This window comes from Platalea leucorodia (genome assembly GCF_965183815.1).
Source record: "Platalea leucorodia genome assembly, chromosome: 11".
In the NCBI taxonomy this organism is placed as follows: domain Eukaryota; kingdom Metazoa; phylum Chordata; class Aves; order Pelecaniformes; family Threskiornithidae; genus Platalea; species Platalea leucorodia.
Window position 1 is genome coordinate 1597129 of NC_138833.1, and position 72089 is coordinate 1669217.

The window sequence follows — 72089 nt, forward strand, 5'->3', positions numbered from 1 at the left end:
TCCCTTCACACCCCTCAGGCTACAGGACTGGCAAGCTCTTGGCCAGAGGATTCCTATGTAGCTACAGAGCACTTCTTCACTGCTACAGCTTTTGCATCCCCAAGAGCGTTAAGGCTAAGGATATGATCGCACTTCAGCCTTCACCAGCGTGAAACGGCTTCCAGCAGCTGCGCTGCCTGGCCCTGCGAGCGCGGGGCCTGGCGGAGGCCGTGTCCCGTGCTTCGAAATCGCACCACGCTTGCAACCACCATCATAAAACGGCAGCCACAGCAGCAGCTTCTTGGCCATGCGGCTGTCAGTAACATTGCATATACGTACGTATGTATACAGCATGCCGACAGTGAACAGCATGGGTGAGAGACGTTTCCTTGCCATAATAATGTTCTTCAGCTACAAAAAACTATTGCAAGGATTGCTCGGTTTTCCTTTGAGAGCACACACACTTTTAGATTGATCTGGTTCTAAGCATCCTATCAGAAACATGAACTCCTGAACTCCAGATCCAGATACCACAAGGTTCAGCTCTAAGGAGCTGTTTTGTTTTTTTTTCCCCCCAAGTTTTCTAGAGGCAATGAGCCAGTCTTGTCAAGGAATAAGATCAAGCAGATGTCAGGTCCTTGTATTTTAATCAACGGCAGACTTTATTCCCTTCCTATTGAAATCTCGTCCATATTATTTTCAGAATGTAGTTCTTGTTCATCGAGTTGATGAAAAAATAACACCCTGAAGAAGCTTGCTAATCCATGCAAGTTTTATGTCTTGACACACAAATCACAAGTATTGACAGTCAATACTATCACACTATATACAAAGGGTTTTTTCCTTGAGCTTGGGAGAAATACAGCAGTCACATGAAAAAACATGGCAAGGAAAACTAAAGTAAAAAAATGTTTGGTTGCTCTCTAGGTGTAAATGTGCAAGGGAAAGAAAGAAAAATGAAGTTTCATGTTCCTGTCAGTTCCTGTGCTTTAACCCTGCCTACTGACTTTTTTGGCTGGATCTCGTGCAAGAGGATGTGAATGCCAGTGGGTCTCCTGGTACTGACGGGACGAATAAAAAGGTTGGTGGTTTGGGTTTTGTTTGTTTGTTTGGTTTTTTTTTTTTTTTTTTTTTAAAGTTTGTTCTTGTTTTAAAAAGAATACATATATATTATAAAGAATCTGCTTTATAAACTCGTGTATTTACTTTTTTTACTGTGCCTTCCTTATTCGGTCAGAAGCTGTGTTAGTAAAGTGTAGATGCAGTATAATAATTTTGCTGGAAAAAGTGAGGATTAAATGAATGCTGGTGCTTGTCTTGTTTAGGGCTAGGAGGTACGATTTGAAACTCTGGAGATCCTGAAGAAAAATTAGGGTATTCTGAGTGCATGTGTTTTTATAGTTCTCTTAATAGTGTTACTAAAAAAAAAAAAAAAAAATTATAAAACCTGCAAAGTGGCTCCTAAAAGGCGTACACATTTTTCCTGGGAAGGTTAGTTATCTGTCTGCTCATGCCTTGTGCTGTCTTCTGCAGATTCTTGAAAGGGGCTTTGAAGTGGGAGCAAGACAAGTGCCAATATCCCGAGCAAGTCTAAATATTAATCCCTCTGAATTCCGACACAAGACTTCGGAAATATGCATAAGAGGCCAAGAGAGAGGAATGACACTTCTAACCGCATTCATTAAGAGCAAGATCATACCCATTCTGTGCCTAACGAGCGTCCAAGATCAACAGAACTTCCTGAGCACCCTGAGCTTTGATTTAGGGAGATCCTTAATAACCTAGGACGTAAGATATAAATGCAACTACAGTCACACCACCAAAACCAGACCAAGGATAAAATCTTGATCCTTTGTAACGGCTAAACATCAACTTTCATGATATGGCACTGAATTTCCGAAACCTTGATTTACTTGCTGATTTTTGAGTCATTTCTATTCTAAGCAAACAATTGCAAATTCTGAGTTGATGAAAAGTGTCACAATATAAATAAATGTTTGCGATATGCAATTGCTTCTGTAATTCATCCATGGCATACAATTACTACCTCTCTAGCCCTGTATAAGAAGCTATTTAACGAAATGTATTAATAGTTGAAGAATGGTGCTGGGAGATTAAGACTAGGAGTTGAGAATATAATACATGTATTAAAATTACATAATGTTAATGCTCTTTTAAAGACCAATTTCTGTAGAGGAATTTAACAAACATTATGGCTTACAAAAATAATGGATGCAAAGTTCAAGACCAGACTTGTTAACAGTGCTGCAATTTTTTTCTAATACAAATTTGACAGCATTTCATAGCTTTGACTTTCAATTCTCCACGTTTTGTTACAGCAAGATCCATAAGATGTTTTGCTCGTTAAATCTATTCTCATTTCAGCTTACTTCAGAAGCACACATGCTGTCCAAAGGGCTAACAACTGTGTATAAGGACCAGCGTGTTATAATTTACTTCACAGCCACCCATATTTTCAAAAGCACAATAGCTACATCAAGACTATGTTTCACCTTGGTTCTCCTGCTGTGGTGCTATACCTCTGCTTACGCTTCTCCGTGCAAGCCTTGTCTGTCTTCTTGGTGCACTTTTTATTACAAAATTTTTTTTAACTTGGCAAGTTTGTGTCTCATGGTTGTATGCTTTAAACGTAACCGTGATAGACGCGCTCAGCTGTCACGAGCTGTTTTCACAATTGTTAGGACAAGCTCAAGGGTACGGCGTCCTGCTCCTTTGCTGAAGCACAAACCCCTCTGCACAGGCCATGCTGGGACCAAGTCCTGTGGGTGCTGCCTGTTGATGATGCAAGAAAAACTAAAATAAAACGTCCTGTCAGAGATGGTAGGGCACAAAACGCCCCTTCATCCCCCTGCTGAGAACAGGGACTGTTGTGTGCTACGCTAAAAAGCCTGACACAATTACCAAGGAATAGAGAATGCGTGTGAATACTATACTTGAAGGTCAGAGATATACAGGGTGACAACTCACCCTTCAGCATCTTTTAAAGATTACTGTTTTCAGTGATTTAAACTTTCTTCCTTCATGGCAGTAAACTTGTGCTAAGACAAGCTGAAGGGATTCTGCCTTTTGTGCGCTCCTATTAATGGCCTGTCCCCTGTCACTCTAGTGGACAAACTCTCTTATATGGTTATAACAATGGAAGAATCCAGCATATTTCCCAGCAAATTTAAAGAGCTTCAACATAAATTTAATTCTTCAGTGGTTTTTTGTTGTTTTTTTTTCCTCCCAATTTTTAATGAGGATTAAATACAGTTACCTGAAATACCTGTTTGGTTCTGGATCCTTACTACTGCTTAATAGCTTCAATGCCTACTGTAAAGCACAGCTTCCAAATTACTGCGTAAAATCCTTCCAAGTTATTTCTACTCTATGAGTGACATAAAAGCATCTGATGTTGGTATTTAATTCTTACCATGAGACCATTGTTACTATCAAACAGGAATCTCTTATAGTAAGTAAGTATTTGCTTATTACTCATTATCAGGACAGCTCTGTCTGCATCTTTGCGTTTGTATGTTAAATTCAGCAACAGATAATTCTGTGAGGATAGGACATTTTACAAGCATATTTCACATCTCTCCACAGTATCTTAAGACACTTTTCACTTGAATTTCAACTGCAATGTTTGCTATGTAATAGGCAAACAGACTCCGTTCTGATGAGGACTTCCTTGTTACATTGCCTGACTCTTGCCCTCTGAAAGCTTTAGCTTTCCAATTTCTTCCTCCTGTAAAAAAATAATGAGGTCCCTTCTGTGCTGCTCCATGTTGTCAGTCATTCTTCATCACAGTGGTCCTTTAAATAGTTTTTCTGTCATAGAAGTTGCTCTAAAGGTGTTAACATGGTATACTGAAATAAATGCATTCATCCACCTTAATTACAAAAAAAAAAAAAAAAGACAGAGCTCCGTGGGATGCTGCTAGCAGGGAAGCGACATTCTAAATCAAGGAAACACATGGCTGGCATAACCATACACAGGTATATGCAGATCCACCCCCTAAAAGAATTTTGAAGGTTGGGGACATGGATATTGGCATGCCTAATATCTATACCATCAGTCCCAAATACACAGCAAAAGGTAAAGTGAATTAATACAAAATAAAAATTATGATTCATATCTAATTACCATAGGCTGGCTTTGCACGCTCAAGCACCATAAACCAGTAGATAGAGATATCTAGAGCAAAACAGCTGATGCGGTGGATCAGCACCCAACCTTTATGCATTTTGAGAGAGTTACTTTAGTCTGGCCCCATGGGCTGAATATCCCTTAGCTACTGGAGCATATCAGATACACACCTGGAGACTATCGTCTGATATTCTTTCATTGGTAATGATTTGAATTTCCATGTTCTAAGACTCCTCCCTAACGTGATCCAAACTGCAGTACATAGGAATAGCCAGATGTGCTTCAAAAGGCCACACAACCCAAATAAAATGCTAGTGTAAATGCATCTTTTAGATACCGAGTTGCTAAATAAGGCTACCTTTGACTCCAGCGCTTTTCTACAGTGGACATTGTTACTATGAATAAGTACTCATCAGGTCAGAAGAGACAATCAAGAGTACAACTGCTGCTTTAATTATCCCATTGATGAATCCCTATGATGAATACCTTCCAGCAGTAGCTAAGAAATTCCCAGATACCCTGCTGAATTCAGGATTAAGATGGTTCCTGGCAAGGGGGTAGATCTCTCATGGAATCAAGTCTTCAAGTTTGCTTTTAAAGCACATTCTTATTTTGATTATTTTTCAGCATTTAGATTGCAAGAATTTCTAACATATGTGTGTTCCTGCTACGCTTCCTAGAAAATGAAAGCCTTCAAGCTTTCATGGGAAAATCTGAACTACAACGTGTTACCCACTCCTGTAGGTGTCTACAGCAAAACATTCATGGAAAAGAAGTTTTAGCATTAGACAGTAGAAATGACTATGCTGGATGAACATGCATTTCAAAACCAGGGAAAAATGCTTGAGTGGCTTAGGTGACTGATAATTTCTTCTATACTACTCAATTTCAAGAACAATGAAAAGATAAAACAAGGAAAAGTTCATGGAAAAACCATGGGGAGAAAAGTGTGAAGAGTGCATATTCTGTTCTTTGAAGAAAAAATTGGTAGAAAAATATAAATTATATACAGAATTATTTCCATAAGCACTTTTAGCTGTTTCTCCTAAATGACAACAAAATTGCAGTTTTGACTGACCTTACTTTGTACAGCAGATATTTTGTGCTAGTGAACTTTTTGCCTTCAGCAGACTTTCTTCACTTCTTCCTTCTATTTTGCTTCTTTACTGGGAGCGGGGGGGAGTCCAAGGCTGAGCCCTTTCTGGCTGCCAAGGATCTAGCATGAGGCAGCTTCAATAACTACGATCTTGTTGACTAACCAGTTGTACTTGCAGGCACGTGCTGGTTTGCTGTCCCACTTGTTTAGTTTGTACCACTGTCTTTAGAAAAGGACCTTCACTCTCTCTGTCACCCAAGGCAAAGCACACCTTGATATATTTTAGCCACTAGAGTAAATCACTATGCATAACCAAAGAAAATACCAGCAGTTTTGCAGTCACAGGGCCACTGGCATCCCTAACAGATGAGAGAAGTTCGTAACACCACTACAAAGTGAGTAAAGATTTTGTTGCAGACTACTAAGACAAACGTCACATGCCAATCGCTTTATGATCCAGACTTAAGCCATTTCAACATTTAGGCCTCTCAAATTCCTGCTTGATTTATATAAGTTAGTAAGTAACACCACTTTTAGTTTGCAATGAGGAAAGTATTTTCACTCTTGACAAACAATCTCATATACCAATACGGTTGGGTTTTTTGTCCCGAAAAAATGGAGGCTATCATCACGGCATCACACCTGGCTCAGTACCAAAATACTGCTGTGTTGGATATTTTTCTTCAATTCTCAATTGATCAGATACAATTGAGAAACTGTAAAAAACCCACCTCTCCAGAACTGCTACAAACCAGCAGCAATATTCTATAGGCCTGAATTTAGAAGCCTTTATTACATTTACGTAACTACATTTTAGCTAAATGTTTATTAGTATTGTCTAGTAGAATGCGATATATCCCCATGAAAAAAACGATTCATTCTATTTCAACAGTCTCTTTAAAAAAGTAGAGTCTTCTTATCACTCTGTTGATTACAAATGGTATCTACATGAGAAGTTAGGAATCTAATTAATTAGTCACAGCTGAAGATGGGTTAGATGAACCCTGCCTTTAACAACCTGCAGAGCAGAGTTTTACTTTCAAAACGAACAGCTGACTCCTGTACTTGCTACCTTACCACACAATGAGAAAGTCAGACAGCCTTTTGTCAGCCCGTGAAATATAGCTAACGCCAACATTCCCGCGTCCGGAGCCCGCGCGCTCCCCTTCCCCTCCGTGAGGGCAGCCAGCGGTAACCGAGAAGGTGGTCCCACAGCCACGCCACGGAACTGCTCGCAGAAACACAGAGCTCTTCTCCCCACAGCAGGGCTAACACAAGTGAAAAAGTAGTTTCCCTCCCAGTCTCACCAGCGACTGTTAGCCTGAATGTTGTCCTAATTTCAATTGCTTGGCTCTTGACTGGCAGCAGTAAGAAAAGACTCCACGCTCCTTTTTACGGAGCCACTGCTGACTAAACCAGCGCTGCTTCTATGTAGACACATTTTGTAATTTTCATAAGTAACAATTTGAGCTCTAAAACACAAAAAATTAACATTGGTACACGGAATCTCAAAAGCGGTAGAAGTGCACAGCAATATCCATGCCACAAAGATGAGGAACACATTAACAGTTTTACAACAGCAGCAAGTAAAGACTATGAATGCTAAACATGGCTTCATATTAAGCTGACCGCCTTTTCACACATTACCTGAGCAAGCCTGGCTGTTCATAGCAAGAGCTTAGTTTGTTGAAACCGGGTAGTAGGCGGGGACCAGAGCCACAGCTGCTGCAACAACCCGGCTGAACTCAGCCCAGCTGGGCCAGTTCACAGGTGCTGGGGAGCCGATCTGCACACCTGCAAATCTGGTTATGCTATGCAACGTGAAAGATTATTGCTCACATTCTAAAATATCACTTGGATTATCTTGGATTATCAGAGACCTTCAGAAATGGTATTGCTATAGCTCTCCCTTAGAATAAAGCACAGATTCAGATTACAACACAGTTTCAATTCTAACTAATATTTACATTCGCTGATAATGCCCAGAAAAATATCGATTTTTATTTGTTTGGAGTTTTGCCTCCATAGCCCAGCAATTATTTCAGCTGCTTTTGAAAGAAAACAATAATTTCCTAATATAATATAACCACATATGCAAACTATTGTAAATGCAGACTTCATGTTGCAAAGTTGGCATATAAATACAAAAACTGTGAGGTATATTTCCATGAATAAAACAGATGGAATGGGAAATGTAGTTGAATCAGTAGGTTACAATGAGCAAGAAAAAAATTAAAAGTTCATCAAGCAGCGCTCTAGCCAACGTAAAAATTTCAGTTCTGCCTGACAAACACTGGGGGCTCTGCAAGGGAACTCAAAACATATAAATCAGGTTTTAATCTGTAACAGTAAAAACAAGCAACATAAACCACAGAAGAAATCAGGAAGAACCCACCTTAGAAGCCAAATGCATAGAAACTGGGAGCCTTGGGCCAGAGGAGAGCTTGCATGTAGCCTACCCTGCTCTTATATTGCCTGTAAATGTCTGCCACTAACACCTGGACCTTCAATTACCCCAGCGCAGCAGCTCAGGGAAAACCGCACATGTTTTTTCTGTGTAATTTTCAGTAGGCATAAAACGAAAGAGAAATAATTTTAAAATGGGAGGACAACGCAGAGGAGTTGTGTTAGTATCTTTTGGATAAGGACCTTAAAAGAGGTGAGTGCAAAAGCTAAGCGTAAAATCACGCCATTACAACATCACTGTGTTAATGACTGTCCCCGTGTATTCCTCATCGGTATTTGCTGTGCCTGACTACACTTGGATTTTTAGCACTAGGCAGGTCACACAAAAATTAAATTTGAAAATCCGAATATCACTTCAATGTTTACTCTGTTGTTCCTACAGCAGACTTCAAACTCTAGAACAGGACAGCGCACGCAAGAGCGCTTTGGCAGCGCCCTGCAGCCGAGCACGTACATCTCCACGCAGTAACGCCAGCCGTCCGGAAGCATCCGGCGTGTCCCACTGGAAGGTAAAATCATCGCAAGAGCCTCCGTGGCACCAGCTCTAAGGCGGCAGCGGAGCAGGAGGAATGGGTGAATCAAAGGCTGTGTGCTTCTAAACGACCGCGGGACCCAGCACCTGGCAAGCTAACGTGTGCGTTACCTTTGATCTACAAACTTTGCTCTGGTTTCTAAACCCTATTTGCGAGAAAGCTTCAGCTTAGTACCGCGCTCACTGAAATCTGCAGGAATTTTGGCTCACTGAACTTCACGGGTTGCAATGTTCTCATTCTAGATAAAGGCATCAAGACAGGGAGAGGAATGACGTGTGTCTGAGGTCACCTAATAAGTCAGCAGGGTATTTGGCTTCCAAAGCAGCAAAGCAGCACAATTCAGCCCAGTGTGACACATTTAAGTTTAAGAATAGTTATGACCCGTGGCATTAAGTGGATTCTTAAGTGTTTGGCTGAATAGGGATGGATTTAAGCACATTTTAAGCATCTCTCTGAATTCAGTCTGAGATATTCTGACTCTACATCTTTTAGTTCAATCAAAGGCAAATATTCATAGTTGGACAATGGTGAACTGAATTTTTCCCTACTGATTTTTGTCCTTAATTTTTTAAAATTTATTTTATTGTTTCTTATCTCTGTAGATATTTATTTTACTTTGATCACTTTCTTTTCATAGTCACTTATTTTCGTTATCCACAAATAATAAGTACCAAGGGCTTATTAACGCACTAAACACTGTATTGTTAGACAGATTTTTAAAAGGAAAAAAAGTATCAACCTTCAGGAACTTTGAATAAGCTAGAACTTCTGCTTACATAGATTTTTATCCTATCTGATTTTAGGAAAAATCATCATTCCGGATCAATACTGTTGCTTAAGAAAATGTGCAATTACAGGTTATCACCTCATTGGTCCACAGGAATATGAACTGTCATTAAGTAAATCAAACCGCAAGTCATAATTCTAAGGCCTGAGTCCCAGACAAACCTTTCCTTCCAAACGCAGAGCAGGAAGGACAGTGAGCCACAAAATTATCTTCTTATCTCTGAAGGGTGCCTGAATGACATCCACACCGGGAGGACCAGAGCACGCTCCTCCCTCTTGGCGGGGGGAGCTTCCTAGGTGTAGGCGCTGTGCTGAATTTACACTAAAAGGGTGCTGTGAAAGCCCCAGGAGGTCGCAGATTTCCAGTCGGGACTTCACCTCATCAGAAGCAGAGTTAGAGCACAGCAGATAAACACAGATGGCGTTCGTATCCCACTATAGATAAATCCAGCTGTTGCAGGAAAAACCTCCTGAAAAAGATCTCGTCAATGATCACCCCTGGATTTACCCGGCTCTTGTAATCCCCACAGGCTCCCGGTTGTGACCTTTGTTCTTTTTGGTGGTTTTCATTAATTCCACAGCGGTTTTGTAGAAAACAGATTATTACCCCATTCTTCCTTTCTGACATCAGACAAGAAATCGTATTATTATCTAGGAAAGAATCCTCCATTTCTGGCTTTACAGATTGAATTTCGTGATGTTTGGCAACAGCGTGGCAAGGCATAATAAATTGTTGTCTCTGCGAATTAGAAAGTCTGAGAAACTTGTAAGTAATTTGGTTTTCTGTTTGAAATATTGTATTTTGAGACTTTAAAATTCAAGAGACATCATCATCTCTAAGTTCCTGGGCATCAGCTATTTTACATCTTTATTCCATTTTTAACAGCTAATGGGTTGAAAGACGGGCCACTCTCAACTCTCGACACAGGCCTAGAAAGAACATTCCGATGTCCTTAATGGGCCGTGTATCTCAGATTGACTCTTTGAAAATAGCGCAACTTGTTTTCATGACGATTCTCATTTGTATTTCCCTGGAAGTTCTCTTTCTACTAATTTTTTGAAGAGGAGAGAGGCAACGGATAGAACCTTACTGTAAAACGAAAGAGGCGTAACAACAGTGAACGTTTTTTTTATGTCATCACTTGCCTCTTATAAAAACACTAGCTGGCAATTATATGCCCTGTTTTCTTGACTGTGGCTCTAAATTAAACGTAAAAAAAAAGTTAAGCAACTGAATTTCCTTACGTCTACCAAAGGGTCAATTGCTATTCTTCAACGTATTTTTGAAACACGTTAAATTAGAAATCAAATTCAAATCATATATTTAACAAAATATTTCCATTTAATCACACGAGCCGGACTGGTAAATAACAGAGTTCAAAGCTTTGGAGCAGATGGTCTTTCTGTTTTAATTCTTTATCCGATCCGCTGTATGCCAGTAAATCTCAGAGTTTCATTTGCTTTATTCAAATCCCTTGGCTATTCAGGACACATTGTGTCAAAGCATTCTGCTGTGGAATTTCAGTTGGTTTATATATGCTCCAGAACTAAACAACCCCATATGTATATTTGGTACACACACAGAACAACGTGATAAAAACCACAACACTGAAAAAAAAAGAATTCTTCCCTGATGACTTATGTAAGTACTCTGTCTCTGTGTTATGTATACACATACACACAGAGCGAGGATGCAGGCACTTAAGGAATAGGCCGGATTTCAAAAAGTGTTTACTAGAAATTCACAAGCAAAAATCATTCTAACTGCTTTAAAGATCTTTCTCTCTGTCAATTTTAATCCATCATTTAATAAATTTATTTTACCAAAATAGGATTCAGTTGATTTAACTTCATTGCTACTAATCACTTGCACTAACATCAAGGTTCAAAGCGTTGCACATAGTAGCAGTGCCAAGTTCGTTTTGGCTGACTGTTTGGATTTAATAACATTGGTTTTAAAGGATTTAGCTCTGCGCTACCTTGTAACATGAATGACATTGCCTCTTTTTGAAAACTCCTATGGAGTCATAAAGCTGACTTGAAAAAAACTTAGGTCTCCTCGACATCTTCATCTTCCAACTGTGACTGTGAAACCATGCAGTGAGATGCACACCACCTAATACCGACTTACTTGGAGGCGTTAACTTCGAATGCATGCTCCCTTCCTCATCTGAACAATCCGTTCCGGAATGAAATCATACGACCTAAGACTCACTGGTAATACACACATCCCGATACACAGCTTGAGATTTTCAAAGATGCCCTCTTAAGTTAGGTGCCTGAAACCCACAGAGGGAGTTACCTGATAAATGCATTACCCTCAGCGGTGTTTGGATTAGGTCAGTGGAATTTGGATGGGAAAGGGAAAAGTAAGAATTGCAAGACCTGCGTCTCCCACTTTGTACTTGTTCTTCGAAAGAGCATTCCTGTTGGCAACAACAAATTATATTCTTTAAAAGACTAGATGTTTTCTCTTATAGTTGTGGGTTTTTTCCTTAAAAGACAGTTATTTTGTTACCACAGTCCATCATAAAACAGCTTATTTGTTTGATTGCATCCAAATATTTTGAGCGTTTACTATGGAATGATACGATAACTGTGATAACGGCCCTTGAAAAGAAAAGGGAAAATCTGGGTTACGTGTGAGCGCTGATGGACAGGAATCTCAGCCATGGAAGAAAAATAGTTTTGTCCTACTTTCTGAACAGATGAAAATTAGAGAGAGAATGAGCAACTTTCAATTTTAGGTCAATATTTTCACCCAGGGAGAACTCAGAAAAACATATCATCCTTTGGCATGCGGCAGTCGTGTCCATGGAGGCAAAGACTATCCTGTGTAACCCTTGACGCTTTACTAAAATAAAACCAGTTGCCATCGTTTGTATACTAATGAAGATAAGTCAAGAAGAAAAAAGCAGGATGCAAGGTTATGTCTCATTGGCTCTGAAACTACTTCAGCGGCCCACTTGCTCGGATCCTAGCGCACAGAGGTAGCTGAACCTCTAGCCGTTCCATCGCTCGCTTTTCAGCCCATCTGTCTGTCCAGCTACCTATCGCAGACACACATGCAGCACATGTACTTATCGTTTCTTTGCTCATCAGAAACGAAGGGGAAAATGAAATACTGGAGCTATGTTGAACATTTATTTATTTTTGCAAACATATATTATTCATCTAGAAAAAAGTTGAAGGTCATTGTAGATAATATAATTAATTCCCTAATGACAGGGCAAGGAATCTCAGCGGTTTTACAGACACACAACGTCCATGTACTTCAATAAAAATCCCTTGTGCTCTTTCCGTAAGCTCAGCTGAGGACCTCAAGTTACTTGTTGCTTAAGCAAAACTCTCTCATGCTTCAGCGCAAGAATGAAAGAATAGTAAATTATGTTAGCTAAGAGCAAATGAAGGTGGAAACATTGCCTACTTGGAAAGTACCTCGAGCCACTAAGAGCGTGCCTATGTGCTAGTGATGTGAAAAGTCGCTACTTACTATTCCCTTGGGAAGTCAGTAGGTTTTTCTGTTCCCTGCTTTTCTGTGCACTGCTAACAACCTTGGCTCAAAATGAGATGAACTACATTGGGAATGTCAGGAAAGTAAGCAAAAAGTCCATCGCGAGTCTTTAAAATAACCTGGTGGCTATTTAATGCTGATCATAAGGACAGGGTGAACCTGGTGCACTAGGGGACCTTGATAAACAAAATTTCTATTTTCCCTGGGCTTAGGGAAATCATTGCAGCGTTTAGACTGTTCTAAGTCAGGCACTTATCCAAAATGACTGCCACCTTGGAAGTTATTGCCAGCCTTAGCGATGAATGTCATTGGTTTGTTGGGTCACACCAAATCCTCGTGCTGTTACAAAGACAAACAAATCGTGTCTTTTGTGAGGATGTGCAGAATGTGCAATATTTGATTTTAAAATCTGGATAAGGCTTGCAACAGATAGTTTAACTGTAGCACAGGATACCAGTTCAGGCTATCTCTGACAAAATACATGGATTTTGACCTCCCTTGGAACAGCATCATAGGAGGGAACAGAAACGGGATGGGCGATGGCACTGAGAGGGGAAGAGTAGACAGTATTTGAAACCCAGTAGGTGCACACGAGACAAGGATCTTTTCCACCCCCCGGACGCTGGCAGCGCTTTGTAAGTAGCAGACGCTGCCGCCGGAGGAGTTCGTTTTGCCTCCGCGCCGGACAGAGCTCCGGCAGCCGAGCGCCTTCGCGGCCGGCAGCAGCGGCCGCCGCTGCCGCAGAGGGCCGGGGGCCGGGGCCGGGGCCGGGGCCGGGGCCGGGGCCGGGGCCGGGGGCCGGGGGCCGGGGCCGGGGCCGCAGCCCGGCGCCCCGCGGGCACGGCCGGTGCTGCTCGGGCCCTGCCCGCCGCGGGCCCGCCTGGCCCGGCCGCTCTCCCCCGCGGGCAGGGCGGTCGCGGCGGCGCCGCTGGACGCCGCCTCCCCGCGGACCCGCGCCCGCCGGTGGGCAGGGGCCGGTCCCTGCCCCTGTCCCGGGGCAGCCGGGGCGCCTCCCCGCCGCTCCCTGCGGGGCAGCGGGGGCCGGGGCAGAGCCGCCGCTGGCTCCCGGAGCCCCCGAGCGGAGCCCTCGGCCGAGCCCCGCCGCCGGTAAGGGCGTGCGGGGTGCGGGGGGCCGGCGGGTCCCGGCGCCCGTTCCCCGGGTCTCAGTGGGACCGCACGGCGTCCCCGTCCCCCCCGGCCGCCCCGGGGCCGCCGCCCAGCGCCCTGTGGGCGCCACAGCCCACGGGCGCACACGCGCCCTGCTGCAGCCTCTGCCTTTCCAGCTAGCCTTCATTCATATTTATGCCGCGATTAAATATTTGATCAAAGGTTGAACGCTAACGCCGGTCGGTTGTATTTTTAATGTACCGCCCTTAAAATAGACTGTTTTGTAAACTGCAAGTGTCTAAAGATTGCCAGCGCAGCCTCCCCCGGCCGCGCAGCCCCCCCCGACAATAATAACGCTGCAGATTGTAGAAGGATTTGAGTCTGCAGCCAGAGAGAAAGGGATTAGGGCGAGAGCGCTGGAAGTTAAATTGTGCTGCATATAAAAAATGGGCGGATTGGTCTCTAGATGAGAGCTTGGTACCACCTTCCTTTCTAAAATAAAATCTCTCTGGCATGAAGTCACAGCCTATTTCACATCCGGTTTACCCTGGGACGTATTACTACTGTCTTGGTAAAGAGAAAGCTTTTGTTGTATAGCGGCGGTCGGAATATTGGGACGAGAAATCCGGGCGCTGACGGCGGCGGAGCGGAGCGGAGCGGAGCGGCGGCGGCGCGGGCGATGGCCGAGGCGGAGTGAGCGGCGGAGCGGAGCCGCGCAGCCTCCGCGCCGGCGGGCGGGCGCGCAGCCCGGGCAGAGCGGCCGGCGGCGCCGCGGACCCGCGCCGGGGCTCCGGTAAGGGCGGCGGGGCGCTGGCGGGCGCGGGCGGCGCGGACCCGCGCCCCGCGGGCGCTCCCGGCTGCGGGCGCTCCCGGCTGCGGCCGCCGCGTCCCGGCGCAGGCGGCCCCTCGCCCCGCAGGCACCGCCGCGATTTCTCCTGCCCCTCCAGCCTGGAGATCCGCAGCGATCGAGCGGCGTTTTAATTTGTCTTATTTATTTACCTTTTAGCGCGGACTGATTTCCACCGGTCGCTTGGAAAAGGTTTTTTGGGTTTGGGGCTTTTTTTTTTTTTTTCTTTTTTTTTCCGAGGGAGGCGGTGGGAGGGGTGGCTTTCTCAGGGTGAGGGGGAAATACAAAGTTGAAATGCTGGGAGGAAAACAAGTCTCGACTTGCGCCTCAGAGATGGGCAAATCTCTCACCGGGGGTCAAAAATGCATCAAAATGCCCTCCTTTTCCCTCTCCCCCCCCCCCTTTTTTTTTCTTCCCCCCAGTGGGAGCTGCTGAAATTCTCCCAGAAGCGTGGCTCTTCCTCCCATTTTGAGTGGGAAAGCCAGAGCTGGTTTCACGGGTGGTGCGGGCTGGGGGAGGCCAGGGTCCGGCGGCTGCGGGGGCTGCGCGCTCCCTGGCAGCCTCTGCTCACAGCTGCCTTTCCCAGCTGCACCAAACTTTCCTTCTCCAGGCTTCCCGGTGCCTGTGCGGGCTTGCTGAAGCGGGGGGCGTTGGGGGGCCGGCGCGGAGCTCAACAGATCAGGGCCGTTCGGAATAACGCACTTTCGCGCTCTACCCCGAGGAGCCTTCTGCAAAGGCAGAAGTTGGCAGGGCCGGGAGAAGGCGATTTTTGCAGGCACAGCTGTTGCCTCTCCCTTTGTGAGGGGGCCGATCACAGGGCAAGTTAAGATGCGGGCTGGTCCCTGAAGATCCCTATCCACGCTTTCCTGCCACGTCCAGCTCCTTCCCAGCCAGTCAGACTAGCTCAGCCCCACTCGGTGCTTATCTGCCGATCATTTGCCTATCAACGCATTAATTATGTCTCATTGCTTACATACCGCTTTGTAATGATACTGCATTGATTTAAATTGTCCCTGAGAGTGTGCAGCGAATTGGGGTAGCTTTATTTAAAGGTACAACAACATTTCCATGTACAGTGCTTCATTTTCTCAGGCATTTACAAAAACTCCAATTCACTACTGGGGGAAAATAGAGGCTTCGTATTTTGTTGCCCTTTTTTAATGTAACGAATACTAAAAATCGACTGGATTCCAGCACACAGTATACAGATACGTAAAGGGACCTGCAGCATCTCCCGGGCAAGCCGTTGAGTCTGGAACACCGATTCCACAAATATCAGCTAACTTGGTATTTTATGGTTTATTAGAAAGCGAAAGAAACCTTCTGGGTTGTGTTACTTTTTACTCAAAGGTAAACTGAGAGTAACTCAGTGAAGTCTAGAGGGAGGACAGGAGGCATTTGGAGAGGAAGAGAAGGCTGCTAAGGCAAAAACATTTCCTAGCAGCCCTCAGAGACCGGTAGAGATTTGGGAGATGGTGTGCAGGTTGTCAGCACATGGTTTGATTACGAATTGGGCCCTTTAGCCCAACAAAAATATTAGTGTGCATATGTAGCAGCAGATCACAGAGAATCTGATCAGTTTACTCCTTCTCTGATGTTAGTATTTCAGGGAAGAGGAGAACAGTAATATCTGTAGGAGAAAGTTGCTTCCATCACATCAAAGCAAAGCAGTGGCTGTGAGGAAAGCGCCGCTCCCCTCGGTCACGCTGCTGCACACTGACACCTTCCAAGAGGTTTGGAAGGACTCGGGCGGGTTCAAGTCAAACAAAAGCCACTTACGCTTGGTTATCTGGAAGTGTTATGGAGGCGCCTTGTCGCGTTTTCAACACAGGAGGAAACTGAGTAAGAATTGCCACAGAGCTTGGGGACAGCAGCTTCAACTCAGAACTGGTTTTGTTAAAGTTCAAGAACAATGCAAACAAGAATACACCTTTACCGTAAAGTAAATCCCACCCTCAGCCTCTGTGTCTAAAAGCAGAAGGTGAGCAGGAGAGCAGCCAAGGCCGTGCTCCCTTATTCCGAATGACAGGAGCTATAGTATTGTGAGGTCATTGCCTGGCATCAAATTATTCTGCAAAAGTTTCCAAAATCAGACATTTTTTTCTACAGTACCTGTTTTAATGTAGGGGATGTTGATCATTATTTTCCTTCTAGTTTCAGAGCCCACCATGAAGAGACTCCTGGTGCTTTGTGACTGCCTCTGGGCCTGGAGCCTCCTTCTGAACGCACTGACTGAAAGAAGGTGGGGAGACATTTTTTAATGCACCAACATATTTTAGCAACCTTTAAATTAATACAGCAGCATAAGGCAAATATTGCATGGGCTGCACTACTACTAAGTGTATGGGGGGAAGTTAATCCCTGTTCAAATCCCAGCTAAATCTAACGAAGGGAAGACTGAAAGAAAACTACAATTTGTTTGCGTAACATCTTTTTTTCAATATTGTGACGAAAAAAAGCAAAAGCTTTCTGAAACAAACTGAAACTAAACTGCCTCTTAAACACCTGTGCAACCCTTTCTACTCTTATATAATGACTGCTCAGAAATACAAGTTTCTTTAGAGGAAAAAAAAGTGTAATTACGTTTTTTTAATCTCATTTAAGTACTATTTAGTAACTTTATTGTCCCTGCAAGCAGAGGCAAAACTTTCACTCCTTGGTTGGTCAGGACTGTGTCCTAACTTAGTAGCTGTTTTTGCAAATCCGAAGTAGACCTGGGGAAGGGAGACTGCTTGGATGAAGAAGAATTTGTAAGCTCAAACCCTGTAGCGGTTTATGTTTGAAAGACCACGCTGTGCTGAATGTTTATGGAATATATGGTGAAATCATTATCTAAAAGTAGCATTAGTATTAAGACAATCTGTAATCATACAGCACCTCATCTAACAACTAGTAGGTTAACTAAAGACTGTAAAGCAGTCTGGAGTATACTTGTAGTACTCTCTGCAATTCAAAATTCAGTAAAGGTGTTTAAGACGACTCACAGATATATTTCTGTAGTTTAAAAATATTAAGGTCCTGTCAATAATGCTACCTAATGACCGAAAAGCAGTAGAAATCTTGTATTGTTAATAGTGATCCCTAAAAGATGTATTTGTGCCTTGATCTCCAGAGTGTCTCCTTATGCATTTGCAGCTCTAGATAAACTTATCTTCTGGGTACCCTGAAGATTTTAAATAGAGTGGGCAAAGGGGCAAAGGTTCACCTGCACAAGTGTTTCCTCTTAAAAAAAAGAATAAAAGCAGGTGATTCACGTTACAATTGCTGTATTGAATAAACATGACATTTTAGAAGAAATACCTTTATTTTGATAATATATTAAGAAAGGTGAGATTTGAAGTATTCATGAAGTACTTCATCTGGCCTAGCTAGAGAATTTTGTGAAAACATGTTTATGATATAGATACGTGTACATATATATGTGTACATAGATTCATTATATCTAGAATGTATGCATGTGCATTCTTAAAGTGAGAATTAAAACGCATTGCACTACTGTTTAAAAATTACACGGTGTGTCACTGTTATAATGACCTGTAGATGGAGTTAGTGCACAGTTTTTTATTATACTGTGGTTTAATACGAAAACACAATCGCATACAGTCCCTTTTTTCCTCAAAATGTACACACCTGACATGAAATGTATGTGTTTCTAAAGCCATTTTGTCATAGTAACTTCCCTTGCCTTTTCTTCTGGAGTGCTGTTATCCTTTATGATAAAAAACAATTGATGAATTAGATAAAGTATCTGATATAGGAAGACACAGTCTTCCCCTATCATTCTTCTTGTCATAAAAAAACAGCAATAAGACTATTTTGATAGGTATGTTTTGAATGAAAAATCACAGTCCCTCTGGAGCTACAGTATACTTTATATGTGCATAAACGTTCACAGTCTTCCTGTTGTGACCATACGTCAGTTAAAACCAGCCCTGACGGTGCTTTTTACCTCTGATAAAATGGTGGGAAGAACAGGTGAGGGTGCTGACAAATGCGACAGCCAGGATGGAAGCGCTGCATCGTATCGCATCCTTTCCGACTGCACTGCCACTAGGCCATCTTTCTCGCGCCTCTTCCGCAAACATACCCATTTATTTACCACGAAAACGTCTGAAGTGTTTTTATATCCTTCTGCCACCTTAATCCTGATGACCTTCTGCTATCCTTGAGATATGTATGTACAGCAGCTTGTTTGCTGACAATGAGTGCTAATATAAAGTTTAACCCAGTGAAAAGTCCTGTGTTGCAATTCTACATAGGGCGTATGAGGAATGATCCTTTGAAAAATAATGCTCACTGGAGACAGCAGGAGAACTTGTTATTTGGCAACATATAGGACACATAAAAGAAAAAAAATATTAATATCTGTGACTCAAAATGCAACTGTAGGTATGAAAAATAAATATAAATCCACCTATTTTTTATTATGTGAAATTATATGATTTGGCTAGAGGAAGTTCACAGTATTTTTTAAAACTACTGGAGATTTTGTCGTCTTCATTAGAAACAGTGATTTATATGCATCAAAAAACCCTGAAAATGCTTCTCTGCAAAGTCACGTCCTGTTGAAATAACCCAGAAGTTAGTAAAACTTCTCCGAGAGTCAGTTCTGAAACTCGTTTGAATTTGTAGTGTTACTTATTGAAACCTGTACTGCAAAATAACTTGGAAGCATTTCCAGAGTACCTATGTTCAGGGTATCTTTCCTCCTCCTCTGATACAAGTGGACTATACGTGTGGAATACACAAAGGATGTTTGACTGATGCAGCTGACAAAAAATCATTTCGCAGGTGTTTCATTTAATAGAAGCAGATCACTCCACCTAACAGTATATTCCTTGTCAGACGGTCTTTGCTGCTTCGAGCAGGAACAACCGGCGGAGCACCGAGACCCGTACAGCGCTGTAGCCGTAGGGATAACAAGCTGCCCAATGGAAGAGACACTTCTGTGTCTAGACCCGATCCTAACAAAAGTTTTTGGCACTGCACTGTTTATCCAGTTCAGTAGCAATGTGCGCGTCAAAATGATGTTTTGGAAAGCAGTGTTTTCGCTTTTAGTCATGATGACTACACATGTTTATAATGGAAGTCTTCCCAGCAATGAATGAAAAAACGATACTGGGTTTGGCTTTAAGACAACTGTAATCTACGATTAAGGGAATCATCTGTGACAGGGTATTTGGTAAAGGTTTCCGATTTAAGAAAAAGGTTGATTCTGATGTCATCTACAGCAGACAGAAACCACTAAGCCCGAGGATTTCATTCTGATTTGTATTGCTGGAAGTAAGATTTTGGTAGCTGAGTTCAAAGAGCTTAATTTTATCCTTGTTCAAGCAAAATTGCAGGACCTTTGGCTGAGTTAGAGATATACATTGGGGATCTGTAAGCGAAGCTTTATAGACATGAGAGATTTCCGTATCAACAGATGTTTTCGTTACACATTTGTAAGGAAAAGGTGGAGGTATTCCTCCAAATGTAACTGCTAAAGGACAGTGGGAAATAAAACAAAGCAAAATTATATACCGACCTATGAAAATGCACGCTTACTTGGTTTACTTCTAGATTCATAAAGAAGACATCTCAGTATTTCTTTTATCTTTGTTTTAACATTTATTTTCAGCACTTAAGTGTCAGTGTTCTAAATTACTGTTTTACATCTTTGTATGCAAACCCTTTTTAACTATTATGAATTAAACACATTATCTTTTGCTGACAAACGAGCCTTTTCCTGAGGAACACAAATTAGAATATTATAACCATTAATGAATAAAGAGATAAACGTTAAGGAAGTGACATTCTATTTGCTCATCGTTTATAGAGAGGCACTGGTTTTCTTTGATTTTACAAAAAATGTACAATTTAAGAAGAAAATGCTTAAGTGAAAGAACCCTATAAAGCACTACAATCTTGTTTTATGGAGAAGATTTTGTGACCATGAACCAATATAAGGAAGATTAAACAGATTTTGGAGTTATTGTTTTGTAAGGTTATTAGTGGATTACTGTTTTTCAGCGTTAACTGTTCTGTATTTCAGCTACGGCCAAACCTCATCACAAGATGAACTTAAAGACAACACCACAGTATTTACCAGAATATTGGATCGGCTGCTGGATGGTTACGATAACCGCTTGAGACCAGGACTGGGAGGTGTGTTGTATTATAATTTTCCAGGTTACCTGATAGATAAAAATCAGTTAAAACAATGTTATTTATCCATTATATACTTGTTTTAGTTCTGTTTATATATACACACAAAATAATGCTGATACGTAATATCCATTTTTCCCAAAATACCATGCCCATTCTGTCTTTCACATACTCGGTTTTCTCACACTTATACGCAAAAGAAGAAGAAAATGGTTCACAATTCAAGAAGACTTCCGAATACGTATTAAAACTTCCAATGTATGAAGAATAAAAGATAATAAAATATGACCTGTGACCCAACAAATGACAAGTTTATGAATCAGGCCTAAGCAGCACATCTCTCTATGACTATCTTCATAAGAGGATTTGGTTTTAAAAGTGAAAGCATCAATCAACCTTAGTCATAAAAGTCTCAGAGAAGTTTATAAGATTTTTTTCCTACTTAAGTATGTCAGGATTTGTTTCTGTAACATTTTGTCTTCACAGATTGGTAAAAATGTCTTTCTTCTTCTGCTCTTGGTGCTGAATCCATAAAAAGGTATAAAACCACATAGCAATTACATCTCTATAAAAACATTGTTACAAAGCCTAGTCTTTATCAGCATCCCTACATTCACTCTTTGATGTGTTGTACTGTGACACGACCCCAAAATTGGGTCTTAAAAGCTCACTGTTCACAAATGTGAAAGTCCTAAATATACAAGCACAAATCTGTTCTTTCCAGTGCATGGGAAGGTTGCTTTTACTGCTTTCAGATGTCTTTTTTTTTTTTTTTTCTTTTTTTCTTTTGGACTCTTCAGGTAAAATAAAACAAAGCAACCCAACCCACAAAGTGTAGTTCAACCTGTTTCACATAATAGCTCTCAGAGGAACTGCATTATAAGAGGAACAGGGTATTACATAAAGAATTCTTATACCGTCTCCTGCGGGTGAAATGGAAGGTAATTGAGAGTAAGCTTATTCTGTGGTTTGAGGCTACCATCTTGCAACAGTTCTTGAATTGTGAGCCAACTTCTTCAATGGTTTGACTTCACCGACTTCAAGGAATGGTTAAAGATAAAATTCTATTTATAAAGTATTAATTAGCACATTTAAAAATGGGTTGGTCTGTAAATTTTTGGCTGCAATTTCAGATAATACGCAACAAAATAAGAATAACTTTTTACTTTTATCTACCTGTAGTTTTGCCTGCTTACTTGTAAACCCTTGGACCAGAGTAGAAATAAATGCTCCTTAATCTTTGATTAATGCAACTGTACAATGCAGTCAGCTACTATATCCCAGTAAATAAACCTAGCAGAGAAGGCAATAAATGAACGAAACTTTCTGAACTGTGTAGAGTCTGGTACACGCCTACAAGAAAATCTGAGCCCATGATGATTTCTTCTCTGAGTTTTGTAGCTATTATGATTTGTTTAACAGTTACTAGGAGAGCAAAGGGAGACGCAGGAAAAGGCTTTTCTCTCATTCTCTGGATTGCAATGTAGAGAACTAAGCACATCAGGGCAGAGGCTTCCGTATGTGTGTTCGTATGTATGTTTCTGAGGACAGACGTCAAGGGTGTACTGGGAGAACAGGTCTGTGCACCTCACGAAAGGATCATCTAGTCCAGTTAAAATTTACTCCTGACAGAAAGATGGTTTAATGTAACTGCTTCTATAGGAGGGAATGAGTCTCTTCGCCAACTTTAATAGCCGTTTGCACCACTATCGGTTAAAAGCAAAAATGAGTGGAGCACGGGAAATACGGGGTGGAGGGAAGGCAGGATTGGAGTAGTTTCTCTAACCAAGGGTTAGAGAAGTTTAAATAATGTTTGCATCCCTCCTTTTTTGAATTGTGTTGCATGTTCCTGCCTGTAGCCAAGAACCTTGAATATCGCTGTTTCCCTGTTGCTCGGTACATTACAGTTTCACAGTGTCAGTTCAGCGGAGTAAATTTAATTTATCTTTTATAATTGTCAGCTTCGAATACTAGAACTAAGAGTACCAGGACTTTTAAAAAAATCCCACATCTAATGAACTTGTGGGCAGTCAATTAGTGTTTAAAATCAGATGTAGTAAGAAGTAGCTTTACTCTTTTGACTGTTGAATAATGCTTTATTCCAAAGACATAAATTATAGATTCCAAAAACTAGGGACAAGCATCTAGGCCAATGTTTTCAGTTCTGGTCCCAATTTATAATAGAGGGTTTGCTTAGGAATTTTGAAATTCACCTCCGCAAAACCTTCTTGCTGAGGTACCTAAATATGAGCTAAGAACCTCAAGATGACTCCATTTTGACACTTTGTGTAATGGGGAAATGTATTCTGAAACGGTCCATACGTAAAAGTATCCAATGAGAAATCTAAATCAATATGTCAAATATAGCACAGTTTTTGGAGCTGGAAGTTCAATAGCTTTCCATTATAGCATGATCTGTTGCTGGGAATTTTAAAATGTATATGGAAGAGCAGTGGTTTCATTTTTCTTCCCAACATCGGTGATGTCTTCTTATTAAATATTTCAATCAGAACACGATTTTTATCTACTCTAAAGAGAAAGTTAAGAAAGCTACCAATATAACAGCATTTTTAGATACACAGAATTAGGTCTGAAACTCATTCATTCCATATTAGCTGTGATGTAGCTATCGGAGAATTTAAGAGACCAGAGACCCTCGTACATACATGTTATGTTGATAAATTTTACGCTGTTAGGCACAATGTAAATCTGCGTACCACTGATTACACTATAGCACTCTTCTAGTTATGCAAAATTGTCTGTCCTGGTCTTTCTATGCCCTCTGAGAAACAGCAGATGAAGTAAAACATTGTGTGGTACGGTTACTTTCTTCTACAGAAAGGGGCACACTGCAGAAAGCTCTCTGCTTATCCCTGCACGACCTCTCCTTCTGTGGTGCAGTTTTTCAAATAGATACACCTACGGAAGGGAGAATTCTGTGCACGAACAGGAACAGAAAAGAGAACCAATTTCTCTCTTTCTCACCTATGGAAGAAAAGGTAGATGATGGAGTTTCTTCAGTCACTTTGTTTGTTTCTCCTTCCTTGTGCTTACGTGTATGCATGAAGAACGCGGTGACAAGAAGGTATATGCTTACTGCAAAATTGTAATGAACTGCGAAAGGGGTTTGATCTTGACCTTGCTCTACTCGCTTATAGGAGTAATTTCCTCCTTTTTGAAATAAACACAATGGTATTTCTCTATCCCAAGTTTGCAGGCTTCCTATTAGTGTGATGAACAGTTTCATTGTTTGGTAGAAATACCCTGGTGAGGCAGATGAGGCACGATGAAGCCAGGAGCAAGCTCCTGGAGAGATCTCATTACAAAGATACATTGTTGGAGCTATACTATATATTAATTGGAAAGCCAGGTTAAAAGGTGGAGCATTAAGATAATGAAAAATTTAGAGGTACTGAATTTTAAATCACTCTTTCAGCATGCATGGAATCAGTGCTGGGTTAATATTAAGCCCTCCATTTCCTTTTTCTAGATCTTCTTTTGAGGTACCACTTCAAAAGGAAAACTAAAAACCACATATGCTCCATAAAGAGTATGGGAATGAAAATTGTTATTCATCAGATAACCCAGTAAGGCCATCTCTGAAATTAAGTGAGCAGCTCGGAGCGTTTTGCCATTAAACAACGAAGGAATTAGTTCTCATTAACAAGAATATAAAAAAATGGAGTAGGTGACCCACGGGGAAAAGTTACAGTGGTTGAATATGCTTGGTATTTAAAAAATGGCATTGTGGCTAAAATGAATCTGATTTTTCTTTAAAAGAAACACATAGCACTATGTTATGCATTGGCACATTTGCACTCCTTATCAATAATTATTGATATAAATTATGTTATTTAGATGTTTCCCTCCTTCATATGTGGGCATAGTCACTTAGTCAGACATTGCTAGGAAATGGCATCTGTTGTACCCATCCATAAACATGGACAAATAACTACATTTACAGTTATTTATGCCTGGAAAATAGAATTTTCAAAATGAATGTAAAAAACATTCTGAATCACACTAGAGGACACCTATTAACTCCATGAGAGGATAATAATTTACAAAAAGCAAGGAGGAGGAATTGCAGAGAGTAACATATTGAAGCTGAAAAAGAGGAAATGATGTTAGACATTAAGGGAAAAAATAAACAGTGAAGTCATTTAGATAATAGCATAATTTTCTGTAGGAACTATCTGGATCCTAGAAGTACAGGTGATCAAAAATAGGCTAAATAACAAAGATGCTGTTTTCTTTTCAAATACACAATCCTGAGCAAAATAAAGGATCAGATAATGGTGGAAAGGAGTCAAACAAGGAGGAAAATTCATCTCAATGTCTGGTGACCTCTCATAGTAAACCACTGTATCTAGAGCTGGAGTTTAAAAGAATTGAAAAGCAACAAAAAAAGATGGAAAAAATACGTTCCTCAGATAAACGGATATGCCGTTGCCTTTTGTTCTGGCTTGTCTTCATGTGGGGAGTAGAGATGAGCCCTGGGATGCCGCCGTGGCAGATCTGGGGTGCCACCGTGGAGAGAGGGCAGGCTTGCGCAGGGCAGGTTGGTTCTACCTGGGGCCGAGATTCATGAGATCAGGGGCAGCTACAGAGTTTTTGTGACTATCACCTTTGCAGTGCACACATCCCCTCTCTGAAACTAAAAGATATCACGTGGGCTGTGACCTTTTAACTTTGAATAATTGTAATGTAAAGGTGTTTTATCCCTTTATAACATGTATCATTTATCCCTTTATCACATTTATAATTGTAAACGTGGTTTATCCCTTTGAGAAGGACTTTGTAGTAGAAAGGTTGTTTAATACAGAACTAAGAAGAACTAGAGTGAGTTTGGTTAGGCAGACCAGAATCCTCCTAAATGAAACTTGCTTTTGTAGTTGGGTCGAATGCCCATTAGATCATTCCAAATAGATTATCAACATTACTTCAGTACTGAACAGAATTATACTTGATTTATGCTATCAGTAAAAGCGATTTGTTGAGCTCTCCTGTGTGATGTTTATCAAAATTGAGTGTGACTGTCCTTAAGTGGAACGTCGGTCCATCTCAGGCAATTCATTACTTCCACAGAGTGCTTATATTTAAAGTGATGGAAAATAAACCTGACAGTATTATGTTAATTAGGTTTTAAAATTCAGTTTTATGAGAACATTATCTATAAATATATGATAAACTTACCTCTTGGTGATTGAGGTCCCAAAGGAAATTGTTGGATTTGAACTCATATCTGAGCCAACTTAAAGTTTAGGGAAAATATGGTTTTCGTCTGTATGCGTAATAAAAATTTAGTTAAACCTAAATGTTTCTACTCTAAATGAAAAGAGAGTCCTAATTCTGGACCCCTACACGTAATTCTGTAAGTGAAGGAAGACTAGGTGCTATACTTAACTCAGTAAAAACTGAAATGACTGATTTTGGTCTTTTTTCCACTCTGTAGGCACCACATTGATGTAAAGGCAACTGTAAACAGCCACAGAAGACCCTAGCAAAAGTGACTTAATACAAAAGTAGGGAGGTAGGGGGGATATGAGCAGCTTTGAGCTGTTAAATGGCGTGGAGAGAGCTGCCATGGCACCGTGCAGCTCCCCGTAAACCCTTCATAGCAGCACAGACTGCAGCTGGGCAATCACAGGACAGCTCACTAGTGGTTCCCCCTTTTGGGCTCTACTTTTCCAAAAGCAGCAGCACAAAATTCTTATGAATGTATTTGTTGTGGTTCTTTAATCAGAATACTTCATAGGATGCGGCCAGGGTGATTAGTCTACGTGACTTTTTTTAGTGGTAATAGTGCATGCTATACAGGCATCTAAATTCCTTTCATTCAAAACCATAGGAAAAGTCTTCTCTATGTTAATAATTCTAGCACACACTTACACAAGACATGCAAGAGGAACAAGTACATTACCAAAAAAGATGGAAGTAATTTAAACCACCAAAATATACAACTTAAATAAGCCTTGTGCTCAAATACTAGCAAGTCAGAAAGGGAAATAGTTAATGTATAGTTTCCTATGATAAATAGGCTTATTTCCTGCTGTTTAAATAAATCTGTATTTCTTATTTTGTTCTCAATTTGTAATCCAATCACAATTCTAGCAATAATGAGCTCCCTGGGAGTTTAAATCAAAATATTTATTGTTATTAATTCTGAAGGTTTACGTTAGTCTAGCATCATTAGCAAAACGCAGTAGTTTGTAAGCAGTAAAATCACAGTAGTTCCCATTGACTGGTGCTTTCATAGCTCTGTGTGGATCAGTTGCCTATGTTCCAGAGTGTCGAGCTGTGGTACTCAGTTGCTATTTTGCTGATCAGTAACTACTTGGACCCTATGGTTGCCTTATAGTAAAACTAGGAAGTCATTAATAATGTCCTCGGCGTTTTTTTACTGGAATTGTTACCTATGCTACAGATGTCCCTATATTACTTAGTCCTGGTTCATGAGACAGATGCTATAGTCAAGAGACATGGTTAACACGTCTTTACAACTGATGGATTTATCCTCAGCAGTCCGATCAGCTCCTGACGTGAGCTCGTTTTGTTCCATGACTTAGAATTTTCTCTAGTTCTTAGGGATATTGTAAAGGTTTTGAATATAGCTCAGGATTTGAGGTTCCTGAAAAATGCATTCTGAGCATTGGAAGCACAGTTTAAGCCTTCCCATGGTAATCAAGCTGCAAACTGAACATGGTTAACCTTGATTCTAAATATATATCCCAACTGTATGAGTAAACACATGTCCTGTGCAGGAGTGACTCACAACTTCTGAAGCTCTCCACAAAGCACAGCTGAATCATCTAAGTAGTAAAACAGTAAACAAAAATTTCAAAACTTCCATATGGCTTTGGAGGGGCTAATCTTTTTCTGCGTGTTCACACACACTTTCTCCTTGCTCCTGAAAATGAGGTACATATCAAAGAAAAAAGAAATCATTTGCTGCTGTGTACAGTGGTTTTAGCTGGATTTGAAGAGACCTGGGATTAGATGGTCTGCAAAAGTGTAATCGGTATGAAGATAACACAATCTCTTGCGAGTTCACATTCTGAATTTTCTATTATTACTTATGACTTACATGCCACTTAAATGATCTTCAATATTATATAGAAATGAAAGGCATCACTCATTTTTCCACTCCCTTGGAAATCTTCCATCTTACTGCCAAAGCCTTTAGTTTCCATTTTGTGTCCTCAAAGTGATTTCCTTAAGCCTCAACCGCTCTGCTATGACCACGTCTCCCAAAACTAGAATTCAGGATACCGCTACGTGATACGCTGCTGATTCAAAGAGCATGTTCTGTGTTTGTGCAAGGTAAATCGGTTAGCTATATTATATTAAAGAGAGGCTTGCTCAGAGCCGGGACTCTCAGTTTACACCATTAAGGGATGAATGCATCGTGCCTGAAGAGCTTCTAGCATCTTCTGTCTCCTACTGACACCAGTGGAAGTGCCTCAGTGGAAAGGAGACAGAGAGATGGGGAATCAGGATGAAAGATCTTTAAGAGTGTCATTTGAGTTTCGCTTTTCAATACGTAAAAGGCTAATAGGTTTCATGCTGAGATTAGTTTCTCAGTCTTAAGAAAAGGTGATTCAGTAGCTGGAACTTATTCAGCAATGTTTTACTGGACCTTGTGAAATCTCCATCTTCTTTTTCTGCCAGCTGTTTCAAACAAGACCACAGCCTCTTGAACTTTTGTGAAAGTGATGGGCTGAAGGAGAGAGTACTTTTTTTTCCAAGCCAAGTAATTTCTGGACAACCATATGCTTCTGCCAGGAATAGAAGGCTAAATTCTCACTGTGAACTTCATTAAAGTCCAGAGCCAATTAGGTGTCAAGAGAAGACTTGAGTTTCTTTAAGTCAGTTGAAAAGCTTGTAAACAATGACAAGGTCACACATAAGTTTCACGGACAGCCAAGGAGGAAACTTCACCTAGCCAATGCTTTTGTCAGTAGTCACTGTAGTTTGTACACATCTCAGCCGCAGATATAAAGAACAAAAATAATATTATTAGGCAATTCAGCCACATCATAGTATTTTACTTTCTGTGATTGTGAATGATACATTGGAAATTTCATCCTTTAACTTTTTTAATAGTCCTGGAGATTACTTTTGCTACCACCTAATTCTTGCATTAACTTGCTAACAGAATACAAGTGTCATTCAGGGCATTACTAGAATGACAGGAGAATCAGATCTAGTATTACATCTTAATTATTGCTGTCTCACGAAAGGAGATATTTTATTGCATATATATTAAACATCTCTATTAAACTGCTTACATTTGTATATATTTAGAAGTTGTAGACTTTTTGGAATGAAAGTGAAAAACCTGTACGTGCATTGTAGAACACCGATTCTCATTAGGACTTTTGCATCAGATACAGAAATCTATATTGTTACTGGCTGCTTAATTTTGATTCCTTATTTCACTTCTCTTCTGTCAGAACTTTCTTGTCAGATGGAACAAATCATATCTAAACAGTCCAAAGTCTTTTGAAATCAGAGGGCTGTATTAAATTAGTTTTTTAATTTAATCATTTTACAATATTTAAATCACATTATACAGATAGCTACATACACACAGTTCTAAGTCTTATGAAAATTTTTGCCTGCTGTGTGACTGTTGCTTACTATACAAGTACTTTTCTGTTAGCCTCTTTTCTTTAGGATTACTTTTAATATTCCGAATTTCTCAATTTATTTCTTTTTTGCAAGTTATTTGAGAAACGTGTCACTCCTTCCGCATTTGAAACTTCCACCAAAAACCCCACGCTGGCTTGTAGAGCACTGTAGTAAAGGCATTCAGACTTAGGTCCCCGTAAATTCTGAAAGCTGATGGGGTGAGCTCCACTCGACGCTGTTGGCGTTTATGCCTCCAGGTGGTGTTACTCCCTGCAGCTATATTTAAATCAACAGAGTTATGTTGATATATGCCATCCTAGGTGAATATTTTGTGATGTGTGGCCTAGAAGATACCAGTATGTTCGGAAGCGACCGACACGGGGTGTGCGCGGAGCGGGAGGAGAGGAAGGGGGCAGGTTAAGCTTGTGCCTTTCTCAGAGTGCCTTTTAGCAGTGGATCTGCAGAGGCCAGATGTTTGGCTCTTTCTGGAGATCAGCACCGTTCTGGGTGTCTCAGACTCAGCGTCTGTGACCGCTAAAATCATTAGATTCTTCTCAAGTGGCCAAGGGCACTGTGCCGTGGAGCAAACGTACATCCTTGAAATCACAGAGAAGTCTAGCTTTATGGTATTTACAAGTTACAGATTTCTGAATTATTTATACTAACCTATCATTGAGGCCTATAAAACAAGTTTGGTAGTTTAAGGGAAATCTAATGCTAGTGCCCATATCAATTTAAACAGAAATCTAAAACATTTACACACTATAACATTTATACATAAGTCAAAAGTTGTAGTAGAGAAGTTTAGCTGATATTTATTTGGAAAAGTTTTAACTCCTTTTTGTTTATTGCAGTTAGGGGTAACGCAGCCATTTCTAACTCATGCCAATAAAATATCTTTACGTTTCTACACACCGTTAAGGTATTCTCATTCTCTCTCTCTCTTTCTTCTATGTTCCTCTGTCTCAATGCAAAGTACATAATTCATAAGCCCGGGGTTAATTATTAGAGACCTTCATTCAGCTTGCCCAGAAACACTGAGTACCCAATGAGACTTTGGAGTACTGTGTAAAATATTCAGCTCTGTTTATATTGTCAGACAAGAAGATTTATTAGTCAAAGAGTGAAAAGGTTTACGCCACAGTGGAACTATGGCTGCTGTACTGTGGCATCACAAGCTGTGTCTCAAAAAGTTCTGTGGAAACCCTGTAATAAAAAAATTGTTGCTGACAATATTGACTGTGAAATTACCTCTAGAAGCAATAAATTATCAGGACCGTATTGTAGACCAATTTTAGAATGGCTAATCAAAGGCAATAATTTTTCTATTTATTGTGAGGATTGGCAGTGGTTAGATCTAATGCGGACTGTTGATAGACACTCACTGTCCTAATTTCCTGCTTCATCAGAGCGTGTAACCGAAGTGAAGACTGACATCTTCGTCACCAGTTTTGGGCCTGTTTCAGACCATGATATGGTAAGTGATGGCCTATATTTCTACAGCCTTCATTTTCTCTTGTCTTTTTAATTTGGAGGATGAAAGATCTAGGCAATACTTATTTACTCCTTTTAAGGCTGGGCTTTTCTTAAACCCTCGATTCCAAAATGCTGTCAGCTTTTATGTGCAAACATAGGTGCTAGCTGTGACCGCATTTAAGTGCCCTGAAATTAGCAGCCTCGGTGACTTTAATAATGTGTTTTAACAGATCTTACACTTGCTACATAATATATTATGAAATGCATTAGGGTTTGGATACGTATTCTTCTGAGAATGATTGCTCAGGTCCTTGCTAGCACGTCACTGATCCAATTTGCCGAGAAAGTTCATCATCTTAAAACGCAATTAACACTTATGCCTACAGTGTGACATCTGTACAGTCTAACCTGTATTTTTATATTAAAAGCTACGAATCAATGGGAAGTGACTTTCCTAGATCTCGCCTGCTGAAAGAGAAGAGCAGATTAATGAGAGAATTAGTGTCACTTCTTTATAGAATGAATATTAAAATCAAATTGCTAGATAACTGCAGGGGATGGAGAAGTTCAGAAAACTGAATGAAAATGTTGTGAGCCCTGGTCTTAAGAGATATTAAAAATTGTGTAAAAATACGGATAAGGTGCTTTTAAATTTTGCATATAAATGGGGTCTTCACAAGTAGGTTGCTACTGACAGGGACAGCCTGGTCTGCGGCTACTAATATCTGCTGGATCCTGTGTTGGGATGAATGCTGGCAACACCAACGCCCGCCTTTATTTAAATCCAGAAAAGGAAACAGTTCAACCTTGTAGCTGGCTACATTTAGCTAAAGACATTCACCAAAAGAAAGATGAAAAAAAAAAAAGACAAAAAATTACCACAGGAAAGGAAACAAGTTCCATTTGTTACCACAAAATCTAAGTTGTCTAATTTGAACTAAAACTGTAGCTAGGCCTGTCTGTCTACAGGCCTACAATATATACAAGTTTCTGATTACTCAAAACAACGTAAAGGGATGGAATAACAGAGAAAGTAACTTCTACAAGGTAGTTTCTTTTCCTAAATGAACTTCATGCAAAGACACCATTTTCCTGATTGCTTGGACAATAGCATTTCTAAAACTACAGTCAAATTTATAATTGCGACTGATACCATGATATTTAAATGAGAAAGAATAGCTTGGGCACCACAGACACTTTGACCAGTCATTCTGCTGAGAAGACCTACAGTAGAAGGGTAGTCCAGGGAAATAGCTAGACTGGTGACTTGTCTCCTCGGCACTCACATACAATACTAAGTACTATATATACCATGAAGAAGAATTAAAAAAAAAAATCCATTCAATGACTTCTGCTTTTTTGTTCTGTGATCATCTTGTGAAATTACAATGTCTACTTATTACTCTAAATTACACATTAAAAGAGGGGAAATTCCTTGCATTAAAGATTGGTAGAAGCCACTGACATCCATTATTTGTGTTCTGGTTATTGGTTCAGCAAAACACTTCATCTTGCTTTCCCATTTCTGTCTTGAAATAGGTAACCAACCACCACTGGACAAACTGAAAACTTCGAACAGTCATGTGACTAAAATATAGATATGTTTTTAATTTAATAGTCTTTGAATTCAAACTGTAGCAGCTGCAGTTTGTGAGTGATCCGAGGTTGCTCTGTTTTTGTAGAGACCTGTCCCAAGAAGACAGGTTAATCTCTTGTTAATCTCCCGAAAATCGATGGAATTTAAAGGGTTGGGCTGGACACAGGTGCTTGTGGGAGGTGAACAAAGAGAGAGTGATAGATGTATGTGGGTCAATGTATGCTTTGTGTTAATATTTATTAGAGTTGTTTTCTGCAAGTCAGCTGGCTAAGCTAGTGTTTGCTCTGTTCAGAGAGATTTACTAGACAACTCCAGTAATGAACGGCAATCTAATGAATAAATGGACATGGATGCTTTCGTACATGTAGACATAAGTTTAGAGTAGCTGATAGGCCTGCTGATTTACTTGGGACTATGTAATGTTTGGACTTCAGCATCTACTTATACTTTGTAGTTTTGGGTGATTTAATTATTAAGTAGAAGATAAAGCTAATTTGACATTCCTAGGACAAACTGATGTTTGTATGGGCTTTGGGTTTTAAGGAAGAATAAAATACTGAAGCCAAAAATAATCTACTTTCAGAATTAGGAACAGGGATATTTGAAAAAAAATTATTGACTTCAGCTATAATTCAGTATAGCTGAATTACTATAGCATAAGTGATCCCTACCTACAAAATAATCTCAAAAATAATGAAAACCCCATACCACATTGGCTCCTGAATTTCACTTAGTTAAACAGGAGAAAGAATTCATCAGTCTCTTAATAAAGTGTGCGACCAAGAAACACCCAGACAGGTGTTCATATGTCTTGAAAACGAAGGAATTACAGAAAAGTATTTAGCGCAAAACTCCTACTCACCTCCCCTAGAAAGTAATCTGTGTGCAGCCTACTCATGCTAACTCTTTTGCTTAAGGAAGTAAGTGTGAAATCAGAGACAGAAAGAGAAAGATAAAATGAAGAGCTTACCAGAATATAAAGTTTATATTAATTTCAATGTACATTTAGCGCAAAGTCCTCTGTGCATACTACAGGTTGGTTGCAGGCACCATCGTTTGAGGGCTGCCCCAGATTTGCTCCAGGGAGCAGATTTCCAGTAAGCGTAGACTGGGTCGTGGGCGCTGGTCGCGGGGAGGCCCGAGCCGCAGCTGCGCTGGCTGCTGCCTGAGCCCAGGCCTGCTGCTGGCAGCGGGCACGGAGCTGCTCCAGCTGACGCCGTGTGTTACGAAACCACAGCCGCAGCCAGACATCAGCGTACCTAGACCATCTGCTTGCAGGAATCCAAGGAGGCAGTTATATAGATAGTAGGTGATATATCGAGGAGTACATGGTGTTCCTACCCACTCTCAATCCACTCTTTTAAGAGCAGCATAGACATAACCTGTTATTCTATAAAGAGAATGTCTTGGCTTGTTCTTAAAGTTGTGAATAAAGTTAAACAGGAGAAAAGCACTTTTTAAAATAAAAACATCTTTTCTTGGAAGAACTTTGCAGGCTTTCAGGCATGCTCTCTCAGATGGTGGATTGAACTAATCAACAGATAAATGGTTGTTCTCACGACTGTCATTATTGTGAAATTTTCATGTATATTGTCTGGAATAAGAAGCATTTTAAAGTTAACTTTTTTCATAAAGACAGAACTTTTTTTCTAGTAAACCTTCCTTCCCACTGCTTCTGTACTGCAAGCTCTCCAGGAACAAGTCTCTGTCTTACTACCTTCCTGTACAGCACCTAGTCTGATATAGACCACAGTGTGGTCTGCCCTGTGAATAAACGGTCTCCGGGCAAAGAGGTCAGATGAGTGAATTACCGAACATTTAAGTCAAAGTGTTATAAATATTCAACACCATACAACTTATTGCCAAAATGCAGATGGGAATCTTCTTTCTTTACCTGCACACTAAGAAATGAAGAGTCTCCACTGTGGAGAATTTATTCTGAATTTCATCTCGCTCATACGTTTGCACATAGACCACTGCTATAGTAGATGGTTTGGAGAAAATCCTTCTGTTCCCTTGTTCTGTACGGCACCCTCCTGGAGAAGAAAGCCCTAATCAGAGTCTCTGATGACTTGATCTTCAAGATCAGCTGTCTGTCAGGATTCATTTGAGGAGAATTTTTGTACATGTTAAAGTGGCTAGTGAAAGCTAAGGAGTTGAGAAAGCTCAGCCAAAATGAATTCATCCTGTATGGTGCAACAGCCTGGGATAGAGGAAGATTCAGTCTGTGCCAGGCATGACCTGTCAGCTGCTTCTTAATTGAGTTTTGTCTTATGCTGTCAGGTCCCTTATCAGATCTCTCAGACTCCTTGTTCTTTTCCAGCATAAGAACCTTGTGTTCATATAGAGTGAAGAACCAGACTCCCTTCTCTCAACCTGTACCACCTCCCACTCACCTCCTCCTTTGCAGCTGAAAGAGATAAAAAGGGAATGGCTTACACGCACACCGAAATGATGTCACCTTCTGGGCATGTCTTTTACCTTTCCCATGCGTGTAGGAGGAAATCTTCTTTGGAGCTAGTAGAACAGGGAAGAAATCCAATATTTTAATGCCATCTACTAGATTTTAAACCTCTTTCTCTCCTACTCTGCTGCACACCTGGGGCAAGATTTTGCCCACAGTTCAAGCTAAGGCCCTGACCCAGCAAAATTCTGCAGCAAGTGGTTGGCTCTAAGTGCACAACTGCCGTCACTGGAGCTGAACAAATCCAGGCTTCAGCAGCTCACTGAGCATGTGATTAACAAAATGGAAATACAATTAAGCATGCACCAAAATGATTCACAGGTCTGGCATGTAAATAAAATAAAAAAAACCCAACCAAACAAAAACCCCCAAACAAGCCCGAAGTAAGACCACACCATGGAACTACAACATTTCCATGCCCACAAGAAATTTATTGAGGCATTTCATGCCCCAAAACCAGGAAAAACACACCGCCAGTAAGAATCCCCATTCTTACTTGCTGATAGTTGCACAAGGAATACACAGCTCACAATTGCTTACGTTGTACGGAGCGTTGCCAGTTGTTAAAAGGAAAATCCCAAGTCTAAGGCAGCCTGCCACAGAGAGATTTCGCATCCTCGTTCCAGAATGCTTCTGTTTACTACCATACCCCTTGGGGCAGCTCTTTTCCTTACAGCTGTGTGCGCCTTCACACACAGGAGTTTCCTTTATGTCAGGATTTGCCGTCTCCGTTGGCAGGAGAGCTCAGCAAAGGTTCAGTTTCTCAGCCAAAAGTTTGTCATTCAGGGTCATTTTGAACAGTGTTTGGATAGCTACTTTTGACGTTTATCATAATATCAGAGGCATGAAGGATGGAAGGGGCAGGATAATCCCATACCGAACTTTCATGTCAGAGTGGAATTTTTCCTTGGGAAAATATTATACTATACTGTGTCCGCAGGAGTTTTTCACATTTTCACCCCACATACATCTGTATTTTATGTCTAATACTTCAACATCTTTTTCCTAGTTTCACCCTCTCCCTCTTAACTTTGTTCCTGTTGCTTTGTAACAAATAATTCTCTCATTTCGTAGTGAGCGTTGGGTATTTTGAATCTCCCCACGTACACCGAGTCAGCCACTGCATCCCTTCCCCAGTGGCCCAGCCCTTGCCTAACCAAGCTGTAATTCTTGGTCCAAGCCTGTCCTTGGCTTGTGCTCTCTGCAGTCCAGTGGTTTGGCCCAATAAGCCATTCCACATCTCATAAATCAGACCACGTAATTTGAGTGACCTGCGAACTTTTTGCAGGTTGACTACATGTTTCTGCTACTGGGACACTTGGAACAAAAGGCTCCAGTAAGACCTGTCTCACCAGGCCTGATTTCCTCCAAGAGCCATATTCTTCTGTGCTGCGCATACTGGCTACATATCCACAGCTTCAAATTACAGTTTTGTGGAAGGGGAAGGAAAAGTGAGAAGAGGGTGAATTATTTTGTTTCCACTATATTATATCTCAAAGTCTTGTCTAATTTTTTATATACTGTTCTCCCTAACATTTGTTCTATTGAACACAGTAATGATATTGTAACTGTTTAATAACCAGCTTCAGGTACATTGTAAGTAATATAGAGAATAAACGTTCTGATAATTACTAATTTCATTAATAGTCATCTTGCTTCTAGGGAACGGTAAGAATATACTTTTCGAGTTCTCATATTGCAACATATGGCATCATAAGTGTTTCCCTTTTTTCTGAATTGATGTAGGAATACACTATAGATGTATTTTTCCGCCAAAGCTGGAAAGATGAGAGATTAAAATTCAAAGGACCTATGACTGTTCTCCGGTTAAATAATTTAATGGCCAGCAAAATTTGGACACCCGATACCTTTTTCCACAATGGAAAGAAGTCAGTGGCTCATAACATGACGATGCCAAATAAACTATTACGAATTACAGAGGACGGGACATTGCTATACACAATGAGGTGAGCCCTAAAATATTATGTCCTTCATTTAGTTTGACAATTTAACTTGTTAAAGCATCATATTTTCCAAACAGGAAACAGGTTCCTTTTTGAGCATAATTTGATTGCTGCTTAGTAATTATTTTCGCAACAGGCCATGGAATGATGGACAGACTGAGGCACTTGCAGTGTTTATTTTTTTCCCCTCCTGCTGTGCCACCTTTACGCTCCCTGGATGTGTCTTAATGCTTGATTTTAAAAAGGTACCTATAGTATTAGGAATCCGCCAATTTGCAGAGGACCTTAATTTGGAGTTGCTTTGAAGGATTGCATCAGCAAAGTATAATAAAGCCTGAAACTTTAATATAATCTAGACTACTAGATCGTGTACAAGGGTCTTTAATCTTTGGATCCTATAGAAAGCAGATCGTAAGAACTAGCAGATGCACAGAGAATTGATTGCCCATTCTTCATATTTGTTGTGCTTGGGAATACAGAGCATGACAGTCTAAAAATAGACATTTCTTGTTCCATTCATAACAAGAAAAACAATTCACTAAAACATTTAGAAAGTTAGGAGGAAAAATTCTTTTTGTGCTGGCACTACTCTTACTGGAAACATATTCTCTTCATGGATAACTGAACTTTAGCTATCCAGTTGTCAGCAGAGGAGTTAAATCCTTTTGAAATAACGATGATACAGAGTCCTGGAAACATTCTGGATTAAAAGACTGCAAATTAAACAACAACAACAAAAGGTCTGTTGTCTCTACAGAGCTACACATCCCCTGTTTATGTCTCCCATGGAGTCAAACAAGGTATAAAGTGCTTCTGTTGACTCCAAGTCAGGATGGATAGCTTAGTACATAGGCGAACACGGAGTTTTCTTTTAACAATTTAAAAGATGTTTTTAGAAGCAGTACAAGTATTTGGAGAAAACAAAGTCTCCAGGCTTTTGGGAGCCTGTCAAATATGTTCCATTTATTCTGCAACATCTTTCAAGACTGCCTAGGCTAGGGTAGAATCTGCTTGGCTGGTAGTTAGACAAGTCCAGGTCAATTTTTCTTGTCTTCCTAAATGCTTGGCTGTTAGGGATTTAATCCACAAGAACACTCTCTTGGCAGCACATTGTTCACATATGTCTCTTTTTTTGACCATAACCATTTCTATTTGCTCACCTTTGCAAGTGCCTTAATGCAATCTTCTGCCTAGTATTCAAGTATTATTGTTCGTTCCTTGCTGATGTGTGGTATGTGACTGTCTCTATTTTATTTAATCTCTTTTATTGAGAAACGTGTTTGCACCCAAGCTGATAGCAACTAAATGATTTCAGCAAATGTCTGAGCATCCAGAGCGGGCCAATTTAATGATGGCAGCAAGGAAGCAATTTCAGTTTCTAATAGATTTTAGTCCTCGCACCAAGCGAGAAGCCTGAGCATGTCTCTGCTGCAGAGCGAACCACGGCAGAGGGGCAGAGCCAGGGGCCCTGCTGTGTCTCCGCGTGCCTGTCAGCGCCCCAGCCAGACAATTCGGGTCCCGTTCCAGCTGCTAATTAATCACATAACAGCTATGATGCTATACTTATTCTGTGTGTCGTAATAGAAGTCTATTTGCTGTTTCTGTGAAACCAGAATAAATGTGTCCTTTTGCTCATTAATCCATTATAGATTGACTGTGAGAGCAGAATGTCCAATGCATTTAGAAGACTTTCCTATGGATGCACATGCTTGCCCCTTGAAATTTGGAAGCTGTAAGTTTATTTTAAATTGAGGTTTCTCCCTTTTTAGGCCACTTTACAAAAGTATTTTGCAACTGAGAAAACCTCAAGGTTTTCATCTTGTCTGGTTTTCACTTTTTTTGCAGGGTTGTATTTTTATTCTTATATACATTTATATTTAATATAATGAACCTCTTCTACGTGTCTTAAATATCCTCCAATGTCCTGCCTGGATATTCACAAAAGAGAAAAACGACAGTGCTCTAAACATCTAGAAAAGTAGTTTGTCACATAGAAAATGTTGTTAATCTTATAGTTGCTTTATTTTGTTAAGACCCAAAATCAATGTTAGAGAAAAGTAATACAGACCACGGATAACTGAATTGGTTTAGGCGCAAACAATTCCCCTACCACAGTCTTGGCACATTTAGAACAAAATTTTGTGTAAGATTGTAGAATATTCATATTACAATCATGCAACGTTTCTGGAAGTGAAAAATCTCACAAATCTCCGGAGTCCTATACTTGCAGCATTTGTAACCTTAGGTTAGAGAACATACTGGACAAAATGTAATGTAATTAAAATCAGTGTTATAACTGACAAAGCTTTCTGTAAACTGAGAATTTCCCCCAAAATTTTAATTTGAATAACAGCCAACCTGACACTGATACTTTGAAACGCAGCTAAACACAGTATTTTTAAAAATTAAATATAGTCGCCCTTCAACTCTTTAAGTAAAAAAACAAAACAAAAAAACCACAAAACCAAACCAAACCACAAAAACCCACGAAGAGCTGCTTTACTCGGGTTGGTTCGACACAACCAAGGAAGACAAAACGTGTGGAAGACGTAATAGTGTACAAATTGGTTCCTCAATGGCTATTTTTTTCTAGCAGAAATGGGTCGTTTCACTGATAATGGGTACTTAGTAGCTTGATCTATTTTAGAAGTCACAAACGGAACACCCAATTCATTCTTCACGTCTTACCAGGCAGGGTGATAATTTACTTTGGGCTGAAGAGCGCTCTGTTTACCATGAGAAAGGACTGATGTTTTGTCTTTAAAGAGCTCCTAGCCGCCTAGGTGAGGCTTAGGGAACCAACGGCCCCTGCAGACGGGGAGCACGGCTGAGCAGCACCGCTCGCTCCCGAGCGCTCGCTCCTCACGGCGCTCGGCGCCCCGGGGGGGGGGGCTCCTCCAGGCGCCGGCGGGGCCCGCTCCGCGCCGGGGCAGGGCCGCCCCTCGGAAGGCGGTTCAGGCCTTGCTGCGGCTGCATGCTGGATCTGGAAGGGGGGACGATGGCTAGTCGTGCATGAAACCCGCTCTGCGACGTTAAACCGTCAGCGGGCTTTGAGCAAACGTGACCTACTAGGCTGAACTTTTATGGACGTGCTGGGACGCCCGTCACCCATCTGCGCGTCGCTGAGCCGCAGCCCGACACTAGGCTGCGTTTAAGCCCCCCAGTCTGAACAACAGTTCCCTTTTTTTTCCGACATCGAGTTCTTTCTGGCCCACTGCGTCCCAGATGAGTGTATTCTTGGCTCACAAAGCGCACGGCTTTCCAGATTGCTAAGGATCTTGCCTCAATTAAATGATTAAGAGATACAGAAATTAGGAATGAAAAGGGAGGGAGAACATGGCTTCGAATACAACTCCAGAACCACACCACAAGGTAAAAACAAGATAGCAAAAAGACACGCAAGTGCATCTGCACATCTTTTGTATTTAAATTGCTTTTCTTTTTATCCCGCAAAAAGATTTTTATTACCATAACACACATCATTTTCTTAAATGAACAAAACCAAAGTCAGTGGTATTTCTGACTGAAAGACCAGTTCTTACACTAAAGTCAGAGGCGATAACTGGCGTTCTAAGCCCGGAGCGCAGGCGTGGCTCCTCCTGGTTTACAGGCTATTTTCATTATTTTTTTAACACTAACTGGCTATCATGCCAGCTGTCCTAAACGGGACCTAGCAAAACAGGTAACTCCAGATGCTGGAAAGGGCATGAGACAAAGTCAGGGAGTTTTCAGGGAAGCTTTGCATTCCCCTGCTATACTGAAGCGGGCTCCTGGCGGGGAGGAGTTCCCCCTGCAGCCTGCTCTCACTGCAGACGCTGCGGGGGAAGTCACTGTCCGGAACAGGGCCGTGAAGCTGGACCTCTCCCTCCTTCGCATCAGATTATACGTCATAATTATCAGATTATAGACTATTTGTCTCAATATTTAGTTATTGATATAAATAGAAATATCTCCCACACGACAACTGGCTGGACCCAAGCAAGATATGAAAATGGGGCTCGCCATTGTACATAGAAAAAGAGCAGTTCTTATATTTAATTGCCACTTTTTTTCAGTGGGAATCATATTTAAATACATTTGGGACATTTCTGTCAAACAATGAAAGCAATTCATTATAATAATCTTAATGGACTGAAAAATTTACTGAAGAGAGACCTTTAATTGTCGTGAAAGCCATGCTTTAAGTGCAGACTCCAATATTACACTTACTAGCTCCCCAAGGTAGCGTTTGCCCAGCTCTGGTCTGAATTAAATTGAATAAAGAGTTTTTCCATGTACTCCACTGTTACTCATCACTTGTCTGGAGCTGGATTCAGAAAAGCCTCATACTGAAGGAGTTACAGGTCTCCTACGGACTCTGCCCATACTGTAGAGGCCGATAAATGTTTCGCCCAGCTTCAAGGCTAAAGTGATTTGCCAAAATAGCAGCTTAAGCTAGAGGTTATTCAATGTAAATTCAATGTGACAAATGCTAAAGAGGTTCTGGAACAACAAAAAGCCATATGTTGTCAAAACAAAATCAGGAAGGCAGATGCTCTCCTCAACTCTTACCACAAAAACCTGATTGTCAGTTTAAAACTAAGGCCGCTCTGGAAAGCGGCAGTGATCGGAGCAAAAGGCTGTGTTGCTACGTAGGCAGTATCTGAATTGGAAGCTGCGGAGGGAGGCTAAGCAGAGCACCCGTCGGGCAGTCACAGGGCAGGGCCAGCTCGTTGCGCGCTGATGAGCATACTCCCGTCCCTCTCGCCCAGTCCGGCTCTGGAGATCAGCCCTCTCTCTTCCAAACTAGTCCCATGCTCCAGAACAAGTAAAATGCTTGAAAATTAATATTATTATTGCCACTCTTTCTTTACGTGGCTAAATTAGCAAGCCAATTCTTGCACGTACTGTGGCCATTATTTTTAAGGTCAGAACTATTAAGACATAGATTTGCATTTACCATTGATTCCAAAAAGCTATGTATATGTTACAGTGCTTGGGGAATATGAAGTCTGAGGGTAAAAGCACCCTTCCGCTTCAATAACGCGGGATCAAATGCCATGCAATTAATTTACCAGCACACTCCATCCAACACCATCTCTTCAATTACTGTTATCTCTTACATTGATAAGATAAAATTACTAACTCACAAATGAGGTCAAGTGAATCAGATTCCTCCTTTTCCTTTCCTGCTTGCCAGTCCTGAAAAAAGGGGAAATCTCATCCCGTAGGCACGAGTCTAGTGTCATTTTAGATGCCCTAAGAGGTCCCACCTGGCTTCCAGCTGCCTTTGGTGGGTGCAAGCTTTAAGTCGGTTCTGAGCACACATTCAGTCCCATACATGTCTTCGATACTCCTAGGTGTGAAGAATGACACTACACGCTTCTGTGTAGACAACTAACTCCCACCCTAACCGCTCAGAGTGAGAGCTGTCAGACTGCAGACTACGCAAAATGACACAAGAATTTTACAATAGGACAAAGATTAAAAATATTTATATATAGTTTGATTCCCAAAATAACATAAATAGCATACTAATAACAGCACGCAAACACCTGGATGGCACATTTAGTGTGCTACTGAATTATCTATGCAACATACTAGACTACCCAGGTTTAGAGAGCCCACAGTGTTTTTCTTTTGCTTTGTTCAAGACTCAAATAAATGTGGACTTGAACGTGAGCATTTCCCAGAAATAGCCAAAGCAAAACATAGATTAATTGTGATTTCAACCCACTCGAGCCTAGGCAGCCTCAGAAACGTCTGCTATGCCTGTTATACAGCAAGGCGAGTGCGGGAGGGGGTTACCGAATGGAGAGCTGGAGCCAGGCCGATGATGATAAGATCACTGAAGCTACTCCGAGAAGGACTTATTTTCTTACAGTGGCCCAGACAACACCACACTATGACAAACTGAAAGGACCGGGGCTCATCTTTCTTGATAGCAGTTAAAAGTTAGAGCTGGAATCCTCGCATGCCCATGAAATTCCACATCTCGCTCTCGCTTACAGTTACTCAGATTTTACATAGGTAGGAATGATGTAAGAGAAAGACTTCCATGCCATTGAGGACCAACCTTAATCCAGCCCTACAGCAGATATTTAGCTAATCATCGCATGGATAGACCTATAAAACCAGTTCTATTTCCCATAGATAAAAAGTTCCAGTAAGCTACTTGTGGGTTTCTACAGATAATTAAAGAGAATTTAATATTCAAACTACTGCTCAAACCATTGTTCTGATAAGGCCATATGGCAATAGAAGGTGCAAAGCTGAAATGCAATGTATTTCTTTTAAATTAGATGCTTATACCAGAGCAGAGGTTGTGTATGAATGGACACGGGAACCAGCAAGGTCAGTGGTTGTGGCTGAAGACGGCTCTCGACTGAACCAATACGATCTGCTTGGACAAACTGTGGACTCTGGAATTGTTCAGTCCAGTACAGGTCTGTGAAAAAGGTTTTCTGGGAAGAGTCATATTTAACTGCCAAAATATAATTTAGAGCAGGAGAAAAAATACAAAGACCAAAGAGTGAGAGAGGTAAATTGCAATGTATGAGCTTCAGATTAGGAAAACATGACTCTGAAAAGATAACATATCACGGTATTATTTTCCTACTTCAACTGGTGGTTAAAATATTTGAACAATTAAAAAGCTTCCTATAGTGACAGATCTAGCCAGAAAAAACAGTAATTTACATTATAAAGAAGCACTCCTCATATCCTTATCGTATTACCTACTTACTACAGAAGCTTAAAAAGTAGCATAAGAATATGAACCCTCAAAGATCATATTCCTGGAGGCAGTGAAGTTGCTAAAAACAAGCATATAGTTTCTCAAGGAGGTATTTAGAGAATGAAAAAAATATGTCATCAAATCAAAAACCATCTGGAACATCCAAACAGGATTTAGGTGTCTTAATGCTAGAACCAGCTTTAATTCCAAAACTATTAATGAGATACAGAAATATAGCCAACATTTACAGTATTATTTTGAAGCTGGCTAAACCTTCGCTTTTTCACTTTGCAGTGCTTGTTTCAAGATGGAATTTTTTTTTTTTTTTATTTTAATAATTTGGAAGGGGCACAAAGACCTAAATACAGTAATAAAGTGAGCGTTAGGCACAAACAAGAGCTCGAAGTGTTGACCAGATGACTGTTCAATGGACCAAAGGAAGCACTGCATTAGGAGAAGTAGTTGTATTGCTTTGAATGCACCCGACGATGTGACTGAACTAGAGAAGTACGCTTACACCTCCATAAACCAAACTTTCTAATGTGTCATTCGTAAAGTCAGTGAACATTTAAGGAAAAGTGAGTCAATTTGAGGTGAACCCTAATTCGTGTCTAAATTTTTTATTTAGCTTGTCAAAATATATTCACATGCCCTATTAAGCCAACAAAATTTCTCACAGACAAAAGTTTCTAGTGGACCAACGTTCAGGTTAGTGCTTGGAAGCTTCCGTTCAGTTGATGTAATCCCAAAAGAAGGAAGCGGGGTGGCAGTAATAAGGACTTTGCATAAGAACAATAGCAACACAACTGCTCCCATAGATTCGCTGCTTCCATTATTGAGCACAGAGCCGTGCATCGGACAAGTGAAAAGAAAAAGGGAGAACTCTTGGCCCGGCCACAGCTAGAAGTGTTGCCACTGACTTTTGTGGAGTCAGTAATTCACCCCAGCGGCCCTTTGCTGAAAAGTCAACAGGATTTGGGAGGAACTGCAAGGCTCTCGAGCTCTTTGCTCTGTCTTTTCTGAAGCTACTTGCTCAGAGAGACCGTGGCAACCTGCGTGCCTGCCCTTTTGCACTCATCGCCAAATCTTGGCTTGCTGGATGCATTACAAGGGCGGCAGGATAATCAGAAGAGACTCATAAGCTTGGGAACATACCTAAACCAAATAGATAATACCAGATGTAGTTCAGGGTAATTAGATAGTAATGTGAGAAGCACCCTATAAATTGTTAAGAAAGGCAGATAATAAATTTTTAAACAGAACTGAAGGCAAATATAAGAAGTGTAAAAATTCTTCATACATTTCAATGAAAAAACAAAAAAAAAAAATTATTTTGCCCGTGATATTTCATAGGTTTGAATTCTGCCTCCTTTTTCTACCTGAAGAAACTCTTTGCCATGCCTATATATGAAGTTAAATACATTATAATTAATACTCACTGAAATAAAGATGCTATTGTCTAGATGCAGAAAAACATTACTAAGAACTAAATACAATGGTTATCAAAACTAAAAATAAGCCCATTGAAGAATCTTTTTAGTACCAAACCTGCAGTCCTCTTTAGTTACTACCTGATAAAAATATACGGTGGTGGAAGAAACACATTTATTGCTTGCAAATTCAATGTCTCAAGGAAAAATTCTTCTTGATTTGCCTTCGAAAGAAAAATGCTTTGCCTTCCCCCAAATAGTGGTGGGGATCAGAAGTGGTTAATAATCACTTTTCTCCCCATTCAGGCAGGTGGGCAGCTAGTCTCAACAGAATCCTCCAGCACATCTTTGTCCTCTGAGCATCTCTGTGTTAAGATATGACAGATGTAATGAAAATTATGAAATCCCTCCCTACTTTCAGAGTTGTGGATGATGACTCATCTGACAAAAAGAACTGAAGACAATCTTCACTTCAGAGTTCTCAGCACCTTTATTAGGCAAGAAAATGAAGCTCTTGTGCAGCTGATTCTGTGGATTGTTAGAGGCATCTACATCATCTTGGGCAATTTTAAGACGATATTTATAGTTGTCTGGAATTCCAGACACGTATTTTCCAAGAATTTGGGTGTAACTGGGTTACTCTAAACATTCACAAAACTATTAAATGATTTGGTCAATCCATAAAGTCCTTTATTTTTTTCTTTAATTTCTTCCTTTGCTAGTAGGCCATCAGCTATCCTTACGTCTGGATCTAGAACAAGATAACTACCAATACTGATTTTTTTATGACAAGAGAATCTTGAAAGACTAAAACTTTTTTATAGCGTAGTTATTCATCTATGCTGGCAATGGAAGGCGCAGGTACTACAGGCTTAAAAATAGTATTCAGTAAACAAAATAATAATCATTGTTGCTGCTGTTTTGCTTAAGCAGAGTCATCCATTTTTTACTTGTATGTGAAATTCCTGTCACTCTCCAACTACTGACTTATATGACTCGGAAAGAGTTCAAAATGATCTTTTTTGTAAGCACCTCGACAGATGCTTAAAGGGCTCGTGCAAGTTTCTATTTACATGGCAGTATTTTGCCACCTTGAAAACATTGCTTTGCGCTGCAAATCATCAGGATTTATACTCACCATGGTATATTTTTTTCTGATGTTCTGTAAATCTGCTGAGAGGATGCTGTTCTTAAAGAGTTTTTCTACTGGGTTACGTGGCTTAAGCAGTAAATGCGAAATACTTCTAAATTAATGGCAAGGACAACCTTACTTCCTACCTACAGTGACAGAAAAAGTATTATTATAGCTAAAACTCAGTCCCCACCTCAAACCTTACGTCTAATATGATGCACATTAATTTTAGGTGCTCACCTGATAAACTGGGTTTATTACAAATAGTTTACAGAACACTGAGTAGTAGGTTTGACACAACTTTACCAAATTATCAACTGTTTTCTTCTAAGGACACAGGTTAGTTTACACCACTTGAGCATTTGACTCAATGATTGCGATATACTGTAGAATTAAGGGCTGGTTCGAAACTGCAGCTACAGCAGTGTTGAGCACAGGCACAAACTCTTCCAGAGCACTGGAAGTATTCAAATGTGGACAATCATTCGAAACATTAAGTTAATATAGATGAAGGAGTTGTGAGACCACTTTTAAATGCTTCATATTGTGTAATCATATAAACTAATGTAAACTTCATGGTATAAATAAAATGAAAAACAAATTTATCTGCTCAACACAGTTATCTGTAGAAGACTTTAGGAATTCCAAGGAAGCTAAAAAGAAATACCTTTCTTTCTAACATCTTTGGATAAGAGAATAAGAGATAAGAGAATGTAAGATGCATAAGCTCCAACTTGTGCTACAACTTGTGCAAGCCTAGTCATCAGACACTATGGGTGTAGGAGATGTTTTGCTCAAGAGCTATTGGAAGTTTTAGCTTGTAGGGAATTTTATGGCTGAATTACAAACCTTTGAAAAGAGAATTACAGAGGAATTGCTGGGAAGTTAGACAGTGGTCAGCAGCTGCCATGACTGTGGCTATGCTTTTCAGTTAAAGAAAGCCATAAAACGTGGGAAGCTAAAGATTCAGTAAACAGCTGGAGTACTTCCATGTCCTGCAGTTGTTTAAATAAATCTCATCAAAGATCCGTTATCTTCTAATAAATGACTGCAGTCCATTGGTACGTTGGAGACTTTAAAAGTTTTTGCCTTGTAACTGAAATGTAGGCGTTATTCTAGGCCTAGGCTTTGCCTGATTCACTCCTCGTGGCATTACCTTTAGCTGACTTCTAGCTCAGACCTGCTGCAGCAATGCTTAACAGATGAGAGTAATCCCTGCCTTTTTAATTGCCTTTATGCTTTGAACCTTGTTCTCATTTTCCAGAGGTTAAAAATACTTAGATAATTTAAGCAGCTAAATAAAGCTTCAGAGCACAGTGGTGTGTTCACTCTGTATTCTTAGCTTGCCATCTACAATCACTGAATTAATTCTGACATACCGTTGTGAGCATTCTATATCTGATTGCATTAAAATAGCTTCCCACGTCATATTTTAGTAGATAAAATTAAATTACTGGCTCTTCTAGCCAAGGCTGGCACCCTTCGTAAGATCATAATCTCTGGTACAGAGGAAAAGGCGGCTGTTTCAGTGAAAGTTAAAGAAAGGTGGGCAAAATTCAAGTAACAATGCCCACTATACTACTTCTGCCAGTCCTATATTTGAAAGAAAATTTTTCTTGTATATCCTTTGCTTTACCTCTCAATTTATCATTGATTCTCTTTTCCCCCTTTGCTACTGTTTTTTATACTGAAACATACCGGGAGTATTGTCACATCTTATTTATAAGCTTTCCTCAGGGTTATACCTTGAGCAAGATTGTTCAAATGAATGTTCTTCTAGACTCTGAATTAAAGAAAAGGGCATTTGACATGCTCAGTGCATAAGCAGTCAATGTCTAGACATAGTTTTTCAATCCAATTTAAGCTTTTCCTGTACAAGACCAACTTTCCAACTGCCTAAATTTTAAAATAGAATACCAGTAATTTCACATGTCATCTCTGATCTAGACAGAGGTTTCCATTGAGTTACATGTCCACCTGTTTCTTTCCTAAGATAATGTTTATTGCATAAGAAGAAGAATCAATCTACTCCAAAAAAAAAAAAGTCAGAGTAATAGGGTTTCCAGTCTTTTGAGGCTATACTGTTTTTCAAAATCCATTTCCAGTGATGTAAATAATGATCTGAAAATGAGGCATTATTTGCTGTGCTCTCGCAGGAAAGGTTTATAGAGTTATATAAATACTTAAGATTCCCTTTCAATTGCAATTAGAATACCCAACTCATATGTTTTTGTAGCACCCAAAAAGTGAGTGCTAATGAAAATATTCTGTGTTATTCTTGCGTTGTCCATTTACTTCAGGAGAGAATAATCAGTTACTAAAGTACTGAATTAGCAGAACAGGGACACTTAATCTTCAGAGTACATAAATCACAGACAGTGGTAACGCAGACACAATCACATCAACAATTGCACCTTAAGCCTGGCCTGACTGAAACGCTTCTGAGTGCCTGTCTTGAGTTAGTCTTTGTATGATGTTTACATGTGTATATTATGGTGGTTTTCCATCTTCTAATGGAATAAGGCCTTTCACAAGAGGCTTAAACGGCCACCAGTTAATGCACTTTCATTCACTACTCAGCAGAGATGAAAAGATGTAAATTTAATTAGCATTTCCCAGAACTGTCCAGTTTTGTATTATTAGTGGAACTTCGGAACCTGCTTTATTACATGTTTTCTTCAGACCTGACCAGATTTGATCTGAGGACTTTATTTTTACAATGGGGGTGAATATAATGAAAAAATACTTCCTATGAAGCCCTCTAATATGTATATTTATACAAGCTTTAATGTTCCTGTTCTTCTTGTTTTCAGGGGAATATGTTGTTATGACTACGCATTTTCATTTGAAGAGAAAGATCGGTTACTTTGTCATCCAGACTTATCTGCCATGCATCATGACAGTGATACTGTCACAGGTGTCCTTCTGGCTTAACAGGGAATCTGTTCCAGCAAGAACCGTATTTGGTAAGCAAGACCTATAAACCGCTTGGCAATCATAAGCCAAACAGCTTTAAGAGATTTTATGGTAAAACTAGTTATGCATAACACAGCACTGAAGAACAGCACGAGCCTGGGCATAGCGCAGTAGACAACGGTTAAGACGTTTCATTGTGAAGATGTAGCAGAAGCTGATTTAAGGTCCGAAGCCTTTAAACTGATTTTAAAAAGAGACCTGAAAATATCTTAAGCAATCTATTACAGTTTGACCTTTCCAAAACAATAAGTATATGAATAAAACATTTCTGACAATGGCAATGACATTCATTCATGGTGGGGATTGTCAAAAGAGCTTTAATCAATGGCTTTTGGTCATTTGACATCCTGAGGCCCTTTGAAAATTCTTATCGTAAAAATCTTTTCCATCAGTCCCTTTTGCAGGCTGCTGCTAAAGGTGTCCCATTGAAATCGGTGACAATTTATTGTGCTTAGAATGGTAAACAGATGCACTCAACGAATGCGGTAAGCAGCCAGTCGAAAGGACTCTCAGTTTGTACAGTTGGTCCCTAGTGTTCTAACCACTGCCTGGAAATGCTTATCCTAAAATTAGAAACAAACAACTAGCATATTCTTTGGAGATATTAATCCAAGTCAAGTACTTAATTAAAAAACAAACAAACAAACAAACAAACAAAAAAACCCAAAACCCCCAAAGATGTAACAAATCTTCAGTTAAGGAGAATAGACCCTGCGACTCCTGCTAAGTGACCCGCTCTTTTTTGCGATGCTCAGCCGGGACGCCTGAGCACCGCGGGCAGGAGGAGGCAGAAGAACAGACAGCCGAGCTGGCTTTTACACTGGTTTCCCTGCCTCAGGGCACTGCCGGGGCAGGACGCCACGGGCCTCCCGCTTTGCCAAAGAGAATTTACCCATTTACACTGGACGCAGCAAAACCAGAGTCACAAGGCCTGATGCTGAGAAATGCAGGCTCTGAAACTCTTGTTGACCAAGAGCTATTTTTATTGACCTTTTCTGACACCCTTCACAGCTGTGCTTTAGTTTCCCAGTGCCTCTGGAAATCAATCACAACTTGCGTAGCCTTAGACATCATGAACCAAGTAGAGGCTTTCTGTTGATGCACAGATGTGCGCTTACAGTAGAATGGCTTAGACCGCAGTATAATTAAACTTGATTTACATAATATTGTTCAGATTAACATCTAAAATTAGTTATGAATTTTTATTATCGACTTCACTGAGAATTAACCTGGGACTTTTACGGGCCTCTGTAGTAAAACTGCAACTATTTTACCTCTTTTCATGCATGCCATTTAAAAAGAAATGTCAATGATCAGTTTGAAATGCTATACTTTATCGTCCCGAGATGGAGGACAAAATTTGCCAGTCTCACAGTGAATAATATATCATACTGCATGATGTTCAAGCTGCTATCTTCACAGGCTCAAGAACCCACACGTTTCTGAAAATTTTCCTTCTAGAAGACAGTTATTTAGTAAATAGTCTTGTGTTTACTCCATCATTAGGTACCAAGATAGCTTTTCAAGATAGCTTTTTCATTTCTTAATGGCAGTGAAACAATGTTTCAGAAAGTTTTGCGGGAACGTATATACATACAGAAGCACAACTTACCTCTTTTCGTCCACTTAGTACCACAGATAATAAAAACTATAAATCCTGTTTTGCTGCTATGTAAGCTCCCTAGTAATGAGTCAAAGACAAGATTAGGTTGCCTCTCAGGGAAGAGGAATTGCTTCCTCATTAGGCACTAATAATTCAAGCTCTTTACACCAGCACGTAAATACATTGCTCATTATTTGGCCTATTTAGACCACCGCACATTCTCGCTACCGCTCGGTGCGGCGAAGATGAACTTGCAAGGCACGTTCGCGACATGACACCGCAGCTGTCAAGGGAACTTGCAGACATGTGATTTGATGTAAAGGCCTGGCCCGCACCCGTAGATTTTTTTCCAGGCAGCTGCAAGCAGAGCGAGTTCAATACGGTCCTGCTTGCTCTCTGTGGCCGGTTAAGGGAAAAGGTTCATCAGCACTGACAAGCTCTGATCTCAGAAATGCAAATTACATTATCATTGTTCTTTCATAAATTCTTTGCTATTTTCAGGGCATCAGTGAATAAAGGGACAGAAATCTGTATAACCATCAATTCAAATAAATGTAACGTCACCCAACGCTTAGTGCATTTGAGTATACGTTTGAAGCAGCATATACCAAATAAGCTGAATGAAAACAAGTTTTTTAGTCTTCTATCTAAACATCTTAGCGCTGTTGCAAGACAAGACTAAAAACGTTACGTTGTTACCTCCATAGGACAATTCGCAGGGCAGGAGTAAGGAACAGCAGTAATGATGCTCCAAACACCAGGAAGCATAGAGTAGTATCCAGTCCACAACTCAAAATATTTTTTCCATTCCAACCTTAAAAATATTGTTCTACTACAACAGTGTCAGAGAATAAAGGTATAAAAGATGTTTTGAAGATCCTGCAACTTCCCCAGAACTGGAAATCAGATACCCTTAATTAGCAACTGAACGAAGTGGGGAGGTGTATAAGAATTAGGGCTGAAGACAAGGCTTTCCCACCCTTTGTGACAGCTGAGAAACGGAGCACAAAATATAGCCACCGATCCACAGCCGCTGAAACCGTTCGCTTTTGCAGGAGTGACGACCGTCCTGACAATGACCACTCTGAGCATCAGCGCCAGGAATTCGCTCCCCAAGGTGGCCTACGCCACTGCCATGGACTGGTTTATAGCCGTGTGCTACGCCTTCGTGTTTTCTGCGCTCATCGAATTCGCAACAGTGAACTACTTCACAAAGAGAGGCTACGCGTGGGATGGCAAAAGCGTTGTTCCTGAAAAGGTAACACCACTTAGTATCTATCCCGACGCGTCATACTGTGCCATGCTTGGTCGCTATATGGCCTTTTTTTAGCCCGTTGGAAATTCTTATTATTTAGAATAGTGAGCAACTATTCCAGGAGAGTTTCCTCATGTGCTCGCACACAGCATGTCTACACACAAACAGTAATGACTTGGACATTGAGTACCTAAATACTACTTCTGACATACTGGATGGTATTTAATGCTATTAAAAATTTTACTGAGATTTTTACTTGTGTGACCGAGCAGAAAGAAGATAAATGTGTATTTTTTTTAAAGGGAAGGCAATTAATTTTCCAGTGTTTGAGCAAGAGAAAATGTGGATGCCTCAGTATAAACGTAGAAAAAAAATCTTGCGGCTACTGTATTTGGTAGTTTCCAAAGTATATTGCTCCCCAACATGAACTTCAGGAGGACTCTGTGATCATGACCAAAGAAATCACCGCAGGACCTTTTCTTTCCTTTCTTTTGCCGCCTATCGTTTCCCTAGTTCTTAAAAATAGAAATATTATTTTTACTTCTTAGTGTAGAGGAGAAATGGATTTGTTTTGGGGGAAGCATTGGCAGCTGTGCTGGGAGTGTGCAATCGGATCCATACCTCCCTGAACGCAACAGGGAGACACCGCGCTGACTGCCTTTGGTCCGGGATCAGGCCCGGCCGGTAAATCACAGGCACATCAAGAAATTGTTGAGGACATTTAGGGGACGAAGGAGAGAGTTTCCCATTTCCTATGAGCTATCATGTCAGCTGCTTCTGTGAGGAAGCTCAATTGTTGGGTATTTTTTTTTTGAGAGAGAGAGATCTTGAAAGAGATTTTTAACTTGCCTAATTGGTTATTATGAACATTCACAGACTAGAGATTCAGCAGAATAAATATTTGGAGGAGCAGATGTTACTCACTGGTACATGAATATATGTGTTTAATTCAGGAGTGTATGCCTATATATACTTTTTTTTTTTTCCTATTTTAGTTGCATAAGTCAGTGAGAAAACAGAAATAAAATTAGGACATTTACAGAACAACAACTGTTTCAAAAGCATTGTAGACCAAATGAGTGAAGTAACAAAACAAACAGAGTAATGAGCTGCACGACTGCTGGTGAATATCGAGTTTTCAGTTACTGATGATACTTTCATTGAAAATAATTTGTTTGATTCTTTGTTGTGCTCCTATCTTTATGATATCTATTGTAAAAATGGGCTATATTAATAGAACAAAATCCTTAAATGTTAAATATTGCCTTGTTAATATAACCTACCTTGAACACAGTTACTGTAATCAGCCATTTTATAACCACACCAAGAAAAACACAATATTCAAACACTGTTTAAAACGTTGGAAGATCTATGGCTTTGCATTCCTCAACAGGTAAGGGTCTTTATGTGTCATTTGATCTAAGTCAGCAAAGACGTACCGGTACCTGGCAGAGTGCATTATCTGCAGACGTAAGGAAAGCCGAGCAAGGCAAACTAACGGTGAACAGAGCATCGCAGCTTAATAAAATTTAGAGCTCTAACTAGCTGTCATATTACTTTTTCATCAAGTTGAATTTGACATGAAATATTAAGACCCTGACTGGCATCAGGACTTTCTGTGGATCATATTCCTCGTGACATTTAAATCTATAGAATGGGTCTCCTCAGAGACTTCTGTGAAACGGTTCTTTGCCCGCTGGATTTATTGCTGCGCACCAGAGTCTCGAGCTGAGAAGGAAACAGCACTGGCTTCATGCTCAGCCAGCGTGTTAACAGCCTTCCTGCTCAGGAGGAAAAGGACGGACAGACACACACACACACAAAAAAAAAAAAGACTTTCTGACATCACCTTTCTTCTTTTCTGAGTATTTTTTTTCAACCTATTTGTTCTTCCTATTCAGCAGAAATATTTTAAGACAATTTGAAGCTTTTCCTTAGCCTCAAGCTAAGCTGAGCATTATTGTCATGAACTAAAGAGCATCTTCATCAGAGTCATGAGGTGAATCCCTTTTCTTCCTCAGCAGCAGAAACCTACCACCCCAGCCTCCGCATCCTTCCTGCGCGGGCTCCAGGCCATGCCTCACGAGCCTCTCCCCACTTGCCCTGGTGCTTTTGCAGCTTCCCTTCACGTTGCCAAGTGTCCTGCAGGAGCCCATCTGCTCCCCGAAACACTCACCTCTCCAACAAGAGCTTTTTACCAAAGTCCCCCTCCTGGGGGGTCTGTAGAGCTATCAATCTAGAGTTGATCTGTCATAAAAAGTACTGTGACTGCTTTAAAAAATATTGCCTGCATGGGACAGCTGCTTCTTGAAAACAGAGAATTATATTTGCTATTTCGTGAAATGACATACTAGATCGCATTCTGCTGATACTTTCTCTTTAGCCATATCTTTTTTTCCCCTCCTTCCAAGAAGATAAACCGGATGACATTTGCCTATTCTTTTTGTGGCAAATACTGCCTAAAGATTTTCTTCGCTCTTGGGATTTTTTTGTTATCTGTTTTTTTCTCATAATCAGAGGAACTTGGAGCAAAGCGATGCTTTTTACACCTCCTTAATGACCCACTACATCTCTCTCCTGCATTTATCCTTGTGCAGTGGCTGGAGGAAGGGTCTGAACTGTCTGCAGCAACAGGGACAGCTGAATTCCAACTGGTAACCCCAGATGTCAAAATTTAATTTTTTTTTTCCTACAAGTAGATCCCAGAAATAGAATACTAGAAAACATAAGGACCCAGGGGAAAAATCTAGGTATTCTTTCTGATCAATAAGTTCTTCGCCATTAAAGGATTTTCAATACATTCTTCTTTAGCAATATAGATAGGTGGATGCAAAAATCATACAGCTATTTAAGTCCCTGTATGTGGAATGGCATTTCAGCCATTACCATCCAACTGTAACATTCAAACGAGAACGTTAAGATTCTGTTCTGTAACGCGTATACTTTTGGTGTAAACTGTTAATGAACAGAATAGTGGCAGCTTTGCATTTTGTTAAATAATCCACGCAGTGCACGGTCACATGATATTTTTATTGTATATTTGTATGTATGAACTGTGTTAGAATGCATCATATAACATTATTTGTCTTAATATTGGAAAGCTACATTAAGAAATTACTTTAAGTTTTTGTCCTGGTCAAGCAGCACAGTTGACTAAGCAAGTATTGAATTATGAGTGGTTTGTCACTGCTGGTTACCATTAAGGGTAATTTTGTCAGTCAGTGAGCCTAGCTCTCAGTGTAAGTCCTTATTACACTTTATCCATCATCTAATTTGGTTTAACTAATACAAGGAATGCAGATGGATGATTTTGTCTTCACCTAAATATTTTGAATGAGTCATGTATCCAGACACTAACTTCTTTCTTACAGCTTATTACAATTTGTGGTATAAATTTGATCAATTGCAAAATTTTACGGGATAATCTTATCTGTTGAGAAGATAGTGAGAATAAAACGTTTTCTTCTTTCTTCAGCCAAAGAAAGTGAAGGATCCTCTCATTAAGAAAAATAACACGTACACAGCTGCAGCTACGAGCTACACCCCTAATATTGCAAGGGACCCTGGGCTGGCAACCATTGCTAAAAGCGCAACGATTGAGCCCAAAGAAGTTAAGCCAGAAACAAAACCTGCAGAACCCAAGAAAACTTTTAACAGCGTCAGTAAAATTGATCGACTATCAAGAATAGCCTTCCCATTGCTTTTTGGAATCTTTAACTTAGTCTATTGGGCTACCTATTTAAACCGGGAACCCCAGCTAAAAGCTCCAACTCCGCATCAATAACCTCATTTGTTCGTATAGTTCCGTTTTGTCTTTTGCTCTGGGAATTGCTTCCCGTTCTCACATACAGTAATTCCCATTTGCTTCGTTGCCTCTGTCTTAAAGAGAATAAAGGTTTCTTTATTTAACAAAAGGTAAAATATATCTGTACATTTAAAAAACCTGTGTGTGACAGAGAGAACAATATAAGCTATATACTTTGGAAAAGTGATTCTGAAAATGGGAGAGAAAGAGTTGTAGAGTAATGAAAAAAAGAACAAGGAAACCATTTGTACTGAATGTTCCCCAAAGGTATTGTATACGTATGTGAAAAAGATATTTTTATTCAAAGGACCGTAGGGAGTGGGAAAATATTCTTTATGACGTTCCCGATGCACATACTATACCGTACCATTTATTCAACCACCGTTTATACAAGGATGTAAAGCTTTCCATTTGCTGAATCCCATAAGATATGTTATTTTCCTAATCCCTTTTCTCTTCCCTATTCCAAACCACCTGACTTATAATATTAAATGGTCTTTAAAGAAAAAGGAAATCTACTCACTCTAGGTACGGTTTGTCACTGTATAGCACATAAGATCTAACGGTAACAAATGTTTTAATCTGCTGTCTTACCGCAGTCTTGTTCTAAGCATTAGGTTGTCACTAGAGTAGATTTAAAACCAGTTGCACGATCAAGTGCAGATCCCAAGTTCCCGCTATCACCTCTGTAAGCCCAACAGTTCCTGGATGCTTTTACAGATAAGCTTTTACTCATCACTACGTTTTAGAGAGGTAAAAAAAAAAAAAACAAAAACAAAAAACAAACCAACAATTTTTGCAAGCTCTAGATATGTTGAATGTATTCTTTTATAAAACGATACATTAAAAAGAAGCTTTAGACTGAGATTTATGGATAGCAGAAAGACAAAATATAGTATTTAAATAATATGTAAATATGCAGCATGAGATTGTACATTTTTTTACTTTTTTAAAGTTGTGTTCTTAAAACATTGCGTAGGGTTCACCTCTTAGCTCTTAATATGTTGTTAAATGCTCAATAAAACATATTTAGAGCCTGAATTAAAAAAAAATAATCAGTGGTACTGGAAAGCCTACAAAAATAACTACGCAGAAAGTGCTTGGAATTAATTCCATTTGTAAAGTGGTTAAGTGTACAGTAGCTTGCAATCTGACAACGTCATCCGATGTATACTATTAGATGAATGACTGGTCTGCTCAGGTCATGCATAAATACTAAAGTACGGGATTATATTTGGTAGGTAAAAATGGTGAAATATTTGTTAAGACAGAAGTTCATCTGTATACTACTGCTATATTTGCTGATACATAACTGTTACAATAAGTGATGTAATATATGTAGCATTAAATACAAAAAAGACATACATAAAAGAATGTACAGGAAACTAGATTTTATTGAGTAAACTTACTACATTCATTTTTACTGTAGCAATATATTTGTAGGAACAATATGTAAGGGCTTTAAATACAAGATGTCCATTTTGCAGGTATTGTGCTCCCTTTAAAAAAATTCTAGTCAGTATCATTACTGCTGATTCTTAGAAATAAAATTTCAGATGAAAAATTTCCAAAAAAGATGGGAAGAATGGTGGCTATTTGCAAGCATCAATTAAAAAAACGTCATATATGGTATTGAATGAATTTTAAAACAATGCTACATGAGCCTCCAGAGAAACAGCTACTGAGAGTCAAATTTCATAGGCAATGTTTTCTAAACTCTTTCTCAATAAATCAAAAAGTTGACATTCTCTATCTACAAAAGGAAATAGTTAATGTTTTGTTTAGAGAAGATTTTTTTTTTTTTTAATAACGCTTCATTGTCTAACATTTAGTCCTGTCTAAACTTGATAAGTTATCTGATTGGAGCTCATTAAAAGGGGATGTTTCATCTTCTGGTATCATGTGTAGATATATGTATAGAAAAAAATAAACTATGGCTCTTTAACTTCTGTGTACTTGTTTATCTTGTTATTTTTGGCGTTAAACTAGTGTGTTCATTTAGGACATTTTACCTTCCTAGCAATTCATAGCTACCTTTTGGTCTGCATTTTGCACATTAGATGTGAATACTACTTAACTAGTCTGCTTTTTGCTATGCAATGATTGCATTATATCACCTCTTAGTTAGTCTGTGCCAATAGTATTATACTGTATAAACTTGACTGCACAGTTTATCAAAGACAAGGTATTCTCTATGTAGCTTTTTTACAATGCTTTGCTAAACCATGTAATAATAGTAAGTCTTCCTTGAAAATAATGATACACTCTTATAGAGGACAGTTTCTGTTTACTCCTGGGATAATTTTAAAAAGATGACATTGAATGTTTATTGCACCTCAGTGCAGTGATGTGGCAATAAAACCTAAATCTAATAGAGGTTGTTTATGGCAGAAGCATGTATTGCTTTACAGAGTTTAGCAAAAGCTCTTTATTTTATGTCAGACTGTAATTCTATTATAATAATAAAGCTAAAAATGTTCAATAATGAAAGTGAATGTTTTACTTTGGTTTTCTTTAGTTACTGCCTTTTATGACACATTGCTTGATAAACTGCTATTCATTCAAAAACTTAGTTTCTGTGCATTTGGTAATGAATGCAGTTTTAATAGATGTAATTTTCTGTCCAGTGTTTTCCAGGGACAAATAAAACAACAAGAATGTTTCTGAAATATGATTTGACATTCAAAAAAAGATAGTTCAGTCTGTACACTGTATATCCAGTAAAGCAATTAATTGAATCAGATGAACAACTGTTAAGCTTTAGTACCACAAGAATGAATATGATATAGGGTAGGAACAGAATAAAATGCATTGTCTCCCAGATAAAATGGCAGATAAAGCAGAGAGTGAGAGTAAAAATGTGGGTATTTATGTTACAGATTTCACTGTTTAAATAAATGCACAGATCTAAGAAAGACTGTTAGAAGAGAACCTCAGGCTGTGTAAAATAATATTATTTCAACTTATTTAATGAGTTGTGGGGATTGCATTCGAACAAGCATATGTATAGCTTGAAAATTTTGATTCTCAGCTCTTCATTCTTTCCACATCAAAAAATACAGAGAGAGGAGAAGTCATTCCAGTGTATTCAGCCCTCAAATTTTCTTGGAAAAGTTCCTGCAAAGCAAGGCTCATGCTCTTATGTAGGGGGAGACAACCAATTGCAGACATACAGTTTTAGAGGATCCAAGGCAGGAAAGGCTGATGTAAGTGTATGTATGTGTATAACATCATTCATAGCGCTCTTTAAGCATGAGTCCTACAGAAGGATTCTTCAAAATGGAAGGAAAGATTTTGTTAATATGGACTTAGATTCTATTAACTTATTATGCTTTCCTCTATTTTGAATGAGAATAATGCAGTCTGAATCCCTGTTCCTTGCCTCCTCCTCCGAACTCCACGGAGATGAATCCCTATGGAAACCCACACAGGATTTTCTGGAGGAGTGCGGTAAAAAAGTGGCGAGTGGCACTGCACACCCGCCTCCTGTGCGCACATGCCAGGCGCAGAGCGTGCATGGGGATTCTCACGTCTCCTTTCTCACTGCTCAGGCGCTCGAGTAAAATGAGTGAAAATGTCTAGATGCAACAGGATTTGACTCAGAGAAAAATATATCGCACTATTCAGCTTCACAGAGTGGAAGAACAGGCTCGTCTGATGACAGATTCACAGTCACCAGACAGTCCAGCGTGACACCCTGACATGGCGTTGCTGTCTGCTCTGAGCGTGCACCTGTAGGGGAAACTCCTCCCGTTTTTCTTGGATCATCCCTAGAAGCTACTGCAGGACTTTCTTAATGACCAAGCATTTTTTTACACCACCAACAGCTTTCTTAATGATATTCTTTCTCTTGGACTGACTACGTGAGACCTGAAAAAACTGATTTCCTTTTCTCTCTATTTCCTTCTGTTTTTCAGCAATATGGTAAATAATAAAAGCTTATGAAACACCCTAATGGCTAGAAAATAGGACACACATGCTTCAGGGAGCAAATAATAAGAGAACCTCTTTCAGCTTGCGCTTTGTATCTGAATGACTGTCCAAATAAATTAGTGTGACTGGGGAAAGTAAAACTTTTTCTTAGTGGCTGTAAAAAATATCAGTCATACTTTAAAAGAGAAAACCTCAAGATCCCGTCAGACTTTCTATAGCAGATCCACAGAAGAGAAAAAATCCTCCTGCTATGCATAAACATGACATAGCTTAAATAAAAATGCGTTTGCAGTCTTAGCACATGAATTTTGCCAATGAAGTGTATTATCAGCTTGTCAAGCTGTTGCTGTCATGTTACATCTGATTACAAACTACGTCAAATACAAGCAGCGAGGTAAAAGCCTTGGAACGACAAGGTTCCATAGGCTCTGTCACTCTGGCGGCGGGCCCATCGAACAGGCAGGATGACTTCACAGCTGCCCATAAACTTATTTGATTCAACTGCTTTAGGGCATTTGAAGATGCTCCGAGGAGATTTTGCGCTTGCAGCACAGCTGTTAGAGGCACTTCACCCAAAGACTAGAGACATCGCCCCTCAAAACCTGCAGACAGACAGACTGACCAACAAAGGGCACTGCTTTTCTGAGTGTGCTGTCGAGGGAGGGAAGATGTATTTGCTGAACGCTTTCTCCAACCAAGGACATTTGAACGCAAACAGATAGGATTAATTTCTTTCCAAATGTCCTCATATATGAAGTATTCGATTAACCTCAAGTTGTACAAGCCTAAGGATCTGAAACAGGCCTATGATGCTAAATTTGTTTAGAAGCGGCTTGCTAATGGCTGCCCAGAAGGCACTATCTTTGCTACCTGATAGTTTTATGTGTATGCATCATCTGCGTAATACTAGGTGACTAGAGTGCCTCATAGGAAAAAAATAATTCAGGTACTATGGGACTAATGCAAATTTCTTGCCCCCCCCCCTTAGAGCTCCTGTTCCATTACTGCCCGTAGCAGCAGAACAACCCCTCCAAACAAGGGGTTTGTAAGCTTCTAGGATTGCTCTCCACTGTAGTGATATTTATTAATGCAACAGATTTACCGCATGGATATGAAAACTTCCAGAAAAAATTAAACAGAAAAAAAATCTTTTATGGTCATCTAAAACCAAAAATAAATCCTAGTGAAGCTACAATAGAAAGATCTTTCTCTTAAGTTAAATTACTTTTTTATTAAAGACCTCACAAAAACAGAGAAGTGGATTTCAGCCAAGAATCTTTTAAATGAATGCACCTTTCAAGTAAGAGAAAAAGCCAATAGAGGCCACACTAAAAATCTCTGCCAATTGTTAGGACCTACTGTAGGGACATAAATTTAAGAAAGAAAAATAACATTTTTCAATTAAACATAATCAACTAAATTAAGAGGCCATCTCCTTTTTGGATGAAATTGTTCATTTCAATAGCTTCAGGAGGTGTTTTAGACAGGGTTTTTGCTTTCATTTTTTTTCCTACAACAAACCATGAAATTCAGATTTCATCTTTTTCCTGTCTGAGGGACTACGGCAGGCATGAAGAGGTAAGGAACACACTTCTCAAACGTAATGGTGCGTATCTCAGGAAATAACAGCATGGGAGTCTTAGATCAAACATCAGTTTTAATACGGCAACGTGAAATATTTTTGTAACTACGCATAATGCTCAGCTAAGCCTCATGGACACGACAAAATAATATGCAGATTAATGTAAAACTTTGTGGGCTTGATAGAATTTTGTTTCTCCATTTGTGCGCAACAGCTAAAATCAAACTTCAAAGAAAACTGCTACGTACAGCTATTCAGAAGACAATACCTTCTGTCAATCTGATTTCGGCACACTTCTGTCATCTCCTCCCCAGCTTGCCTCACCAGCGCTTGGTTTGTAAGGAACTGGGCTAATTTTGACCAAGCACGATGGGGCCTTGGGCCATCAGAGCCTTTACCAGCTTGGTTGTGACTGCCCTCTCTCCTAACTACCCTGTCTGTGGGAAGGCGAAGAAAACATAAATGAAGCAACTGGAGAAACACAACCCATTTCAACAGTTTAAAAGGACACAGTGCGTATTATGAGAGTAATATATGTACTGATCTAATGTGTAGCTGGCTGCAAAGCCAGAATTTTCACACCTGAGTGCGCTTCTCTTACATCCATCCATAATCTCCTCCCCGAAAAGACAGCCAGATTCCCAAAGAAGGTGCATCTTTTCACAGTTCCACATGATACTTCCAGAAGATCCCAGCCATGATTTCGCCAGCAGCTTTCTAAGAATGCATAGGAGTTGTGTTCTGGTCATTCAGTTACTGAATCTCAATGGTTATGTTCATCTGTAAGTGCCTCTAGCCCAGGCCTTCTTTTCCAACAAAGGTGGCAGGGCTGAAAATGTCCGCTTCCATTTAACAGTTTGTGAATGGAAAGCTTTTTTTGCTTGCAACTCCCCAACAGCATACAAAATTGAGAAAGTTAAGAACACTGAGACAGAAGAGAAAGATCATTATGGATAACATAGAGAACGGGTAAACCAAAGTTCCCTTTCAGATGTTTATCATAGCTTTACTCCTGATGATTAACCCATTCCCATCACCCATTCCCCTACCCCCAGACAGCACTGGCCTTCTCCTAGCAAACGAGTTCATAAACAACAAAAAGCCTTTCAAGCAGATATGAGCAGAACTAAACAAGTGCTTGATGCTTTTGAAAACCTCACCCAATATTTCCAGCCATGCATAGAACAACTTTTAAAAGCATACTGGTGATGCCAAAAAATAATTATAACAGAAAGCAAGAAAAAGATCATTAGATTTTACAGCAAGTTCTGCTAATGAAATTTTCTGAGTCTGGATTTTGCCAGAGCGTGAGGCTGAAAATCTTACTCTTGCAGACCCATGAACAGTGCCATAAATACTTAAGTGGTAAGCCACACAAACATGGGTTTCAAGTCTTTGAAAAAGAATTCCTCGTTATATTCACACTGCTGCAAAAGATTTTCTTAATTATATGACAGAGCTTGAAATTTATATTGAGGGTTGTCACAGATCTGCATGGAGCCATTGATCAGACAAATTAGAGACACAAGTTAATTATTATCTTCCTGTATCAGGCCTTAGTAATGGCAGGAGGAATAACAGAAGTTCAAGTAACTCAATTCTGTGAAGTATTTCTATCACATTATTCTAGAACTGACATAATTTATCTTTTAATACAACTTCTTTCCTAAATATCATCCTTGGTTAATTGCAAAGTAAAAGATATAAAAAGCAAGAATATTAATTTTGTTACAGCCTTAGGTTCAAAGGGAATAAGCAAGCTTCAAGAAATATGACCATATACCTAAAGAAAAGCAGTTTTATCTGACTACCACAAGAAGTAAATGCAAAGAAGTCTGTAAATAAACATGATTCATTTGTTTATAAATGCCTAGAGATAAAAAATAATAATAACTCTCCAGTGTAGCACAAGCTGACATATTTATTACTAAACGTAGTGTACTTAACAACAAGAATTGTAAGACAACAGGCTGTTTTACTACTGCCTCTTAATGGGAATTACATGAATAATGAGTCTCAGGAGGCACTTAGCAGTGATAAAGGTAAATATTGGCTCTAAAATATGTCAGACAAGCTATTATACCTCTGTATTGCAAGCAAGCTATACAGATTATTAGCTATTATTTTGTTTTATTGTATCTAGTATTTAATAGCTAGCAATGCATGTTTAAAAGATAAAGAGACTGATGATATCAGAAGGCACGGTCAGTGCAAAAGACAAATAGTCATCCATTTCTCTTCACATCATAGCTGTGGCTGGCTGGCTGGTGTCCATCACTAAAGTAAAGAAGACTGGCTTCAAGGTCAGCACGGTGAAGGATCTTGAACAAGAAACCAACACAGCAGAAATTGTATTGTAATGCATCCAATCCCCAATCCCACACCAAAAATATATACTTCATTTCTACTATTAGTAGAAATTGGTTTCTGTACAGTAACAGAGAACTTGCCTGACGTTTCAGCTCTGCTACTTGAGGCATTGTGCAAAGAGTGCCAGCACTTTGCATAGTTAGAACACTGTTCTCATCCACGTACATGTAGAAAAATGAAGACACAGAAGCTTTGCCTACGCAACACCAGAAGGAATTGAAGGCAAGAAGGCTGTAAAGTCAGAGGTGAAGCAGCTTAACGCAGGCTAGGGGAGGTGGGCAAGCAGTGAACGTGTGCACCTGTATGACTGGGAAGGAGATGATGCCACAGCCGCCACTTCACAACTCCCGGGCAGGCCAAGGCTTCGGCAGGAGCCAGGGCCGGCATGCCCAAGCAGCCCGGGCAATGTTCCCCTGCCCGGCTTCCCCTGACCAGTCCTCGCCCTGGCCCAAACGGGCCTCCCTGCAGGAGTGACCTGACACAGAGCAGGACTGCGCCTGCCACAGGCTTGTGGGGAAAAACCTCAGCCTTAGCGTGGGGCTGTCTCGGTGGTCCCTTCAGAAGGGGCACTGTGGCACCATCCAGCAGTACCGCTGAAGAGGACTGCAGGAGGTTGTCCTTGTCCATGCTTTGCTCCGAAGGGGGACCAACAGTCCTCACAGAAATCATCATTCCCTATGACTGAAAAATTCTGATTAAACGTGTACCGTATTAGTTCGATAATTTCCACAGTTAAATTAATGTGTTTCAGAAAGGCCAAGAAGCCATTAACATTGGACGTACACCGAGATCACTCCTGCAAGAAACTAAACAGAGTTCCCCAGGTGAAAAATAGGGCAGACCACACCACAGTCTGTTGCTAATAGTAACTGCTAACTTGTAACATCTGGGATTTAGGAAACTGCTTACCTAAACACAACTTTCTGTCCACTTCTGCACAATCACAAGAAAAATATTCACCATGGTCACACCACCATAACTCAGGGGATATAATCCAATGGTTTAGCTATGGTTTAACTCTCCAGGACCTAAACTACTGAGTCTTTTTCTGGGTGAATGTGGATAAGTCACTGTTTCTATTATTGCATTGCTTCATTGGTGAAATGGTGATAACGATGCTGATCTGCTTACAAATGCTCCGAATTCCTGTTTCCCTCTTCAAACAAATGGAGGTTAAGAGGAAGAAGTATCTTGCGGTTCACTGGGTTTGAAGAAATCAGGTAAGGACCCACTGACTCTGCTTTCCCAGGCTTCTTGTATGACCTTTACATTCTGCTGAGAAAAAATGTCATGGATCAGCTAGGTATTATTGCTGTTAGCTATAACAGCAGCTAGAACCTGTGGTGAGTGATTGGGATTTCTCAGCAGTGGCTGTTGTACAAAGAGGTAAGAGGCAGATAATTAGAAAAAAGGAGGAAAAATGAAAATCTCACCACATTCATGGTTATGATTATGCATATTAGAAGTCTCAGCAGAGAAATGTGCTATTGATAGCCAAAAGTTTAGCTCATACTAGACAATAGTGTACAATAATATTGTGGCTAAGGCATTTTTAAAAGAGAATTTTAAATAAAACAAGAATACGTTTTATGGAGACTTTTTTCATCCCAGCATGTTTCTAATTAAAAAAAAAACCAAAAAAACAAAAAAACCTAAGATTTTGGAGATAAATAGTTCTCACACAGTTTATGAAATTCTTAGCAGAAGTCTAAAATATGTTCAAAACAACTTCGGGTGATGCACTTACAGGGCAGACGCTTTCCCTGTCTTTCAGGGGATTTCTGCATAAAGAAGAAAGTGTCCGAGGTTCGACGCGCCTCTGTGGTGACTGACTGCCAGCTGTCCCAGCTCTCTCCACTCACAAAGCTGTCACTTCTGATGTCCCAGAAATCCCCAGTTTGACTTACATTCCTTCTGCCACTCATGCCACTGCTGGCCAGTGCAGTGCAATAGGTCAAGGGGCACAGTCGTAAGGATATGCCAAGATGAGGAACATCAATTTTGGAGCCCAAAAGGCAAAACTAGTGATGCAGAAGATTACTAAATACAACCAGCTGCCTTATGGCACTTGAATATTCCAAGGAGGACACTGTGAGGCTGCTGTTCAGTAAATGTGAAATAAGGTCTTAAGGCAAGTCAGAAAGATTTTTTTTTTTTTTATTGCTCCTAATTACTATTTGCTTGGGGGGAAAATATATATCTGTATAAAATACATTAAAAATATTTGTGGCTAACATTACAGAAAGAGTGCAAAACCTGCTGACCCTTAGACAAATCTGCATCAGCTCTGGGACTCTGCCAAGGGCAGAATGTCCTCGGGGGAAAAATAACTGTGTCTTAAATACGTATATTTAGAGCTTGAATTGTGGGATAACGAGGAGGATCTCTCAACCCTAGTGAAACAGTCCTAAACCTCTAATCAAATTCTTGGAATGCTGTTAATATATATATTTTTAAATACAGATATATTTATACACACATACATATGAATTTTCTTCCCAACTTCAAGTGGTTCTTTCTGCAGTAGCCTCAGTGTTAACTTGCACTTAAACTTTGTTGTCTAGTCACCTACTAAAACAAGAGGATTCACGTAGAGGATGCCACATCGCTTAACTTCCCGAGAAGTGTGAACAGTGCCACAATTCCTCCTAGATTTTGTGGAAATCAAAGGAAAGTTTTGGGTTTGGCTTCAAACTTATTCTCCTTTTTTCTCAAAGCAGTGAAGTGTATTAGAAGCTCAGGTACAACATCCCACTCCTCAATGGCTGCACCATCTGTTAAGATGGTGAGTTTTGATTTATATAATTTAGTTTAAGTCTACTTATTAAGTTCTCTTCATAGACTTCAATGGTGAACCAGATCACGTAATCTGAAAACATCCCTTATTTGCCTCACTGTAATTATTAGCATTTTGATGACAAAGTACAAGGATTCTCTAAAAGGAATTGTTTTGAGATGGTGTTTATTCTTGCCTAGTACATTTAAGTATCTTCAGTACCTGAAAACAGCGTGCTTGAGTATGACTGCTGAGTGCCACTGAGACACAGGCGTGACAACCGCTGTCACCAATGCACCTTCCAACCCCATTTAACCTACCCAGCTGGAGTACACCGCTGATTTGCTGTGAATGCATTCGGCTGAGAGTAAGCTGTGAGCTTCAGCACAGCGGGGCTGAATCAATCTCTACATCTGGGGCCTGAGCTGTAACCACAATTTTGAATGAGCCAGAGAGAGCACCCCATGAGTGATGCACATCTCAGTAATGCCCAAAACTTTGTTCCCATTTCCCATGGAGATAAATGGTGAGCTATTCAAATGTGTGAATGGCGATCATGTACTTAACCTGGAAGTCTGATTGTAAATGGATATTTTCAACTCGTGATAGATGCAGAGCTCGTTCTGCTTTGCTACACTCCTTTCCCATCTTTTCTTCCTCCTTTCCCCATAAAGTAATTGTCTTATTATATGGGCATACTTGGTTTGACAGTCTTGGGGTTTTCTACAAACGTGGTTTTCAAGCTGTGTTTACCTAGACAGAGTTGTCACTTGAAGTAGGAAAATTAAGGTGGCCAAATGTGATGACTGGGCACGATGACCAGATATCTCTTCCTTAACTGTGGTTAACCACTGAAATGTGGGTGCCTAAACAAGTTCGAGTCTTGGACCATATAGGCTGAAATGTATTTTTGATTTTTGTTAAAATAATCAATAATGGAAATACATTTCTGTGTGATATTAACACAACATTGGAGCTAGAATTTCCTTGCAAATTCCCTCTATTTTGTTAAACCTTCAATTACCTGCTTTTGTTTCACACTTGCTTTTGCCAAGACTTGTTAGGGCTAGATACAGGGAATAGACTGAGGGCAAAAGCGAGACGACAGATTGTTTCATGCCACAAGGGACCGTGGGATTAAAAAACCACGGAGAGCTTGTGGAAAGATTTAGTGGCTGCAGGCAATCTATGTCAGCATTAAAGAGCAATAGTCCTGGGACAGCAGTGCCCCAGAGCTGTGACTTGTAACAACTGTATATGGCCTAAATGCCTGCCCCCCCCGCATTTAGTCATCTCTGATCTAGTCAAAGGAGACAGTAAACCACAGAAAAGAATAATCAAGTAGCTGCTGCCCTCCTGCCCATCCTGAGCACCTTATCCCAAACTAACACTACCTTTGGATTTGACAAAAAAAATTAGCTTTTAGAGCAAAAGTGTTTTGTTACCCTCTGTAAGATCTTGTGACACATCACCAAACTGGATCTTTGGCATAAGTACCATGAGTATTCCCCTCCGTCTTTTTTTTTTTTTTTTTAAATATAGTTTTCCTCCATATGGTAAATTTTACTTGGACTCAAGAAATGGAAGAGAAGGGAGGGGAAGATCATGGCTTTTCCTTTGATTATACTGGGAAATTACCCCAGGTTTAACAGTTGATAGTCACCCCTGTAAGTATCATTCCTTCTACAAGCATCCAGCAAGGGAAGCAGTAATTTGCAAAGATAAGGAGTGGGGAGGGAGATAAGGGTGCTTTTCTGCTTCACTGAGTGAAATATCTCAGCAAAACAATGTTTATTCATGTCTCATCCGAGATCCAGCGATGCTAACATCCCCCACTGTAAAGAAAGCAGGAGTTGTATACCTCTCATTGATGATGACTTACAATCGGCGGTGGTGTTCAAGGTCTTGAAATGGTAAGCTATTTAGTATTATAACAAAGGATAACAGATATTTCTGGCTAGATCTTTTAGACTGCTTTTTTTCCTTGTGCGTGAAATGAGTTTGCCCCTAAAGAGTGTTGAAAAAATACTGGAATTTACTTTTAGTAGATCATACCTAATGAATAGGTATTTGAACGTCAAGCTTCTTGGAGTCCAAGTCTTTATGAGTCAATTACGTACAGTTTGAGAAACCTGAATTAGGAATATTCATGTACCACTGCTCTAGTCTAAACCAAGTTCAATTGCACCATACAACAGGTAAGACTCTGAGCTAGCAGCATAAAAAAATAGCCTGTTAAATACTGAAATATAAAACTTCACTGGCTGTGCTCATAAGTTTTTTTCTGCAGATTTTAAAATATACAGATGTACTTTATTTTGAGCAATATATTCTTGCTCTGAAAGAATTGTGATGAGAAATCGTAGGAATTTTATTTGAAAGTGAACAGAGGATATAAGATGATATGAAAAGAATTGTGGAAGTCTAAATATGATAAGTAAAATACAAGGTTGATAATATAGTAATACTATTAATGTGGTGTCAAGTAATTCACAGGAAATAAATAGCTGACTGAAAAAAAAATCCCGCTCAACTTCCACGAGTTAACAAAACTCATTATAAACGTTAGGTATATTCTGCTATATAAAACAAATTCCCACATCTGCAGTCTGTCTTGTGTTTTATACTGGATAATATAAAAAGTATTATGTACAAAAGAAAAAGATGAGCAGAGAGGCCTGCCAGGGAAAAAAAGCAGCACAGTATTGGATTTCAGAGATGTGGCTGGAAAGGAAAGTACCAAGAAGTGAAAAAAGCCCTGTGAGTCTTCCTTTTCTTGCACAAAGAGGCTGCAGCAGAAGGAAAGAGGGAACAAACTCCCATCCCCCAATGGAGAGATTTGAGGACATTCACATACATTCCAGGACTTTAGTATTTAGCTGTATTTGCACGTCTTCATTTTTGATTCATGCTGAGAAACAAAGATCTAAGTAATGATTTCATCTAAGAAGTCAGGCCCCTCTCCAGCTACATCACAAAACTTTTGTTATTGCAGTAATTGAGGCAACATACATATAATTCAAATTGGATTTAATTCCTGATTTATTTGGAGGAAAGACATCTGGAAAAAAGAAAAACATTCCTGCACCTTAATCAAGGTAATTGCCACTACCATCTCCTTCCTGGCCAAAAGATCTGATGAGAAACTGCAGCCCTAATTAGGAAGATCAGTCTGAGCCATCCAACTCTAGACCTGCATTCAGAGTTGGAAATTATGAGGGTTATAGCTGTGGGCTTTTTGCACCTCAGCATTGAACAGAGATTTGAATAATTTGACACAGTTTGCGAGTATGATGCTGCATCATGTGTGGGAAAAAGCGCATACTGGACTCAGGCTGGGGTACAAGTGAAAGGCTTTTAGTGAAGTAACATTTTCAACTGCAGAGAAATAGAGGATTTCAGGGAGATTCAGTGGCCCTATTCATAACTTGGGTGGCAGTTTTTAGGCAAAAATCTACCTTCATAATCTTATGAGGTGATTAAAGACAAAGCCTCAATTAATGAGGATTGTTATAATGTGATTTGAAGTGGATTATAGTATCACTTTACTTCCTGGGCTTAGATGATGGAAATAGCAGATGAGTGCAGATACAAGTAGGATCCTTTTATTTAGCAATAAAAGGAAAACCTACAAGCCAAAACCGGGAAGATAAACCAGAAAAGCACGTGAGAAAATCACTGACATGAGGTCTAGGCTTATGCTGCTGCATACTGACCAGGGTAGGGGTTTGGGAGCTACTGCTGAAAATGTACAAACTTCACTTCAATGCACTGCTGTCATGAAGGAGGAAAATGAAAATCAGAATCAAAGCTCCAAAGAGACAGAAGTGGAATATAAATAAGAAAAAGAACTGATGGTGTTGTCTATTTTATTCTCACCTACAGCACTAGGATGTAAATACAGAAATCCTGTTCATCCCTGGCTGAGAAAACTGAGACAAGGAGGAAAACTGAGACAAGGAATGAGAAGCGGTCACCCAGCAGTGACTGAGTAGTGAAACTAAATACGTCACATTACTTAACACTAATCAGAAATGAATTTTTAAAATATTATAAGTTAAAAAATGAAAAAGTGTCTCTGACTGATAGAAAAGTAAAGATTAAAATGAGTGGCAAGAACAAGGAAATCTGTGCAGTAGTTCAGACAACTATGCATAAAACGATATGTTACCTGTTTCATTATGAAGCAGTAATCAAGCAAGTTAACTAGACCAATTAATATTATGCATCAAATTCAATTTAATTGGCCTACTGGGATATTTTCTGTAAAGGCAGAATTATTGTTTATCAGGAAAGCCACATTCCTAAGCCAAAGTGAAGGAAATTAATCTGCTTCATCACCAAATCCTGCTGACATGCAAAGTGTAAACCTCTAAGGGCTAATCCTTGTTCATTTTGCGAACTGCTGAGAAGCATACAGACAGACCGGTCTGCGAGTCCTCGTTGTACGTCATCTTGATCAATGACGAGTTAATTCCAGTTAAAATAGATATTTGTAAATGCTTATTCAGATATAAATGCTTATTGGGTCCGCTATGGGTGAACCACGAGTTTCAGTCGGCACAACAGACAGTCCAGAGCCCCAGACCATACGGCGGCTTAGCTGCAACAGGCACTATACAAACAAGAGGTCTTCAGGAAACTACCGTTAGCAAAGCGAGAGAAAGAAAGGTTGAAAAGCGAGTCGGACACACAGATAAGAGGAAAGCAGATCAATATCAGAAAGACAAGCAAATCTTCTGAGTCTTGCCCAGTGTCTCCTCTGTACAATGCTGTATCTCCGTTGTACTCAGAATATAAAATGTGTATCTTAGGTTCTCCTTTTTTTCTTTTCTCACTGTCCCAATCATCGCTTTTTTCCTTGCCCTTTCAGACACTCTCCTGAATCCCCATAATAATGAAAGTGCTATAGCCCTTGTTATAAATAGATTTAAGTGATCTCAGCTTACTTGTTGCATCACTCTACCAGATAATCTTGCTATCACAAAGGGATTATCATAAATGGCCTGGAAAATTATGTTAACCCACAGCAGCTCCAGCATTGTTACAGAGCAAGACACCTTAAAATAGTTATTCCTATTCTTAACGCTTATTCATAGAAGGAAAATCTGTACTTAGGGGAGTTCCTTTTTCTACTTTTCTTTTTCCAGATCTTATTTACCTTACAGAACATGGACATCCCTAAAAAACAACAGATACTGTCTAAAAAAAATTTTTCTAATTTCCTAATGTTCTTACCTAATTTTGACTTTAAGATACCAGAAGTCAAGGTTAGTTCTAATGCATTTTCTTCAACATATAACAGAATCCAACTTCTTTGCACAGTCACACTCCAATTAGCTTGTGATTGACAGCTGTCAGACTGGCTCATAACCAGGGTTCTATATAACAGATATTTAAAGAGACTAAGGAAGAAAAAAGCCATAGAAAACTGAATTTTGGTAAGTAATCAGGCTACTGTTAGTTCATTGTGACTTTTTTGTTGTTGTATATGCTTCCTTATTGATTTCCAAGACAGGCATGCAAAGAAGTAGTCAGCTTTTCCATACCAGAGACATCTAGTGAAGTTTATAGATAAATGACATAATCCAGGAATGAAAAATTAAATTATTTCACCCAGCAGAATTACATACTTCAGAAGAAATCTGTGAAATAGCTTAAAGTATCGAACACAGCATATGCAAAGAAAACAAATATATATAAATATGTAAAAGACACAAGTGTAGCATAATTTTACAAACAATAGAAGGGG

The 72089-nt window shown here is 39.9% G+C and overlaps 1 protein-coding gene across 1 annotated transcript; it reads left to right on the top strand.

Annotated features, from left to right (window-relative positions):
* The first annotated feature begins 16632 nt into the window (after window positions 1-16632).
* GABRA1 (gamma-aminobutyric acid type A receptor subunit alpha1) lies at window positions 16633-55794 on the top strand. Its single transcript, XM_082323926.1, has 9 exons — window positions 16633-16720; window positions 20513-20625; window positions 30669-30736; window positions 36543-36763; window positions 38410-38492; window positions 43042-43185; window positions 48851-49003; window positions 51672-51874; window positions 55347-55794. The coding sequence occupies exons 1-9, from the start codon at window positions 16647-16649 to the stop codon at window positions 55653-55655; spliced, it is 1368 nt and encodes a 455-aa protein (XP_082180052.1). The 5' UTR covers window positions 16633-16646; the 3' UTR covers window positions 55656-55794.
* Window positions 55795-72089: the final 16295 nt, after the last annotated feature.

What these genes read in the sequence shown, in the direction of transcription:
- GABRA1 (XM_082323926.1), top strand. Translation starts at nt 16,647, where the DNA reads ATGAAGAGACTCCTGGTGCTTTGTGACTGCCTCTGGGCCTGGAGCCTC. An exon ending in ACATTGCTATACACAATGAG is followed by an intron (nt 36,764 to 38,409) that starts GTGAGCCCTAAA and finishes AATCCATTATAG; the next exon opens with ATTGACTGTGAGAGCAGAAT. An exon ending in CCCCTTGAAATTTGGAAGCT is followed by an intron (nt 38,493 to 43,041) that starts GTAAGTTTATTT and finishes CTTTTAAATTAG; the next exon opens with ATGCTTATACCAGAGCAGAG.